The following is a 72,089-nucleotide window of genomic DNA, read 5'->3' as shown; positions in this document are numbered from 1 at the left end:
GTCTATAGACATCAATGCCTCACACTAAAGGCTACATTTCCAGTGTCAATGAAGTTGGGCAATAGGTGTGGGGAAATTGGAGCCGTTGTGTCGGCCTTCCATTTTGCTTGTGAAATCAGATGCATTGGTGATGGTGTGACCCATCCTTCATATGGAAAGTGGCTTCCAAAATTACAGATCGCTGGGAATTATTTTTTACCAATCCAACAATGTTAAAAATCCTTCTCCTTTCCTGAGGAGGAAGCATGGCATTGTACAGATGTCAAGAAGACGGCGCATGAGTAACTGGGTAGAAGGTCTCAGTAGAGTCAATGAGTCGTTGGATCAGGACATTTAATACCGTTGCATATGCAAGTGCGATATGCCAGAGGCGTGGCAAACACCTTTGCAAACTATCAAGGTGTTTCCCCTAAAGGAAATATGCAGGAATGTGACACAGATGGATCTTAACATGGTCATTCGGCACTAAAGGCTGAAAAGGGACAGTGATGCCTCTTGTTCATTTGGCAAAGGTGTTTTGGAATGTACCAAGTCAGGAAAGCAGAACATTGGTCTCAATAAATTGGTGTTGGTCTGCGTATTTCTTGGTCAGTGTGGTTTGCCATGGACCCCTTTCTATTATTAGAGTTGGTATAACTCATAGTTAAGTACTAAGATGCGGAAGAGGGATGTGGTGGTAATCCATTCATTATGGTTCTTTCTATGACTGCATATTCTTTAAATTGTACATGGGCTGCACTATTTGGGTGGGGGTGCAATAACACAAACTGACTTTAGCTGGCATATATACTACCTGTTCGTTTACCACTTTTTGTCTCTTTTAATTCCTATATATCGGGTTGAGGGAATAGTCATATTTCATTTTGATCATGCTTTTAAACTACTTATATTGTTATTGAATTTGAGAGTGATAAATGTAAATATTATATGAAAGTAAATCAAATAATTATTTTTTATCTACTGGCTTGTGGTGATTCATTTTTTGTTTGTGGGGAAAATTTTCCTTTGATATGTGGCAAAGATCTTCCTCTTTAATAGACAATTGAAATATGAATTCCTCAAGTCATTTCTGCTCTTTTTCCTCCCATTAGGCAACAACAAAAAGAGGCCGAAAGAAGAAATAACTTACCAACACTGCCTGAAGCATACTAATATTTCATGTATCATGAAACTGATGTCTTTACACCATGTGCCACTATTTATTTTGATAGATTTTAAAAACGGATTAATATTTAAACTTTTAATGAACTCATGTTTAAATTGTATTGCACTATTTTAACATTTGTAATGCACTATTTGATTATTTTTTTTTTAAGTCTTGAATTTTATATACACTGGTAAAATGCCTTTGGGGATTGAAAAGAGAAATGCAATGTCTATTGAGGACACAAGCCTAATTTTGTTTAACAAGTGTAAACACAATATCATGTATGTTAACTCATGCTGTTGACTGTTCAAAATGCCTTGTGAATGAGTTTCTAAGCTTTTCAGCTAATTGCCTATCATTATTTTTCATGAGCGAAATTTAGTGGGAAAGAGATGAATGCTCTAAAATATTTGCGGAGCTCTTTCAAAGTAGCATGATTGACTGTATGACTAGCCCTCTTCTGTTCCCAAGAATGACCAAATGAGCATTAACAGTTTTCAAAATAAGACTAGAGCTCGGGCAGAGCAGTACTGTTTCCAATGGGCTACCAACCGACACACTCATCCACATACATGTGCATTCTCCACACTCAGCTCCATTACATATGGCTCTCTATGTAGGATTGCAGCCTGTGCTACAGCTCTATTCGGGACTGTGGATTTTTGGACGCTTACAGAGATGTCATTCGCGCGTATACGCCTTCTTTTTAGCACTTTGGTCAGACCAGGACACAAAGATCTTGGACCACTTCCTTGTTGTACACCAGACAACCCCTGCAAATGAGCCGAACTTTGTATTGAACACAATAGTGCTCTTGTGGAGGGCTATGCCTCCTGCACGCAATTTGTTGATCTGGCCCGAGGCATCTTTGTCAATGGTACTCCATGGTCAGCCCTTGGATAGGGGGCTTGGGAGCACACAACTTAAAAAATCAGTGACTGGCTCCTTCTTCGGGGTAGGAAAATCACAATGGCCCGCCCTCAGCACCCCCTCCCTCCTCCTCGCCACCTCTCTGTTCTACTTAGAATATCTGGTGCTTCAAAAAGAAATGGAGGGTGGCAAAGCTCACACCAAGACAGTATTTAAAATTTGCAGTACAAGCCCTGCTTTCCCATCAAATGTCTTTAAGAAGAGACTTTAAGGGTTAGCCTGGAGTATAGGCCAAGGTCATGTCGTTGGTGGCATCCCACTAAGTAGGAGATGGTCTGGCTAATTAGGAGCGATGATGTGTAGAATGCCAATTTGTGGCCATCTATTCAAGCCCTTGCCGCACTCAGTGAAACGCAAATGAAATCGGTGTCTATCATAAATCAGTATGTTAATCAGTAAACTCAGATTAGTGACATTTCAAGAAGCTCTTTCTGTCTGCTATGCTTTTACACGTTATTCAGGGTGTTTATCTTTGTTAATACTTATGTTTGCCCAAGGCTGGGTCATGGCCTGGCATGGACGTACTCGTAGTTCCCACAAATCCTGAAGAACAAAAGCCGTTAAGTAAACTAGTACTAACCCAGGCTGCTTTTGTGTAGCTTTACTTCTGATATGAGGTCAAAACAAAGCCCAATGGGCTACATCAAGATTATTTAAGAGGAGACTGTCAATTTCAATGCGCTCAGTGTGTGATGTCATGAGCAGCACGTGGCAGTGGTTTGGTGGATTTCCAAATGGAAATACTGAATGTGGCAATCACCGTTAATCACATGTGGTATTTCTAGAAATCCACCTAATTATGAAAAATCGGCCAGCTTGATGATAATGGGCACAGAATTCCATAAATATGCATTTTTCTTTTCTTTAAAAAAAAAGTCATTTGCACCCTCGTTTTAAGGATGGAAGCAGGAACTTGTATAGTAGCAGTAGTCTGTTACCATATCAAAAAAATGTAATGTCAAATCCTGACCCTCTTGTGCATTGAATTGCAAAAGGTTGTGAAAAGAATGCATCAGAAAAGCCTGCATTTTCACTCCCGTTGGATTTTCCCAGGCAGGAAAAAAATATTTAAAACGTTTGGGAGCTTTTTTCATTTTGTAGCTCCACCTCCTACGTGGAGGTAAAACTCAAGGGCCCTCATTACGACCCTGGCGGAAATCGAAAAACGATGGTGGAAATGTAATACCGCCATCGAATACCGCTCGGTGCGATTATGACCCGTCACCGTAAAGTACGATGCCATCAGCGACACCGTAGTGAACGCTAACTGCACCAAGTACGCGCACGCGCGCCATGCAAAACCGTAATTACCACCATGGCGCAACGGTACGCGAATGCTGACCCTAGCGGACATTTACTTAACGCCATCAAGCATGGCGGAAAGTACCATTCCGCCATGGTGAGAATTACGGCATCGTGAACCAACCGTAAATGGCCCTACTGAGTGCCTGTACACCACTCCCTGCCCACATTGCACAACTCCTCGTAGGTGCAAAGAAGTTACACAATGCAACCAGTGAAATGTACAAGTCACCCATGCATGCCAACGAACAAATGAATGTAGGGGCTCCAAGTGCCTTGTGAGTGGCCATCCATATTTGGCATGGCACCATTGCCGTACTGATGCAGCACAGGCATGTGAAGGTTCAAGTACAGCAATATGAACTGAAACATGAGACAAAACAACAACAGGCCCCCATCGCATGACACCAGTGTAAGGCAACATGCAAAGCAGTATCCTGAGGGAGACTGCACCAGCCCTGTACCCTTGCCAGTAAACAAACCAACCATCAGCATAAGCATGTACCACACAAGTTGGCAGAGTGACTGAGCAGCCAGGCTCATCTCAAGAGGGGCCAATGGGAGCTGCAGGGCACAGATGGCACGAATACAGAAGCTATTCCAATGGACATGACCTCAGTCTCCCTCCAAGAAACGCACGCAAACACAGGCACCTGTGACCAGCCATTTTCTGATAATCACATCATTCCACCAATCCACCTGGCTGACCGGCACCTGTTACACAAAAGCTAATCCCCCGCCCCTGAGCATGACATCATTAAAACAGTCATAATGGCAGCCCCCATCCCTGACCTTACTGGGCTTCGTAGGCAAACGCGGCCAGTACAGTACCACGCAACTATACTCAGAAGCCGGAACCCAATGCAGATCTTCTCACAATACATCGCTCCACAAATAGGAATATGCTACATTACTTGCAAAGAATAACGCTACACGGTTGACATCAGAATCAAATTTTAATGCACATCAAATTCACCAAGCCCATACAGCTATTAGGTCATAAACTCCAAAATATTTTTCATTACTGTGGGCTGCATCCGCAATAAATGACCAGCTTCTTCTTGTGTGACGCCCTGTTCCTTCATGGTACACAGGGGCTACATTCACGTTCAAAAAGGCAACATGGAAGCGCCTAGAACCGCAGGGCCGTCCCATTAGGTAGGCACTAGTCCAGCTGAAAGGTTGATATGTAGCTCCTAGCCACTAGTACTGCGTAAGGGCATGTGGCCCATTGGCGATCGTCCCATAAGATCGTAATGGTGCTCCACTGATTAACTCGAAGCAGCAGGTGTCGGGAGTAAAAGCCATCTGCAGGAGTGGCATACAGATGGCAGCGGCAAAAGGGGAGGAGATACCTGTCACCCAAATGAAATGAAAAAGAATAGAATGGGCATCAGAACTTCATTTGTATTACTCACTTCAATGATCACACTAAATCTACAGCCATATGCATGCTAGCCCACTCAAAAGGATTATTTCCACCCAAAAATCACTTGCGAATCATAACTATATAAATCGAGGTGAAAACACTATTACAAACGAGTGTTTGTGTGCATGCGTCTGTTAAGACAGAATCCATTAGATGGGATTAGTAACGTGCATAGACACAAGTGTTTGAAGGCGCGTCGAGACAGGGAGGGTTCAACAAGGGCAGATCGACGATGGTCCCACTATGGCAGCTCTGCATCACATAGCGCAGGGGAAGGGGATAGATTCCGAAAAGCCATGTACATGGCAAACTCTCAATTAAATCATCTGTCCATGCATCCATACATCATTCCCTCATCCCGGTATAAAAACGCCTGATTATTTACTCACATCACATTAGAAATTTCCATTGAGTCTGTGCGTAATGCAGTCTGCAAAATCCACTGTGCTCCAGCCCGGAATCCTAGTGTTGTGAAGTAACATGTATTTGGGAACGTCCTGCCTTATCGTCCACTACGCTATTGCGCATCCCATACTATTCATATCAATCATTGCATTCTCGCCATGGCCCCTGTCCCAAGGACATTAAACAATAGAACGTTATATTTGCAGTCAGACCTGTGGACGTCTCCTCGCCGCTAGCTGAAAACCGAAAGCGCTGTCCTTCGAATTCCTCATTTGCAACAACACGTCGAAAAGGCATCTGTGACCGCTTGAAATCACAAATTCATCCATGTAGTGCGGCAGTGTGTGAAAATGGCAACTGGCTTCACTCACAAATGGGACGCCCCGCCCGTCGGTGAACCTCGGTACAGTGCTGCATGAGGGTCCACCGTTAATCGAGTACTACATTCCACTGACCCTTCACAAGTTTGTTCGCGACTGCAAAGATAGTATGTGAAACAATGGGACCATAGCAGAATGAACATATAAACCAATATTTCACTGCCATCGGGATTAAATACATGATTGTAATAGCAAGATGCCATGCGTCACATTGCAGCGTTGTGTGCGGGACGTGCTTGCCCAAAGGGGATTGCAGCTGGCACAGGTGGAATGAATCACCACAGGTGGAGGCTATACAGCCTGAAAACACATAAATTGCACACCCAACCCCCTCCCACAACCACACCCACTCTAAAATGCTACCGGCAGGACTAGCGATGTTGGCCCTGGGGGACCTGATAGCACTGCAAGTACTACAACTTCAAGAAGAAGACGAACACCAACTACTACAACAACCGGCCGCACAGAGGAGACGCAGGAGGAGGAGGAGGGCAAGGCAGGGCCAGCAAGGGCCACCAGCACAGCCACTACCACCACGCAGGCAGCCCGCAATCCCACGCCTCCGAGCTCATCCGTTCAACCTCACTGCTGAGCAGATCCACACACTCTACCGTTTGGACGGGGACACCATAACCGCCATTGTGAACATGACACACGCTGACCTTGTCAGCATGATAGATAGCCCAACCGCCATCCCACCCCTACTGAAGGTGGTGTCTGTACTCCACTTCCTGGCCACAGGCACCTACCAGCACACAGTCGGACAGTTGCATGGCATTTCACAGCCACTGTTGTCACGGACACTATCGCAAGTGCTCGATGCCCTCCTGAAGCACGCAGACGACTACATCTCTTTACCACGCTCGGAGCAGGAGATTACAAACACAAAAGTGGGATTCCATGCACTGGCCGGCATACCGGGTTGCATTGGTGCCATCGACTGCACCCATGTGGAATTGGTTGTCCCACATGCCATGGAGGCCCAGTACCGCAACCGGAAACAATATCATTCTCTTAATGTACAGATGGTGTGTGACTCCAACAGGATCTTTACACATTGTTGTGCCCGATTTCCTGGATCAACCCATGATTCTATGGTCTTGAGGAACTCTACAATACCACGCTACATGGAGCGACACGCAGGGAACAGATCCTGGCTACTCGGTGAGTCTCATTTCATGCATGATAATGTGGGGTATGTGATGCGGCAATGACCTGGCAGGAAGGGGGGGGGATGCGTACGTAGCAATGTCATTCCACAAACATCCTTTATTGTCCACATACAGGTGATGCCGGGTATCCACTGAAGAGATGGCTCCTTACACCACTCCGGAACCCACAGAACCAGCATGAGGAGGACTACAACCATGCCCACTCACGTACCCGTGTAGTCATTGAACAGGCATTCGGCCTACTGAAGGCTCGTTTCCGCTGCCTCAGCAGGTCTGGCGGGGCACTCCTGTACCGCCATGAGAAGGTTGCACAGATGGTCATGGCATGTGTCATGCTACACAACATGTGCATACGTAGAAATGTGCCCATGCCCCCTGACGCAGAACTGCAAGCACCTGAAGATGGTCATGATGAGGGTGGGGATGTGGCAGCACCTCAAGGAGTCCGCGAGGCACAGGAGGCCCGTGAAATTCGTCAGAATATCATAGATTCATGCTTCTAGCACTCACGCCTGGTGGCTGATACATGGACACGGGACTTGTGGCACTGTGTGTGTCTGGAACATGCACAATGTGGACTGTACGCCAATAAAGGCCTCGTACACACAGATCAATGTCCACACATCTCATTGGATGATTATGTAATGTTTATTGCATATGTGAAATTATATTACACACCCCATCGACCCGCCACCCAAGAAAGCCCAACACCCCCCCTCCACCCTCCTACCTCCCCCCCCGAACACCAGTGTCCAAAGATGCTCATTGTCAGTGGGCAGACGCTATTGCAAGCCCCCTCTCCGGGTATCAGGGGCACCCCTGCCTGTGGAGCGCAGGTTCCTCCCAGATCTACGTTGGGGGCTGCCCTGGACGGAACTTGCAACGGATGATGTCTCTGCCTGCTCACGTCTATGCATGTCCCTAAGGGTTTGTGAGAGCTCAGTGAGCACACGGCGCACAGCGGCAAGTTCACCACATACGTCTTTGGACGTCGCATGCAGTTCCCCCCTCAGGCTCTCGGTGCTTCTCTCCATTTGTACCCTTAGTGTCTCTGTACTTCTCTCCATTTGTACCCTTAGTGTCTCTGTACTTCTCTCCATTTGTGCCCTAAGTGTCTCAGTAGATGTTTCTATGACTGCCTTAGAACCCCCACATTCATCAGCATGCTCCTTGAGGAGCATGGCCAGTTGCTGCTGTTGCACGATCACCTGGTCGAGGGACTGTTGCCTCTGCTGGGCCATGGCCATTTGCGGTGGTGTCACAGAGGGGCTGATCACCTCATGTTGCCTTGCCACAGGGCTTGTGGGGGATGGCCAGTCGTCGTCTTGTGGGTGCCCCTGCGTGGTATCCTCATGGTGTACGGGATGAAACAAACGGGGATTGAGACAGGTCATGGATGGGTCCTACATCGACAGCACCGTTTTCTGTGTCGGAGCATGCTGCCATTAATGCAGTGTCACCTATGGTGCTGCTGCCACCAGAAGCAGTGCCTTCTGTGGCATCCATTGGGGGGACCTGTGGTGCTGCTGTTGTGGGCATGCTGGCTGCTGGGGTGCCTGTTGAAGTCCCCTCCTGTGTGCTGCCACTTGATTTGTGCTGCTGCCGTGTCTTGATCCGTGCAGCTGAGGTGGAGGGTCTTTGGGCGTTGGTCTTGGCCCTCTTTGCAGGTGTGCTGGTAGGGGTGTCCTGGAGCTCGTCGTTTGAATCAGACCCTGTGGTGGAGTAAAGGAGGGCGAGCGTTATTTATGGGTCTGTGGAAATTGGAATGGCAATGTATCACATGCATTGGGGTGGTACCTGAGGGTGATTTGGGTCAGGGCCTTGGAGGTGGTTTCATTTTTGTGTGGATTGAGGATGCAGTTGTTTTGCAGCCTGCAGTTAGGGTGTGCATGCTGCACGTGTAGAGGGTGTTTTTAGGATTTTTGATTATTCATGTATTTAATGTGAGTTTTAAAGTGCGCTATCAGGCCAATGTATGTGGACGTTCTCCTGGACATGTGTTTCTGTTGCACTATGTGGACACATGGTACTTCACATGATTGGACATTGTGGATTTAGCATTGTTTTATTTGGCCCACCTACCTGATTCTTCGGATGTCTGCACTCCTTTCTCCATCCCTCCGACTCCCTCTATACTCTCCATTCCAATGGTGGTGGCACAGATTTCTTCCCAGGGGGTCAACTTGATGGGTGATTCCGATCCTCCCCCGGTAGCTGTGGCAATGTTACGGTTGGCTGACAGTATGCTCCGTACGCGTATCCGCAAGTTGTCCCATCGCTTTCTGCATTGCTGTGGGTTGCGGTCCCCACCGCACTTACCCGCTGTGCCACCAGGGCCCATATGGCCTTCTTGTTCGCAAGTGCCGTCCTGGTCATTTGCGTCGAGAAGACGACGGCAGCATTCTCCTGGAGGGTCTCTGTGAGCACGGTGAGTTCCTCATGGGAGAAGTGGACCTGCCGCTTGCGGTCGCACGCTTTTTTAGCAACTTTTCCCATTTTGATTGTTTTGACTAGGGTGGCTTACGGGTTGGGATGTGTCTCAGGGGCGGATTTGTAATGGTTGTGTTGTGATTCTGATTTTGTAGGTGTACGGCGTGCTGTTTCCCGTTCCGGCCCCATGTTTTTACTTCCGTTTCTGTATATTTACGGTCACCGTATTTTGCGATTACCGCTCATTACGGTGACCGCTATGATGGGTGGCGGAATTGCACCTAGGGCGCCGTACGACGGCGGTGAGGGGTGTTTTGGGGACATTTCCGCCATCGCGGACTTTGCACTTCCGCCATGGCGTAATGCTCGTGCCCGATGGGTCAGAATTAGCCGCACTTTACTCCATCGTGCAATGGCGGAAACGCTATTTACGCTATGGCGGTCAGGTCAGTTACTTTCCGCCAAGGTCGTAATGAGGGCCAAGGTGTTTTGTGAGCCATTTAAACTTATTTGGGCAGGTTTTTACAAATGTATTTATATTTTGCATCTGGGACACTGTCAGGTTATGTTTGCACTCAATAAAATTTGGTAATACAAGAAATGGATTTGTGCTAATTGGATGTGTTTGTTTTGAACGGTCTTCCATTTTAGAAGCTGGGACCACGCACATTTAAAACCATAAGCATACTAGGAACTTGATGTAGAATGTACGAATGTTTAAAACAATTTGCATACTTCTGCCAAGTGCCAGTGTTGACATGCGTATTCGGGCAATAATCTTGGAGGAAGCAAGGCCGTGTGGAGTGGCTATGGCTTCCTGTCAAATTAATTGGCTGGAGTACACAAGAGCCTCAAATGCGGGATAATGGACATTATCGGCGGGGTTGGAAGTACCAACGCTCAGGAGGTTTCATAGGACGAGTGCACCTCCCACTGTCCCAAGGCACTTGAGAAGAGCCTGGTCACATCCCTCACTCAGGGCTCTGATCGTCCCCTTTTCTCAGCACCTTTGTACTGCTGGATCATTCCTGTTCCTCCTCAGCCTTCACCGTTAGATTAGAAGTTGCTCCCTCTACCCTTGCCGTAGCCCCAAATAGCCTCCCAGAACATTCCTGCTCTGTCTGGCCAGTCGCCGCTCATGTTCTCAAACCTCTTCTTTGTCCTCGGCCTCCTTCTGCTGTTCATCAATACCCTCCAACCTCCTAATATTCACCCACCTCCTGCTTAACATCTTCCACCTCTGTCTCCTGGTATTCACTCACCTTCTCCTGCTCTTTCTCTAACACTTGATATTTTTCCTCCTCCTCTCGGCTCCAATCTCCTCCCACGACTCCAGTCAACACCATCTCCCAAGATTGACAACTCGTTCCAATCGCCTGCCACAATCTTCTCCAAACACACACCTTCTGAATGAGAGATTGGACGTGCCCTGTAACACCTTCCCTCTGGGTCAGATTCCATGTTGAAAGTCTGGCGGTGAATTCAGATTGACTGGGATTCATATGCTCACCCGGGCTCATTGATTGGGTGGGAGGGTGGACCAAGCCTTTAAATGGCTGGTCCATCATTTTGGATTTCGTATGCATCATTAAGCGTGGGGTAAGCAATTTTGCATCTCCCGCTTTGCTTGTGTTCACTTTGATTGCAAAGCGAATGCTAACGCTGCCATGATCTGTGGTGTTATGCACACTCGCATCACTAAGTTGCAGATTCCTGAGCACCCCAAAGACTTCATGGTTCTGCGAGCCAGGTCGCTCTAGTGTGGAACAGCAGGTTATTTCTGCGACTGCTTGAACCCCCCCTAACTTTAAAAAGGTAGAGTGCTGCCAGTGTGACATTTCATAAAAAGGGGTGGGATATCTGGCAGTGGAGTCTACGTTGGAGATGGGTGGGTGGCTGATCTGTCTTCAGTCAAGATGCCTCTGCTGTTTAACGGTCAGTGATGTTCCTAATGTCCCTTGCCCTATGGAGAGGGCTAAAAGAGGGTGGGCAGGCGATCCTTCTTAAACTTCCCCGCACCCCAGCATCCACTAGTTAAGGGTGGTACCCGGAACCCTTCGTCACCCCACTAGAAGTCTCCACAGCCAGGCAGGGGACCTTGCCACAGTGAATCTAAACCTTTGTGATGGGTGCATCATCAATGGGTAGGATAATAAATAAGGCAGATAATTAGTTCGAACTTTCGCAAATACCCTCAGTAGATAGGGTCTCTGTGTGGACAAAGGCCCATGATAAGAACAAAGAACCTCCTCTGGGCAAGGGGGGGGGGATGGGAGGAGTTCTGGGATAGCAATGTTTTTCCCGCCTACTGGGCCATGAGAGGGTTAGGCAAAACAACATGGCTGACCGGCGGCTGCATTTTCTCCAACCACACACACATCTCTCTGGGGAGTGCTGCAGGAGATGCAAAGAGCAAGCAGACTCTTTTTTCCTTTAGCTACTACGGGGAGCCACAGTTAGGCAGTGCTTCACTTCGCTGATGGGCGCCGGAGCATCAAATCCATCAGGGGGTGATGTCACGAACGAAAAGCAAGACAGTGGCGCAGTGCCCTCACAGGTGAGTCAACAAGCCCTGGTGAGCCAACCAGTCTCTTCAATCGACCCCGAAAGATGTTTTTTCAGCAGAATATGGGGTACCCCAGAATGCCACAGCAAGGGGGGGTGACCAGTGCAGTAGTGGACCTTTCATCTGATGATTCGCCACTTTGCTGGTGTGGCAGGACTCGTAAGAGAAGAAAGATTAAGCGACTACACTCCTAACAATCCTACAAAGCATACCGTACCTGCCGCGTTAGATTGCACAGTCATTTAACTGCGTAGTAGTAGAGACTGTAGAAAGAAATTGAGGAAGATGAGATGCACCCTAGCAAAGAACAATCACTGATAATTAAACATCTCCTCAATATCAGCAGACAGAACTACTTTGTTGAATGCACTAAGACATGGCCGTATGTTTCCGGGGAAACTTGATGGACTATGCCTGTGTAAGATCGATTTGTTGAAACAAGATACATCTCTATTTACACATCATACCCAAACAATTGACACTTTGACCAAAAGTCAATCATGGGAAAACGGATGGCCATCCACATGAAGGCCAACAATGCAGGGACCAAAAAAAAAGACAATTGATGATTAAGGGATCTTGAACAGGAGCCAAATTTGCAATTGCTACAGTATAGGCTCCCAAAACAGAACAGGAATTCCTTGATATATTTCTGAACACACTGATAGCATCTCCAGAGAATGGGGGGAGCAGGAGGCACTGCGCATGGGCAATCTTAACTTAGAACAGACAGGCTCCGTAGCTAAATCCACAGGGAAGTAAGTCCACACCAGTTTATTTTGCCTGGAGAAAGCTAAACACCCCATTCTAGGAACTGAGATTGGAGACTGTTTGGAGAAGATGACATCCTAGAGAAACAGAATTCACCTTCTCCCGCATATTAGCGAGCCCTCACTTGTAAGAGGGGAGGCTGGTGTTAATCAGGGATCGATAATTTATGGTCATGCTTCATTAGTCGGGTATTTACATTATTCCCAAGAAACCAAGGACACGGAAAAAGCTGAGATTTTTTGATTTTGTAAAGACACGACGTGTAAAAGGGAGCTAAGAAAATTAGCAGCAGACGTGCCTTTCAACCAAAAAAGCTGAGGTGACACTATGAAGGTTAAATCGGAAATTCTATGGAAAAGCCAATAAGGCAGATGAGCACTGCAAGCTAGATCCAAGGCATTGCAACAATACAGTACAGAAACAAAGGACCAACAAGGGAATAGAGTCTAAAGGCTGCAGGGACGACAGAGCTACGCCACAGTACATAACACAATTGGAAACAAAACCTGAAGGGTGGCTATCTACAGAAGCCAATCGTAATTCAACCCGAACTCCTCCAAACTAAAACCACAGAAGGGTAGGTCCAAAAAGCTATTGGGTGCCGAAAGAACAACAATGCAACATGGCTGGATGGCCTCGCAAGTGCTTTTTAAAAATGAAATCATTAGTTTCGCATTTGGCATCAACCCACAGTAAACTTTAAATCACTTAATAAAATCAGAGCCACTTTATAACAGAGGCCAGCATGATCCTCATAGCTAGGCCTGGGAAAAATCAGGAGAGGTGTGGGGCCTGAAGAAATATAATCCAGCTTCATTGGGTACCAGGGGATCTTCTTCCTGGTCAAAAAAGCTATAAAACAGGAGAGGTTAGGTGGCATGGCTTAAAAGGCCACTGCTCTGCAACCCACTCATTAACTGCCTTCCATTCCTCAGAAAAACTTTCTTTCAGCCACAAGATGGTAAGGCTGAACCCCTAGGAAGTTACCTAAGGCACTCATCAATATTTTGGGGCTCAACATGCTGTGTTCTGGGAGAACTCTCAGCATGGCCTGCTGCAGCCCGGAATGCTGCATGACACCCAGCGGTCCCCCAGTGTCCCTACCTCCTGCTCTCCAGACTGGTGGATTGCAGCAGCATGGGTGTGGAGAATCAGAGGCCCAGCATGCAATACCATTCATATGTGCAGTTCACCACCAAGTAATCCAGCGGGAGACGCTGATCTGCCAGATGGATCAACTGCACTGAACAAGGGAGAAGTTCTCTAAGGAGTTGGAGAAGGTATGAACAAGGTGGAGGTTCAGACTGCTGACCTCTGCCCCATTCCATGCTCTGTAGATCTCCGGCCCTTTATAATCGTGGAGATCATTGTGGGATCTTTAATGCATGCCATCGCTATCAGAGTTTGCCACAGCCAGATACAGTTGGCCCTCAGCGAAGACAGTGTGTGGCGGGAGCAAAAAGGGCTGCTCAATGTAACTTTACAAAACATGGCTCTGGTGTAGGCTGCCCATTTATGGATATAGCACCTTCAGTTGCTGTTCCACTAGCAATATGGACTATCCAACACACGCCATCCCATTACATCCACATTGTACGTTTCAGCAGGACATTGTGAGAGAGCACAGAAATAGGTGCCACAGACCAGATCTCAATCTGCACTCAAACCAGCAGGCATGCAGTAAGGTATCAGCTGGACCATCCACAAGGTGCGTTCATTCAGGACGCCAGATCTCATCAGTTAGGGGAGACTTTCACTGTTCAGATTGGAAAGAATTTCATCAAGAAACCCAAGGTCGGCCTGCTCAAGCCACCAAAGATTGCGCCTCCTTCTCCATCCTCTGATGTAGCAATTAAACAGGCGTTCAAAGACATTTTGACAGAAATAAAATATATAAACAATAAAATAAAGGCACTAGGATCGGAGGTGAAGGCATCCATTGCAGAGCGCAAGCACTGAGACAAACACAAAGAATAGGCTGGAGGCAGTGGAAAATACTCTGCTCACGGCAGAACTGCAGGAGTTAAAATAAGTAGTGTGCGTAGGGTAACTGGAGAAAGCTCTGAGAATTAGAAATGAAAAGGTTGACGATGTAGAAAACAGTCTTGGGGCTCTGGAGGCAGATGGCCAGAACCCCATGCAGGTGGAGCAAGCAGTCTACTTCAAGATGCCGGGGGTTTGAACCGATTGTTCGGCAGAGCATATAGGGCTGGCTAATCTAGGAGTGGGCAACGCCAATAATCTGGAGATGCCACTATTACACAGAGAAGACGAATAATTTTAACAAGACCAGCGGCAAAGATCCCTTCAAATACAAGGCCCTGGAAATAAAAATAATTTACGGTTGCTCTATGCTCATGCTCTCCGTCACCAGCCATCTATCTGGCTCCAGGACAAAGGAAATAAATACAGGTGGCAATACCATTTTGCCTGATTTTTTAAATGAACAATGAAACTGACGCCTTGAGCGATCCTGTTGAACTCCAACATGTAACATACTCACTAGTACCGAATTGGCGGACACCCCAGGAGTACTGGAAGGAAATCAGCCAGTCAAGCACCCGGTGGGGCGTGAGACAAAGCCACAGTCTCAGTAGTACACGCCTGCACCAATTAGAACACCCACAATGACTTGACACAAACATATTATTGCTTTTGAGGTTTTGCAACACAGTACAATCGCCTCTTCTGTGGGAGGATTTCTATAGAGCCATCCTACCAGCGAATTTTCAAGGGTGGTAAATTAACTTGATGAACGATTTTAGATGTACAATGTGTCCGTTTCTTTGTTCACAGAGGACGGGTACTATAGTTTGGTTTGCTATACATTATAATATTGTTGAAAGGCTCTTCAGGGAGAAGGCAGCTATACACCAGAAATGCAATTCAAGTGTTCCATGGGTCCAGAGTGGACAGGAGAGCCAACATGGGGTTTATCCAGCTGGCTGTCCCAAACCCCCAAACTGAACATGCTCACATATGGATATGTTGTTGTCTCGTGGCTACTGCCCTTCTCTGCTAGACGAAATGGAAGTGTTTAGGAAGGATTAAAAAAAAAAAGTCTCTAGATCTCAAGACTTTATCAACCTCATAATGGGTGGGTGAGCAGGAGGGTTTTTCAAACAGGTTGAAAAAAGTTGAAGGTACTCGTGATATATAGAACTAATCTTGTTTTTTTCCCCCCCAGGGCAACTACCCAAGGTCAAAGGGCATCAGGGTCGTGCTCAGACATCTTGAGTCATAGAAGAGGCAGTAAATAACCCCTAGTCTGGGCAAGCAGCCAGGCTGGAGTCAGAAACGGTCACATACATACGGGTGCCCTGTGACTAAAGCGGATACGTATGAGTTGGGTAGGTGAAGTGATGAGGGGCTGCTTCTGCTGAAGGCCAATTGGACCGAATTTCGCAAACCCAGACACTAGAGAAAATTGGTGATACCAAAAAAAAAAGAAAATCACTAAAATAGAAACCAAAGCAACTAACTTCATTATAGAGGTATCCCACCGAGGGCTCAAAGAATGACTTTGAAACTTAGGTGCAAGATCAGTTCAAATACATCCTTCAAATTCAGAATGACGTGATGTTAAGGTTGATTTTTACGGGCGTGAAATCTATTTTATGTAGTTATTTAAACTTGATACCTTTATACCTGTGGTTCCTGGAGGCCATTTTAGTTTGCAAATCCTCAGCCATTCCTCATCCATAATCTCCAGATTTAAGCATTTTTCCCACCTCACCTGGTAGGCAGCACCCACTATCGCTAGTTAACATCTTATACAATGTTGAGATCATATGACTTGGAGCGCCGGGCAATAGGAAAAATGACTATAGGGTGTACTTTTGAGGCAAGAGGGGAATATGGGAAGGATGTTTTCTAATTCTGGTTAAATCCTATAATTCCCACAACCTGTGCAGAAGCAAGGCTCCGCCCACTTCCTGCCACATAATTACCGACCCCTCACAAAATTTTACTTCAAGCTTTACAAACCCAAGTTTGGCCAGTTCTCTGCATATACCGTTGTCAAAAGATTTATTGAATGGCCAGATCTTATAAATATACAGAGCTCCCCATTATCCCTGAGCGTTTTTGAAGTGTATCAACGGTTGTTTACACTTTATTAATGACAATTTTTAGCTGTCGATGTACTTCCATGTCCGCTGTTACTTTTACAGGAGTAAACACTGTCCTCTCGACTGCAACTTGCTGGGTGTAGAGAGCAGAGCTATGCCATGACTTCATATGGCTACTGCGCCGCACAGATATAGAGTCCGAGAGCGGAGATGCCAAATCCACCCTTCTCAGGAGGCAGCATCAACATGCCCCATTATACTCCTGGAGCCCTGCCCAAATCAGCTTCAATACTATGGACTGTAATTTACCAACATAGGAGGATGGGGCACCATTGGGAATGTTAGCAAGCATATAAAGCATCTTGGGAAGCACTACCATTTTTATCAAGGATATCCCAGCCATTATAGATGAGGTAATTATTATCCACGTCTCCGTTTTGGTTTCCTGGGCCAATAATACCTTGACATAGTTGTCCTTCAAGAACCTAGATAGCTCCCTACAGACCCATGTCAAATGATCATGCACACCCTCAGGGCACCAGCGGAAAAGCCCTACAGACCCATGTCAAATGATCACGCACACCCTCAGGGCACCAGCGGAACCCCCATTGGTCACCCAACCTTATATGGTCTGGGGTCAATGAAAGTAACTCAGACTTGGACCAATTGATATGAAGGCAGAGAGGGCGCTGAAATCATTTTCTGCGTCAATGAGAGGGCTAATATTTTCCTGAGCATTTTGTCATCTTTCTCTGCCTATCCTGTGGTTAATTTCATTTTTAGCCACTCTGCTTTTCCATCTGAATTACAAATTGGTCCACTTTTGCGTCTCAACTTTGTATCCATATATGGTGGGACCTCTGGTGTGGTCTCCGTTAAGATCAGACAAGGCAAAGACATCTGTTGCCTTAGTCTAGTTTGCGGGAGTCCCACATGTCTCACTATATGGTCTCCAGCTTTACCCGTACGTACACAGAGTACACCCATTGCATTAGCACATGCTTCCCACGACGTTGCTTCATGATTTAATCGACTGGTACTGATCCCAAGGGCTTTCCCTAATCTCCCTGGAGACCCATCTTCATATTTCAATACACCCTTTAATCTGATCAATTGTTACCCAGTATATATGTGCCTGCCTTCTTTTTCTCTTTGTGTCACTTTGCTTTGAGCAAGCTCCTGCCTCTAAAGTTCCTGTGACTTTTTCCTTCACAAAGATCAACCTGGTATGTACCCAGTTTCTGTTATATGCCGTTACCTCCCGAGTCGCCCCAAAACTAGTGTGTACTCTGATGGAGATACACTGCCCTGTGTGCTCTTGACACAGAGGCTCATGGGACTCACTGCAGCTCACCTCCTGGGATGGTACGTCAGGGCCCGCAAATCATAATCAACTGTCCCCCTCTGGGCACTTGCCTTCTAGGACTCTATACAGCCTGGGTAGCCACTAGGCAGGGGATGGGGCTGCAATTTGTTTGTATCGGAGCAGAGCTCCTGGTTAGGCCATCCTAGACACCGACTACTAGCACCGCCCCACCAAGCAATACTAGAATTTCAAATTCCTTTTAGGGATAACTAGTCTTGAGTTTATAAATATACACGTACAAGAATTAATGGAAAAAGGTTGGGACCTGGATTGTAAGAATTGCAGCATTTGCAGATGGTTGAGCATTTCTAAGAGGGAACCTAAAACCTGCCTCAGGCACAAAAATTGACTGCTCATCCCACTGCATCACATGCTTCTTCCACAGCCTTAGGAGAGCAAATGTGGGATTTGGGTGTTGTGGATTTATAGAAACCATCCTCTTGATGAAAGTAGGCTGATTAACAATGCACCAGTAAACACGGATTCAGTGCTTGCTTGCTGATTAGTGTGACAGAAGGTCATGTGAGGGTGGACTAGCCTACGTTTTTTTGTTCCAATAGCCCTTTTTTCATTTTACGAGCAGAACGACTTGTGTAACTTGCTTGCAAAATGATTCCTTCCCTTAGTTCAGCCTTCCATAACATCATCATTCCCACAACTGCTAAACCTTTCTCCCTCAATCCTTCCCATGGTAGACATGGCTGGTTTGGGGATGCAAAGTCACTTTTACACACTACAGATATTTCTGCTGTGCTTGCATACATCACCTCTTCAGAGGTCCAGGTAACATCTACGATACTACACTATTCTTTTTCCCGGTCACCCTGGTTGGGTGGTCATCTGATTCAGGGATCTATAATGGTTCCCATTCCCGACATAGTCCAAGTTGTCATCTATCTTTCTTAACAGTTCTATCACAAGGGCAAACAAAAGTGGCTAACATGCAACCCTGACTTGTCCCTCTCCCAAGCTTGAAGGTGGGTGAGGTAGTCCAGTAAATATTAACTTTCATAGTTGGAGTAGAGTATATTGCACAGATCAATTTCTTCCAGTTTAGGCCAAATCCAAATTAATCCATGACTCCTAGGCACATCCATTGCACCCTGTCAAATACCTTTTCCACATCTAACCATAAAATAGCAGGATATCTGGCGTGGTATTAGATTGTCTGCTCCTTGCCGGCCAGGTACAAAACCAACATGGTCTGAGTGTACCGAACGTCTTGTCACATTCAAGCAAGTGGCTGGTATTTTGGTGAATATTTTAGCATCTGTAATGAGCAGCGAGGTGAATTCTCAGGGGTTGTGTATCACCACTATTCTCCAGCATGGGGTCTGGCATGGATTCACATGCTCATGAATATTCCCCGTCGTCAGGCTGGGAATCCTCGGTAAAGAAAAAACCAGTATCAGTTTCGTTTCTGATCTGTCTTTCGTAGTAGTAACAATCACTGGTCTCTGCGTCATACTGACCACAGCCAATGACTGCCCTCTACCTAAGCACCGCCTCTGGCAGCCATCTTCAGATTTTTACCGCACGTTCATGTGTTGGGATCCTCGTGCTATTGCTCTCGAGCGTTAGTGCTATTTTTTCACGTTTTATTCTCAAAAACTTCGTTTTTTTCGGTCAAAAGAGCCTCAAGCTCCACCGACTCTCCATCCGATCAACGGGGACCCGTGTCGGATTCGTCTGCACCCCTCAAGGGTGAAGATTTCGTCGAGCTACGCTTTTGGAGGACTCCAGAAGCTTCTCAGGCCCGGACATGGCCCAGGAGAAGGGAAGCTCGACGCCCGGAAAGCTGTTCAGGGTCTGCCCTGGATGCCAGCTGCAGAACGTCTTTAAGGAGGACGAACACTCCTTTTGTCTCTACTGCTTACATGAGGACAAGACGCACGTGGCGAAGGACTGTGCGTTTTGCGGCAATATGTCGGAGCGGACCATGAAGGACCGCCATCAACGTCTCGCCAACTGGCTGGAAGGGAAGAGCCCGTCAGGCGAGAGGAAGAAATCCGAGCGGTCTTCTAAGACCTTTGAGGACGCCCCGGCGACAGGGGTCCAACACAAGGCCAAGCACCGCGAGTCCGCTGGCACCGGGAGCACCGAACGGTCGGGCTCTACGGGCGCCAGGCAGGGCGCACCCTCCCCGGCACCTTCAGCCACGAGCCAATGCTCTGGGTCGGGTAAGAGGAAGGGCGAGCACCCGGCAAAGCTCCTGGAGAGGCCCCGGTCGAGCTCAAAGGCCCCATCGGAGGGGGAGCGAGGCAGTGACCCCCCCCCCCTCAAGGATAAGGCGGTGAGCGCACCTAAGGTGGTGAAGGCCTTAATCCATCCGGCCAAGCCCTCTATCGATACTGTTGCGGCGACCCTGGCTCAGCCTGTGGAGGCTACACCAGTGGTGGCGACCTCGGGGCTCAGAGTCTCCCTGCCACCTCGGAGGGAGTCCTCTTTTGTGCCCATCGATAGGACCCCCGTGAAATCCCCGGCGGGGAAGAAAAAGGGGGGCAGGGCGTCGTCGTAGATTCGGCTTCAACCTCGGAGGAAGAGCTGATCGAGGTCTTAAGCCATGGCCTTGGCGTGGAAGACGACCGGCCCGTCGGGATGGATGCCGACGCAGGTGACGACATCGTCGAGGGTGCCAACGGGGCCCCTGATCGCCCGTCGGATTCCCCTCTGCCAGCGCCGCAAGACAACTCGGCGGCCATTTTGTTGGCTATACAGTCCTTATGCTCAGAGATAAGGACGAGACTGCCGTTGCCGACGGAGGAACCTCTCCCGTCGGGGGATCCTGAGCCGGGACCTTCTGGTGTTCCCCCGCCCAAGAAAAGAAGGATTCACCCTCCACCTCCTTTTCAGCCGTCGCGCACCGTCCACCCGAGGGGATGATACGGGGACTGACACGGCAGCGACGGGTACGGACGACGAGGTATACGACGAGGATCTACCGTCGTCACCTCCCACCAGGGCTTCTCCGCCCGACGGGATTGATTCGTTCCACTCCATGATCGCCAGGGCATCCGAGCTTTTCCAACTCTGCCCTGAGGAGAAGAAAAAGGAAGGATTCCTTTATCAACGGCGCGAGGCCAAGAGGAAGACGGCCTTCGAGGTGCCTCTACTGGATGACAATTGGGATGAGGGCCTCTCCCTCCTCAAGAACCCTTCCACTACGCCAGCTAGAAGAGACCGGTACGAGAAGAAGTACCGGGTCCCGGACGCGGCCCCCCTGTGCCTCCGGGCGCAGCCTACCCCGGACTCCATCGTCTCAGCGGCGGCGGCCAGGAAGAAAGCGGGGGGGGGGGGGGTGCAGCCTCCACATCGACTTCCCCACCGGACGGCGAGGGAAAGAAATTGGACTCTATGGGACGCAGGGTCATCTCGTCTGCAGCGACGACGATTAAAGCGGCCAACGCCTTGGCTATCGTGGCCCGCTACGACAGGGAGCTATGGTACAAACTGGCTCCCCTGCTGGACGACAAGAGGGCGGATGCCCTGGAGATCCTACAGGAAGGTGAGGTGGCGTCGGACCACGCCATCACTATTGCGACGGACATCGCCGACACTGGGTTTCGCCAGTTGGGCAACGGCGTGTGCCTTAGGCGGCGTGGATGGCTCAAGGCTACGGACTTCCGTCAAGACGTACAGACCAGAGTCCTGGACATGCCGTTCGATGGGAACAACCTGTTTGGGAAAATAGTGGACGATTCCCTTCAGGCCATTAAAGCGGACACTGAGACGGCCCGGGCCCTTGGGGTTCTGCAGCAACGACGGACGCCCTTTCGGAGCAGCGGAGGCAAGGCCGCCTCCAAAGGTTCCGGCAGCGGTTTCTCCACCTACCGTCAAGCGGCCCGCTCGTCGTCTCAGGAGGCCTACAGAGGACGAGGCAAGTCTGGCGGACCCTGCCGTCGTCGCCAAGGAGGTCAAGGCGGCAAAGCCTCGTCGAAACAGGATTGAACCGACCGTGGGGTCGGGCCCCCACCGATGCACCCCGGTGGGAGGCCGGCTGGCGAGCTTCGTCAGCGTGTGGGAGTCCATCTCCACCGACCGTTGGGTGCTGGACGCCTTAGCCCGGGGCCACGCGCTCGAGTTTCAAAGAAGGTGCCCGCGCGTCCCCCCCGTGGCCAGGAAAGAGCTTCACGTCCCTCAGCTTCTCCTGGAGGTAAGGGCGATGCTCAGGAAGGGCGCCATCGAACTCGTCCCAAAGAGGCTTCAGGGCTCCGGAGTTTACTCGAGATACTTCCTCGTGAAGAAGAAGACGGGAGGATGGCGCCCCATCCTAGACCTGCGACGTCTGAAAAAATTCATCAAGGCGCAGAAGTTCCGGATGGTCACCCTCCAGCACATCCTGGGTCAGCTGGAGGAAGGAGACTTCCTGTCGTCGTTGGATTTGGAGGATGCCTACTTCCATATTCCCATCCTAAAGGGGCACCGAAAATTCCTCAGGTTTGTGGTCCAAGGGCGTCACTACCAGTTCAAAGCCCTCCCCTTCGGACTACGGTCGGCACCCAGGGTATTCACCAAGTGCCTTGCACCGGTGGCGGCGCAACTGCACCGCGAGGGGATCCACGTCTACCCCTACCTGGACGACTGGCTCATCCGAGCCAAGACGAGCACACGGCAAGGACCGTCCAACTTCTCACGGACCTGGGATTCTCCGTGAACTACGCCAAGTCCCACCTGGTACCCGCGCAAAACGCACTGTTTCTGGGAGCGAAGCTCGACACAGTGTCCCTTCTGGCCTCCCCGTCGGAGGAAAGGACCAGGTCCATCCTGGGCAAGGTACAGCAGATGTTGGCTTCCGACGCGGCCAAGGTGAGGTCCATCAAGTCCCTCCTCGGAACGATGTCTTCTTGCATCTACCTCATTCCCATGTGCAGGCTCCGGATGCGCCAGTTGCAGGAGTTCCTGGACGCGCGCTGGATCCAAACGACGGGTGGCTTCGAGGAGAGGATCACACTCGACGAGAGTTTCCGCCGAGCGGTCCGGTGGTGGGGCACCCGCGCGCATCTGACAGCGGGCATGGACTTCCAGACCCCAGACCACCAGGAGACAGTGACCACGGATGCCTCCCTGGAAGGGTGGGGAGTGCACCCCGAAAATCTGCACGCGAGAGGCCTTTGGCTCCCGACGGAGAAGTCCCTCCATATCAACGTCCTGGAGCTCCGTGCAGTGTTCTGGGCCCTCAGGTCCTTCCTTCTGTCCCTCAAGGGCAAGGTGGTGAGGATCTTCACCGACAACACCACCACCATGTTTTACATCAGGAAACAGGGCGGAACCAGGTCCCCAGCACTGTCCAAGGAGGCGCAGGACCTGTGGCATTGGGCCGTCGCCCAAAGGATGTTTCTGGTGCCGTTTCATCTGGCAGGGATAAAAAACACCATCGCCGACTCACTCAGCAGGGAGCTGCGCTCGTGCCACAAGTGGGAACTACGGCGGGATCTAGTGGATCGCCTCTTCCAACGGTGGGGCACACCCCAGATCGACCTGTTCGCGACGGCGACGAACTCCAAGTGCCGGAGGTTCGCCAGCAGGTTTCCCCAGTCGAGGAGCATGGGCGATGCTTTCTCGTTCCCCTGGGAGGGCCTGTTCCTCTACGCGTTCCCTCCTTTACCACTGCTAATCCGGCTCGTCAACCAGCTCAAGAGGTCACAGTGCAGGATGATCCTCGTCGCACCTGCGTGGCCGAGGCAGATATGGTTCCCGGACCTTCTGGACTTGTCAGCGTCCCCGCCAATCAAGCTGCCGGTGGACGCGGATCTACTCTCCAGGGAAGGAGGCGCCATCCTCCACCACGACCCGAAATCGCTGAACTTGCAGGCCTGGCTCCTGCAGCGCTAGAGTTTGGAGGATACGACATACCGGCCGACTGCAGAGAGGTTCTTGCAAAGGCCAGGGCGTCCTCGACTCTTAAATGCTACGGACACAAATGGAAGAGGTTCTCTGTCTGGTGCCACGCACAGAAGATTAACCCTCTACGGATTACGGCTCCTCAGGTACTGCCGTACCTGCTGACGCTGGCCAAAGCTGGTCTGGCACACGCGTCCATCAAGATTCATCTTGCTGCGATCTCCCGATACACCAGAACCACGGGGCGGACGTCCTTGTGGTCTCATCGTCTGGTGAAAGAGTTCATGAAGGGACTGTTCAGATCGTTCCCGCCGGTGAAGGCTCCGGCCCCGGCGTGGGAGCTCAACATGGTGCTGACCAAGCTCATGGGACCTCCGTTCGAGCCTCTGCACTCGGCCCCGTTGAAGTTTCTGTCGTGGAAAACAGCGTTTCTTGTGGCCATCACCTCCGCACGACGGGTGGGAGAGATCCAGGCCCTTTCCTGCAAGGCCCCGTACTTGACTTTTCACGACACGAGGGTAGTGCTCAGGACGCACCCCTCCTTCATGCCCAAGGTGCCGTCGGACTTCCATCTCAACGAACCCTTGGTGTTGCCTGTGTTCTTCCCGTCGCCTTCGTCGCCGGCTGAGAGGACTTTGCACTCGCTGGATGTGGCTAGAGCGCTGAAGTTCTACGTGGACCGCACAAAGTGTTTTCGGAAGACGTCACAACTCTTTGTGAACTTTGGACCTGTCAATCAGGGGAAGGCTCTCTCGAAGGCTTCCATTTCCAGATGGCTCTCCGGCTGTATCATGTACTGTCATCGGTTGGCAAACCGACCGCTGCCTGGCCGTCCGAGAGCCCATTCCACCAGAGCGATCGCAGCTACCACGGCGTTCCTTTCTGGTGTGCCCCTGCTGGACATATGTAGGGCTGCTACGTGGAGGTCGACACACACCTTCACGAAATTCTACTGCGTCGATCGGGATTCCAGGGAGGAGTCCAGGGTCGGCCAAGCAGTGCTGCGCAACCTGTTCGCCTAAGGTGAGCCTGGTGAGGAGGTAAGATGCTTAATGTTGAGCCTTTGCCACCTCCCGTGGTTGTGCATGTGTGTACTGCTATGTATTCTTTATTCATGAGCATGTGAATCCATGCCAGACCCCATGCTGGAGAAGGAACAAGTTACTTACCTGTAACTGTTGTTCTCCAGCATGGGTCTGGCATGGATTCACATGCGAACCCTCCCGCCTACCCCTCTGCGGCTCTTCACTTGGTCATACTGCCACTTCACGTGCTTCCAAATCTGAAGATGGCTGCCATATGACGCAGAGACCAGTGATTGGTTACTACTACGAAAGACAGATCAGAAACAAAACTGATACTGGTTTTTTCTTTACCGAGGATTCCCAGCCTGACGACAGGGAATATTCATGAGCATGTGAATCCATGCCAGACACATGCTGGAGAACAACAGTTACAGGTAAGTAACTTGTTCCTTATTAATTCCATAAAATGTAAGGGCGGGGCATTTTTCTCAGGTTAGAGTTGCACAACTCTCATCTTGAGAGCTAAAAGATTCAAAAATCATCTGTAGAAATGATGAGCTGTGTATCCATCTGTTCCAGGCGATTTTCCAAGCTTCTTTGTATTATGGCTCGTCTAACCTCATATTCTGTCATGGGGTCTAGTTTGCTTGAGTTGTTCCTCTAATTTTACGTAAGTGGAGAGGGTCCAAATACTTGTGGACATGTTGAGCCTGAGCTTTTTGATATTTTAATACGAAAAGATGCAGGCAATTCAGTCTCTGATACTGAGACCTGCTAATCAGATCCCACTTGCCTAAAGTTCAATGCTGAAAAGTATTCTGCAAAAACATAACTCGGATGAGCTTGTCTACTGACACCTATTATCAGCTGCCTTGTAGTTTGGCAACAAGGTAGCTAAGAGGGACATGGACATTCCTCTAACAGTAGGCAGCCCTGGTCAAAATTCTACAATTGTCTGCTCCCACAGCATGCAAAATTAAAATATAATCCTCGTCTTATTTTGACTTGGTGGCCTCTAGGAATCTACACTTTTACTCGTAAAAATCTTTTGGTGTCAGTATATTGCCAGCTTGGTTTCAAATGATAATACTAAAGATCAGGGAATAACACTGTGGTGTGCACTAGTCCTAATACTTATATCTTAGCGGTCTACTTGCTGCAAATAACAGCATGTGTGGTCCCCGTAGGCCAACACCCCATAAATATTAAATACGTATATGTTGCTGTATTGCGCAGAGACCCAATCTTTACAGAAAACACTGTAGATACAATAATTTCACGAGAATATCCACAAAATGTGCTTGTATCAAATGTTTCCTTTTAATTGGTACAGCCGACACGTCGACCTATCAGTCGTTCTCAAGGCTGTTAAATTGTTACCAAACATGTAATAATGTAAAAATTAAAACCATGTGACCAATTGTCAGAACCAAAACATATTACAAAAGAATTACAAGTCCATGGCAGTGATGTTGAGAGGAAACGGGGGGGATTATAAAATGAAGGTAACCTATTACCAGTTGTTGAACCTCACCATAGAACCACATTTCATTGTGAATATAACACAACTATTGGAAAGTCTTGTTGATTAAGTGAATTATAGTGCATTGACAACACCACAAACTGTGACCAAATAATGTGTGTCAAATACAATTGCTATTTAGATTAGTTCACAGATCATCAGTGCCTCCACCCACATGCTGGGGTAAAATAAAAACACATGATGAATCCTCAAATGAAGGTGTCCAGAACCTTGTCAATCAAGTAAACAATAAGAGAAACTGTGGCCCGTAAACTCACCCAATCTGTTCTGTTAGAAGGTCTGTGTAGTAATGAAGAATAAATGAACTGTGTGTAAGCAATCTTAATTACTGTGCAGGATTACTTTCTAAAATAACATGAGAAAAGGGTAATTGCCCCCAATCTATTGGTAATATGATAATCCTACTACTCACCTATACAATGTTAGGTTAAACATCAAAATTAAATTCAGTAAATGAATTACTGTTGCTGAATCAGTGTTTGGATTAATGAATTCCAGTTGTTAATTCATGGGGCCAGATACCCGAAATATTAATGAATGCGTGTGAAACTAGCATTCTAGTTACGTTTGCTACCAAGTTACACTAAATGAGTACTCTGGAAAATTAAGTTATACTGCACTATCTTCCAAGTGATTGCACGAGTTAATTGGGAATTCCCTATCCAAATAATACAAATCAATGCAATAAAATTGCATGCCGTGAAACTCAACCAATGTGCATCTACCAATCCTAAATGATATTACGGTTTTAAATGATTCCTTCACTAATAGGGCATTATTTGCATTTGGTGTCTGCAACTGGGTTTCACCCAAAACAACCCCTTTGGGCCAAAGCAATGAAACCATACAATTAGCTCTCTCTGGGAAGGCTCACCACCATCCTCGTAGGACAGGAACTTTCCCCAAAGGCTTAGCTGGAAAAAGTGTATAGAACAAGAGCTCTGCCACGATGGACATTAGTGAAACCTTTTTGATGCCGGATATAGCTAGAGTAACCAGAAGAAGTACCAGCTAACAGAAGGGTCCCACCATTTTGGCAACACCCAAAGCACCAACACTTCATGTGCTGCCACTGGCCCCGACCCCACCCACCCCCCTCCCTCCCCCCCCCTCCTCCTCCACTTCCCCCTCCTCCCCTCCTCCTGTATACAAAGCATTCTGGAGCCGACCTTTCCAGGCAAAAAAAAAACTCCACAACAGCCAGGATTGGCCCCTTAAAAGTGGGCCAATCCACTGTGAAAATGCCTCTGTTGAATCATCTTTGGACTACAGATGGAACTTTATTGGCTGCACAGTATGCCCCAAAGTCCTCTTCCACAGACATGAAAATAAAGTCGTCCAAGAAAGGGGAAAGCTCCCACCCCCCACAACCATCCAAGGGGAACATTTGAAGTGCTCAGCTATCTGAACAAGGGCTGCTGGCAGCCGAGACCACTAGTACCCCAGATCCCTTGCACTGGTGGTTGCAGCTTCCATCAACCATTCTGGCTGGTAAATGCAGAACAAGACCACACCTTGCGCCTGGAGACCCTGACCGTGGTACCGCCGCACTCAGAACTCAAGAAACTGCACTGAATGCAATTTTCCATCTTTGATCTGCTGTCTAACCCACTAAACCGTTTATGCCCTTTTCCAAAATGCTGAAAGCAGCCAGATAGCCTTTGACACACACCACTTTTCGATATGATGATTCAAGCCATTACCTGCCTGTGCTCCTGAGCGGTGTATCATTACAGAACCATATTACATCATCTTATCTAGTCAGATCAACCGCTTCGAGAGACACCTTGACCATCACCGCCCTATTCATCGCTGGATCAACTCAACCCTGTGGAAGCAATTTGCTCACCTGGTGACTCTACCCATTGGGAAATCGATTTAACCTTTCACAGTGCAGCCTCTCGCTGCAGAAACACACCTAGAAGACTCTAGATACTATCAAGACCCAAGAATAAGCCAAGAAGGCATTTACAGCGCGGCTGCTCCCCTCGCCAGCACAACATGGTTTTGTCTGGAAGAACAGCAAATCCCTTCTTAATATTAAGACATATTTTGCATAAAAGGGGGAATACAGCTAATCACCTCCTGGACTGTATAGGATGCAAAGGGATCAGAACAATCATTGCTTACATCGAATCGGAGACAGAAACACCTCAATCAAACCAGATAAATTGAATAAAATTCCAAAGCAATTATAAATCCCCCCTTTGCAGAAGAATCACTGAACAAGGCTTACAAGAACACACTATAGAAGTGCTATTCAGCTGCCGAAACTAAGTGGGTGAGATGTACAAGCTAAGGAAACTAAGTATGCCTGCAGAAGTCTCTGAACAGTCACATCCATATGCCCCTATTGAATTGCACCTTACGTCGACCCATCTTGCTATTGAATTATGAAACAAATATATTAGCTACTCGATTGGAAATGCATTTGACCAATTAGTTATTTCAAACTGGGATCAATAGACCTTTGAGCACATTAAAATGGTAATTGCTAAAATTTGGAAGGGTCATGTTTCGGTCTTGTTCTGCATATCTCTAGTTAGAATAATTCTATATCTGACAACTTGTCAGATATAGAATTATGTTTAAGAAAATTAACAAAAATCATTAAATTACTCCTCTTCAACTAGCTAACTTGAAGATTAACGGGTGTCTATCAGAGGCAATGTCTTAATTGTTGCTTTGGCAACGGATCATTTTGCAAAGAGCATCACATAAAACTCCTGGCTGTGGATGATAGAAATGAACAGCATACCCCAAAGCCTTCCATTATCCACCAATGAGGATGTGGGAGCCGAGATCAACTCTTCCTGAGGTGGTATGAGCTTACTCGTGATGTGCAAGCTCGCAGAAAGTTGATTAATATTGAAAATAATTGGTGTCACTTTTGCAATAATCATTCCGTTAAGGAAACTCTGGAACATGTGATTGTAGATTGTCCAGAGTTGATGGGCTTGAGACAAATATATTTTATCAAGCACATGGCATACTTTGCACAAATGAAGCAAGAAAATAAATGGGTCGCAATAGTAGCCACTAATAATAAGAGTATCATAATAGCTAGTTAATTTTTTGTATTCTTTAAAATTGGAATAAATGTTGTAAAACTGAGTTAGATAAACTTTGAATTTTAACTGGAATAATATATACAGTTGTTACAGTAAGACGGTACACCGTGAGAAATATCACGAGAAATTGTATGTGAAATCTTGTTGCTTCTGAGCTAAAAGATTAATTTAAGCATATTTTATTGTATTCTCTTTTTGATATTCCCTTCGGTGTTGTTTTAGAGTGTTATTTTTTCTTTTGTGCTTGTTTTTGTTTTGATTTGCTCTTTTTAATTGATTGTTATATGCCTAACTTGTTTATCCTGTTAACATGATTGCTGAATTTTGTTTTGTAATTGAAAAAGGTGGATTTCAGCTAAATTCAATTTAATTAAAAAAAAAAACTGAAAGGTTTGCAAAGTGCTCACATTTCAAAATAACCACATATTCAAATATATGGAGGAAAAGCTTATTTTGTGATATGCCTAGTCAGATCATACAATCTACTTAAACAGAAGAATGTATACTCTTCCCTTACTGAAGTACTATACAATTTCAAGCGGTGGCCGAGTCTGGTGCAGGATTGGGTGTAACACTTTTCATGAACTATTACTAGAATTGCATTAGCTTTTTTAGCTTTTTCCTGTCCTGTAACAAAACTGGAAAATGATCTGAACTATGTTAATCCTTTACAATTAGGACAGGGTTTGCTCTAAGTGTTCAGCCCTTTCACAAATTCACCCAACCAACCCTCATGTTCGATTTACAGGATATTGATTTTTGGGGGGGGGGGTACATGCTGATCACCTATATCTTGATTACAACACAGAAGCATGTCACAAAATTTAGGAACTCCAGGACCTCCACACGTTCAGACCTGGTTAGCTCCTATATGGCAGGTTATTGCAGAGTACAATCAACAAAAAATCTTAATAATGCAGTAAATGAATAAAGCATGTAAAAGGAGGGATGCATAGTATAATTTGTGCACAGGATAACACATTTGAGCAGATTGCAATTGTAGAGAAATGTAGCAAAGGTTCTCATTGTGAATTTTACCAATTTCTAATTTAGCAAATTTTACTAACCAGAACAAATGTACCATGAACACGTCCTAGCTAAGAGGGTTTTAATTCTTACCTGGTGGCCTTATAAGTAAAGCAGACGCCTTAATCTGTACACTGACATGAGCTATGTATCCATGTACTCATTTTAATAAGATACATGTCATCTTCCTGTTGGACATTGATTGAGGATTGCATGTTTTAACGATGATGTGAATCATCATCAAGATTTTTTCTTTTATTATGAGGGGAATATTTATTTTCTTCGTGATGGGAGCAAGCCAGGCATAGTAGGAGTTATAAGGGATGTCTTAACATGTTCTCTGAAGTCAAAGCTGCACAATGTTTTGTAAAAGGAGCAAGGACTGTAAAGAGCCACACTTGAGGGTCATGGTAGTGTGTCAATCGGCCAACAGAACAAACATAGTTCTGAGGTGAACTACAAGTGCAGTATTGGAGTATAGATGTGTTTTCTTCTATTATTGATCATTTGATATTGTTGCCGCATTTTTTCCTTTTGACATTGTCAAGAATAGACTAATGCTTCCATTTCAACTTGTAAGAGTGGACTTTAATCATGTATTTATTAATCATGCGTTTCTCCCATCACCATTAAATTCACTCCCAGGACCAAGAGCATCATTTGAATTAAAAATGGAAGCTGCGGTTCTGTGCGAGGCACAAAGGCTGTCACATGGTACAAACCATAAGAATCGAGGGGTGAGCAGGTAGCAATGGAAATGTACAGCCAGGTGAACAGTACAGTCCAGACATCTGCATTGACAATGGACTTTTCTGATCATTCTACTAAGAACTTGAGGGAGGCATCCTCATACACACGGAACAATGGAGGGTCTTCAGTTTCTGTTATAATATGAAAACTATAAACGGTGAATGTTCTGGTGTAGATAGTCACCAACTTTGCTACTCGAATGAAACGACTGCATGAACTTTAGTCTCAGGAGGATAGCTCAGGGGCAACATGCTCACCTTGAAAGCAAGAACACAGAGCAACACAGGTTCGATCCCTGGGTCCGCGCTTACAAACCTCTGGGTATTAGGCACGTTATAAATAACCTAGCATAACTTGTTTTCTCAGACAGACCAATTAGATGATTTCTCCTCTGCGCACTTTGAAAGTAGAGGCAGAGGAAAATTCCAAGGAGGACAAGACCAATGTTCGCAATAGGTTTCGCACCTTATTGCTGGGCACTGTACATTTGTGCAGAACTGGTGAGGTTGGGTTTGTCAAAATCACAATACAAAAATATCACCAGGCTGAACCACTGGCATATCTTACTCCCAACCAAAGAATTTGCCAAAATACTGTTGGCTTATTTTGGAGGGCCTGGACAACACAAGTGAAACTTTTACTGCAGAGAAGCTGCCTTCATAAAGGATTCCTAAACCACAAAAAAAGGGTCATCTTTGAATATCTGGCTAGGGTGACCACCTCACACTGTCTACTTTGTAGCTCCATGAATTTCTGCTCAGCCTTAAAAGGACTAGGGCTGGGAAATGTGAATGTGCAACCTTTTGTAAGTGGTGTAGCAATCATTTTACATATAATAGTTAACTCCTGGTGCCAGGTCAAGAATACACCTGGCACACTTTTTTTTATAATTGCTACTAGTAATGGCTGTAGTTTGGTCTTGCCATCATTTGCTTATACCCGATAGGTTTACAGGAGAAATTCTGCTGCAGCCTGCTCCGCTCCAACAATTGAGACACAGTATTTCGGTTCTGCTTTATGGGAGATGACAAAGTAATCAGGGTAACAGTTACGGTTTGCACAGCGTTTTCCATTATACACAAACAATTCAAATTTAGACCTTGTAAACCAACTGCTATATAATCTTATTATTTCTTTATTCTTGAATAAGTATGCACATAAAAGAAACAAGCCGAGGGTCCTGTAAATCAAGTCTTTAAAGCAAGATTGGAGGGTATCAACAGTATAAACACTGCCTGGGATCATACTTACTCGGCTATTTAATACTATTAAAGTATCCCTTCACAACCTATAAAACAAAAAACGTTTCCATCAGCTTATATGCTAGTGGCTATTGGTGTTCCCAGAACCCTGGGGAATACTAAATGTTTTAAGCGGCTGCTGGATGCATCTCCAATCCATAGCAGAATAGTAAATAGCCAGGTTAGGAGCACTTATTGCCAGGGAGGCTGGGTGCAGGCCCTACCAGCCAAGAAGGATCTTTACACGATTTGAAATACTGTAACAAGGTGAAGTGGAGCACTACAGGGTAACAAACCAGAGGCTACACGGACAACCCTTGGATGGCCCTTTCTAATCTACACTCGTGCAAGATGAAGCTGTAAGAGGTTGTTTTGCACCTCCGACTGCAACTGAATAGGCTATGATGGGAGGAGGATTAATGATTTCAATTGAACCGTACATGCAATTAGCTCTGAGATCTTACACATCAATGTGGCCGCGTTCATCTATGCTTTTGTCGCTCTTTTGGGAAACAGGATATGGTCATTGTTCCATTAAACTGAAAATATGTTTAAATAAAAAGTAATTAAAGGACCATAAACATGAATTACCCGTGAAGGCGACAAGTGAGAACAACTGGTGGAAGGCCTCCACCCATGGAAAGCATTCAGATAGTACTCTTCCCGATAGATCACGACAGCTGTTGATGGCTCATTAGGGCATAAATATGAAGGCTCATTACCCTTTACGATAAAAAAGTCAACAGGAGTCTTACCCCCAACTTCAATGTTTCAGCTTGCGTTCAGACCAACAGAAAGAAGAACAAGTGCTAATGGAAGCAGAGGATAGATACACTGGAAAAAACGGCCACTAAAAGTGGTGTCCCACAGATAACGCAGTTCTGACCACTGGGCGAGTGAGGAATTGGCAAAAAAGGGCAAACATCTAAAGGAATGATTTTAAAAGAAAAAAAAAAAACTCAAATGCAAGAAAACGCTGACCACCGCTCAACCAGTGCTCCATGCCAAAAGTAAATGAACTGAGGTCGATTTACCAGGGTAAAAAAAAAAGGGTTAAAAAAAAAAAAAAGTACCTAGATGGGCATATATACAACAGGTTGCGTGCCAGTGTCCCCATGGCAACTATCATAGCTGTACAAAGAACACATTCACTGAAGGAACTCGTTTTACGAGACACAGGGGTTGGGGGGGGGGCGAGAGACAGTGGAAGTAATTGCATGAGGTACAATTACTATCCCATAGATTACCTAGTGCAGTGCTTTTCAACCTAGAAAAATAAATCTATGTTGCATCAAAATAGGGATGGGCAAGGCCTCTTTAAACTAAAGGGATAGCAGGGTCTAAGACTACTGGTACAAGTAGGGCCTACTCAGCCTTTCATCCACCCGAAATCAATAAGATGACTAGAATAAGACACACCTTTTAAACAAGTCAATTCATAGTATGTGCTATATAAAAAGAAACCGAATTCCATGCACGTGCACAAGAAAGGTCATTAATTTTTAATGGAAGAAAGGGCAACAGTGCAACACTAAAGCAAATAATATTCCTGCTTCTGGACAATCTTTTTTTTTTGTTTACAAGATTTTCAATTTGCTTTGCAAAATGGAAGTAAACAGCCAAGCCACATTTTGGAATTAGAGTCTTGAATTCAATTCAGTTTGTTCATGTGGAGCCACAGTTACCAAAGAAGCCTGCTGCTGCAGGCCTGAAAGAGACCCATTAAAAGATGCATGTTAGAAGGGGTTACAATTTCAAGCTACTAACCAGCTATTCAAAAATAACCTCACTTTCCACCACAAGTCTACACATGTGCACAGCACCAAGGACGGAGGATAGCACAGGGGCAACGCTCTGGTCTTTGCAGCAACACCACACATAGTAAATGAGGTTCGAATCCCAGATCCACGCTTAGGAACCGAACTCAGGTACGGTATTAGGCACGTTATAAAAAACAAATAAAATATTCACAAGTCAAGGGCTGGTGGAGCATAGTTACTAATTCCATACTTGGGACCAACAAAAAAGGAGCCAGACTTCCAACTGCCTGTGATATTCCACAGTGATATCACACTGCGATATCCTCCACGTCGGATAATGTGACATTGAAATGTAAGACGGACCCAAAAATGTTTTAAAAAATAAAAACACGATTGGTGCAAGAAAAGAAAAATGACTATATGCTGGGTTACAAACAATATTATTTCAAGAGCCAGAAGAGGACCCGTCTTTACTATCCATATGTTTGGACAGGTTACAAACAAGCTGAACTGTATGAGCTCCACACACCACCTTAATGAAGTAAAATAAACACCACTATACACGGATATCCAGTCAAGGTTGGGGCACATGCACGCCTGCCTGCTTCCAAGAGAAATTGCACCTGCAATCAAGCTTCCACAAACATCACATTTAACAACATGTTCCATGTAGTGTGATTTGGTAGGTCCCCAATACATGTTTGCAAATCTTTACAAGAGCTTCTGTCCAACAGGCCCCTTAGAGGAAACGGTCAATGCAAGGGATAGCGGAAGAATACACTGTAGCCGATCCCAAGTATCTGAAAATACATCAATGTGTAAAATAAACTACTACTTGGCTGTGAGCAATCCAACTGCTGCTCCTAGCTCAGCTAGGCCACATGCATTCATGGACAGGTTTGCTTAAGACACAGATAATGTTCTCATGTGTGGATTCTCAATTAATGGGGAAAACCTCACCCCACGAAAAGAGCCCAACAACATCACACTCTGGCCACCTTCTATCCCACGTTTCAGCCTAAAGCGATTATGAAGAGAAGCTTAGCTTAACAATGCCACAGAGTATAATCCTCTGGCAGCCATTTTTTCAAGGCACACATACCTCCTTCATGCTTGCCCAACGTTGCCTAGTCTGAAGTACATTTTCTAATGAGGTCAGAGGCAAGAGTGGTTACGAGGAGAATGTGGCAGGAGCATTCCCACCAGTGTGACATCAAAGACTTGAAGGAGCCATCAATGCCTTACAAGCATGGCCTAGGATGTGGGAAGATGGAGGTTTTTACCATGGGGTTCCAATAGGTAAAATCATTTAAGGGTGTGTCACTTTCTCCAGATCAGGGGGAAAAGATGCAAGCTACTAGTCAGCCATAAAAAGTCACTTGTTACCTCAATTCTATACATACGTGTATACATGCATATATATACACACACACACACACACATTCTTAATTGCCAATATTAAAATATCTCTAGCCAATGGCCAGCACAAATTTTGCACCCTGCCCTAGAGGATTTACATATAACTAACTCAACTTTTCTTACCTTAAAGTAATTTTCGGGTGGCAAGTATTGTTCTGCCTCGGGATACACTTTTAAAAGCTATGCAGCTCTGGACAAGTGAATAACATGGCACTGTTTTGGTTACATTTGAAGGAGTAACATAATACCAACAACGGCAGTTGTAAAATACGCTGACATTCTTGAATTAGGACAAGATAAAACACGTTGTTTAACCAAAAAGTGGTAACGCACCACCATAGCAGTGTTGGTCTATGATGTAACTATTTAAACAAAGGAACATCTATTCCAAGCTTATTTTTAATTATACTCATAATTTTAAGAACCATGCTACAATGTGAGCATGCACTGCATTTAACATAGGCACACACTCTGAACGTCATCTTCTGTCACCACGACTACACGATTTTCCAAAGGAAGCTGCTGCAGCCTTAATGTTTTATGGTTTTTTAGTCTGTAAGCAAGAGTCAGAAAAATGGATTCGATATGCTCCATCTCACAAGGGTCTTTGGCAGAGGTCACAAACAGTGGCAGTCCATAACGGTCAGCAAGTCTCTGTGCATCTGCCAGCGGAACCTCTGTATCCTCCTTCAAGTCACATTTGTTTCCAACCAGCACACGCGGTACAGCAAGAGGCACACGATGCTGGCTGCAATCCTCAAACCAGTGCGGAAGATTCTGAAATGTGGAGAATTTGGTGACGTCATAAACAAAGACCACTGCATGCACATTTCTGTAGTAGTGTTCCACCATGCCCTTCTGGAAGCGTTCCTGTCCTGCAGTGTCCCAAAGCTGAATCTACAAAACATGGAAAAACAGGTTTCACTCTCCAGGTAATTGACAGCCCCAAACATTGGAAATGTAGCAATTATGGTTCATTAAGTTACAATGAATCTGGTACTTACCAGTTACTCCTGTTCTTAGGTATCCAATCATTATGTTGCTGGAAATAAACCTTGTTGGGGAAACGGTTTTGACTCCAACTATCCAGCACTCGCCACATATTTTAGGACTGCAGCCCCTTTATAAAATCATACCAGTCCTAGAATATGTTAGAATGACAATTTAAATAAAGGACCCAAAGAAATAACTGGCCAGGAATATTGTGCCCACTACTGTTATTACACTGGACCTCATACTCCTAGTCCAAACCCACCTCAATCAATATGTCCGTTGAATGACTCCCCCGCTCCCCCCACTCCCCCCGACTATCGAGCCCACTATGAACTCCACTACTAAAGTGGAGTTGGGTGCCCTAGTAACAGTCAGTCATTTAATTAAAGCATGTAATGTTTCCTCATCTCTTTGCCAGGGTGGCTCAGACAGCCAAATAGTAGATACTAAAAACCAAGCAGAAGAGACTCAGACCCACCGACATTACGCAAGCCAGGAGCAAACGGATGCATCAGAACAGACCGGATGCAGCTTGACTGAAGTGGCATTTGCTGTCATACCTACAGAATACATGTTGGAAGCACACATGGCGTCCTACGGATTGTAATGGAGACAGTCTGCAGCTGTGATCATCAACATAGGACCTTTGAATCTCCCAATATTAGAACAAATAAAAAGACGGTCACTTTGCCCAAGAAAGAACTGTCTCCACTAAAATGTATTGTGCAGAAAATTTGTAGTTGGGGGGCCAACACAGCCAATATGCAACACACCCATAATTCACACACTACAATAACATACAAATTCAGAGACTATCAGGGAGTAGAGAGGTGCATAAACGAAAGAGCCCTTCCACGACCTTCCACCAGCAAAACAAACAAAACCTGTCCAGCCTGCAGAGAGATTCTTTAGAAAGAAAATCAGTCCGAAAGGGGCAACTCGAGAGGCAGATGCAAAACTTCCTGTTTGGTCAGGTGGAGGTTAGATCAGCTCAGCGTTTTTGGTGAAGACACTGGTTTACTTGAGGGCTCACTGCCCAATTATTGAAAGCAGTTTGGTATAGCCGCTGATATGCGAGTTTGTGGTACAGCTAAAGGGACGGGCTACTTCATAGCTTGATAAATGTTGTGGAACAGGCTAAAACCAAACAGATAGGCCAGGGGTGGCCATCCAGGGGTGACCATGTAGGATGTAGGGGGATTAATGTACGGTGGTAGATTCCCCAAATAACCAACTCCCACAAACTAAGGTACTTGTCGGGAATGGAAAAGCTTTCGGCACTAGCTAGGAATGAGGTAGTTAGCACTATCCCGGGAAAAGATTGGTGCTGTCGTAGATGTTTTATCAAAGTATTTGTTAGATTCCATTTTGGTTGCGTGGAGTCTGGTCTAGCATGGGTGTATAGTTAGTCGAGGATGTACGATATAATATTTTATTGGTATCGCGCCCAAACACAAGTGTTTCAGAGTGCGACGAGGCAAGGGAGGGGAAACGAGGGAGGACAAAACAACGATCTTACTAGGCCCAGTGACATTGAGAACGTGCAAGTGCAGGGGAGAGGGAAGGGGGCAGGAGGGGAGAGGAGAGGGAAGGGGCAGGAGGGGAAAGTGCTGAACACGTGATAGAACAACAGCAGGTAGTTTGGCCGGCAGGTGGTAAGTGCGAGGATAAGGCATAGACAAGGGCCAGGAGGCAGTGCGGGTGTGGCTGGGAGGGCAGGGATCTGGGCCCGAAATCAGAGGGTAACAAGATTCCCAGTGCCAAGCAGACAGATAGCAGGGGAGAGGAAGAGCGAAGGCAGAAGCAAAGAGGAAGGTCTTGAGGTGCTTCCGGGACCGAAGACGTTTCTCAAGTTTCAGAGAGGCAGGGAGGCTGTGCCAGAGGGAGGCCCCAGCCGAGGAAAGGGATCCACCCCCAACTCGTTGCTTGGAGAAGCGACTGACTGAGGGAGTTGGAGTTGAAGGAGCGAAGAGCTGGAGTAGGAATGTATTTACGGAGGGAGAGTTGAAGGTATTGTGGACCCAGGCCCCAGAAAGCCTTGTGGACAACGCAAAGGGTCTTGAATATAATCTTTGCAGCCACTGATGAGATTTCAGTGCTGGAGAAATACGATCCCAGGGCTTCAGGCCAAGTACAAGTCTAGCAGTCCCGTTTTGGATGAGCTGCAGAGCGCGGAGAGTGTTTGCAGGCAGATTTAGAAAGAGGCTGTTGCAATAGTCCAGTCTAGAGAGAACCAGAGCTCTGGAGACAGTGAGCTTCTCGTGGGGGGAGGACTATGGGTGCTGTGGCAGGTCGGAAAAAGGACAAAGTGGATATTTATATTGTTTGTTTATCAAATAATAAGTATAAAGCCCATCGCTCCCTATTGCTATGTGGGTGTTTCCTGCCTATCTAAAGAACGAAGGTGCTAGTCAGTCATCAGAAAGACTGAAATGAATCAGTCTGCAGTCCAAAAACTAGTTCTAAACTGGCCCTACCACTATTCTAAGCAACTTAAGATCAGGAGAAGTTCATAATACAATCCGGAGAAGGGAGACAATAGGGAGATTGGGGGCCATTATAACTTTGCTAGTCTCCTGGCAGTAAATCCACCAGGATACTGGCAAATGGCAATAACGTTACAGGCACTCTGTCTGGTGGAATTACAGCCAGATTACAAGTGCCAGTAAGGATGCTATGGTAATGGATTTGCCAGTATAACCAGCAACGGTAATACCGGCCATATTTTGCCGGTAGGATGTCAGAATTATCTTCAGCTCTTTGCTGGAGGTAGTAACTTCACTCCACTGGCAAACTTGTACTTTGTTGGTGCAGAAACGTGCGGTATTTAGTAATACTGGTATATTAATTCCGCACCGGCAAAGTTGTAATGACACCAAATGTCTCTTCTCGATTCCTTTTTAGTAGCCCATTCTTAAATAATCTCTTGTCACTTCTTGTATCAGTTTTTGCCACTTGTTTTGGGGTCTTTCTTCCCCTTTTGGGTATCTTTTATTCTTCTCTGATTCAGGTTGCTATATCCTTTTAAGTTAGGTACCATTTACCTTCTGAGCTGCGAAATATTAGGGTCTTCTTTCCCCAGCCCCTCCTTAGGTGGTTTACTCTGAATAGCTCTTCCCTTAAGTGATTAGCTTGGCTTTTATTCCCATTCACAGATGTCCCTCGATTATCTGCCAAGTTATCCAAGCACGTGTAATGTGCGGCTAGGGGCATCTCTATGAGCATTTTGTGGGGTTTGAAACTCAGCCCCAGAAAAAAAAAAAGGAAACTGCATTTTAGAGCATTGCAAACACACACAGATTACTGCCGAACTGAAAAGGCAGCATTTCATTCTCAACTGCCACATCAAAACAATGTTTCCAGAGAAGTACTAAACGTGCCTGCATGTGTTTGACAAAGCCCAAAACGAAAGATGCCATGCAGAAAAGTGTGGATTGTGCAGATTAGCACATGGGAAAAATAAACCTCTGTTGCCAGAATGGTGCAAAATATATATATCAGGATGGTACAGGAGAAAACTGCATTTGAGTAGGTAAAATATCTATGCTGGCCTCATGTCTAAAGAAAGAAATTGTACCGATTTCTGTTCATTAGAGCTGACTTTTACACTGAGATCCAAAGCCACCTCCCAGTGCAGGCCAGGTCTCTGCTCTCTATCTGAAGGACAATCTATTTGGTAGTTTCAGGGCATGAGAGGAGGCTGTATTCATGCATGACATGAGTTATTAGGGGGTGGAGTAAACAGCGGAATCAACAGAGAGCCAGCCCTTATGAGTTGAACTCTGAATAATTCTTGAAAATAAAATCCAAAGTTGTGGTCAGCTCAGAGGTACCGATCACAGGCCTGTTCCCGGGCGATTTCCCCATCAGCAAGGAGGATGGAGTAATCTCTGCTTTTCAAAATAAGCAAATAGATCATCCATTAGCCCGGCCTTTGACTATGCAAGAACGTTGATAAATGTGATGCAGGCAGATGGCCAGATTACAAGGTCAATTTGAAGGAATCAAACTTAGTGTGTAATTGAAGAAATAAGATATCTGTAATTCATACAATGCTATAGGGTTGCATTGAAGATCATACTGTTCATTTTCTAAGGAACGATAAGGAGCACAGAAATCAACCCTCTTTAAAAAGCTTATGGAAAGCTCCATCCAATGATTGAACGTGGACCTTTGCAACATGAGTTCCAACCTAAAATGTGTTCTTAGCTCCCCAGAAAATGTCACAAAGCAAATATTTGGGGAGAAGATAGCTTATCAAATTAGATATCTGTATAGAACATTTTGTGAAGATAACTTATCGTTTTTTGAATAAAGCAGGAAACCCCTCATTTGAACCTGCAACATCATGCCAAGATGAGACGTTCAATAAATCCGGCATGACGAGAGAAATTCAAATATAAAATCGACATTGTCATGCTTAACTGTAAAGTAAACATATTTGTCATGTTGGAGCTTTAATGGCAACATTGAAATGTGTAAAAAGGTGATAGTGGGTGGCCTTAAATAAGGTGGAAGATATTTGTCGAATCAAAACCAATGAGCTGGCATGTCATTTAGACATTTTTGTGGTTGTGGAAGATTCATAAGGGGATGCACAATGATAATCAGGAAGAATGCCTGAAACTACCTGGTTTGGAACTGCTGAGGGAAACCAGGAGAGGGGGGATTGAGCCTGGAGAATCTCCATGCCTGATGGTGGATTCGGTTGGCCCCTGTCCTGTACCTGTAGGATGCCCTGAGCCTTGATGTCCTTTTTCATGAGCCCAAATCCAGAAATACTTATGTAAATAAACTTGCCATTCACACCAAGCTTGGTGGGCATCTGTTTGAATAGTTTTCAAATTATGATTATGTGGGCACACAAAGTAGATCCTTAGCATTTGTTTTAAACAATAACTGATTTCATTCTCATATAAGCAAATTACAGCAGGTGATTTAGTTGAAATGTGAAATTAACCTTGCTCCAGCATGAACAAGGCGATAGTCTGTTAAAGTAATTGGGCACTCCTATTCTTATTGCCATCCCCAACATTTCCTAAAGAGAGGGGTGCATTAAAAATGAAGTTACCTACTGCTTCCCATTCCCCTCAACCCTGCCTTAAACCAGCGGGGTTCCAAATGATCAACTGAATAGCTGGGTGTGTGTGCTGGGACAAGACGGTCTTCCTAAACTCAAACCAGGTGGAGTCGCTGATTTAAAAGCACACCTTCTTTTGGAGTGAGAAAGTGGCCCCCAGAAAGAAAAGAGATTTTGCTGTGCATAGTGGTGAAAGAAAAAGTGCTGCAAATCTAAAGCAGAAGTGTTGGTTCTGATAAGCTTGTTGTGTTAGAAAACTGCCAGCATTTTTAAGAGAGCAGCGCAGTCAAAATTGGTTTAACCTGTGATTAAGTTAATCAGAACTGCTAGAATTTTCAAGTGTGCAGGGAAAATAAGAAATGCAAAGCGCTGCATGTGTGAAATTGTTTGCCAATAGACCAGTGTTGCCCAATAACTTCATCATGTTGACGTTATGATCGTGTCATGCTCGACGGTGCTACATGCTATTAAAAGTGATCCACAGGCAAAGTGTTTTGACTGTACATGTTGTGGGGCTAAACAGTTTGTGATCTGTGTTATCCTGAAACTAGTGTGTCCATTTGTGTAAAAAGAAACAAATTGTTAGGAAAGAAAAGCATTGGGCCACAGAGTGACGTGGTGCGATTTGTAATTGTGTACAAATAATTTTCTTAGTCATTACTATATATTTTTTCTGTACACCAGCCTGCTTCTTGACTTATCTGGGGCACAGGGGTGACGGGCCTACGTGGCACTATACCAGTTACATAGAGGACTTACATAGGGATATTTATTTCATTTCAATCTAGTCCCCTAACAATTCCAACAGGCCCTCAACCTCGGACAGGTAGCGTAGTTATTATGCACTCTAGCATATCCCAAGAATCTCCCCCAGTTCTTAAAGTCATCATGCATCTGGTCTTGCACAGAGGATGTCAACTTCCTGATCAGTAATAGACACCACTCTCGCACCTACAAGTCTTCCACGGAGGGCGGTCTCTACTCCCTACAACCTGCTGCAATTTTGATTCTAGCCATCATGAGCATAGTACGCAGCAGGAAGCCGTTTGTGTTGTGCAATGACAGTGTGCCCCTGGAGAGCTCACAGGAGACATATCACAGGGTCCAATGGGAGCGATTCTCCTAAAAATCGGATTCATTGTGGATATCACCTCAGGCCAGTATCGTGGGAGCTTTGGGCAACACCACCAGATATGCATGCAAGTCCCTTCTCCTCCAAATCCCCTCCAACACAGGCGGTCTTTCCCCTGCTTAATATGTTTGAACCTATTTGGGGTTAGGTAGTCCCTCGCCAAAAATGTAAAGGCCTTCTCTGCAAACCGCCCACTTTTAGTAAGGTGATATTATTTTTCCTGTATTACTGCAGCCAGTTGTGCCTGGCACATTCAAACATAACATTTGATTGAAGGAAGATTGCTGACTCACTTTCACGTTGTTCCAAATGCGCCAACCTAGCATTAAGTACAGACTATATCGACACCTTGTTAAAAACTGAGGCAAACGAGGCCCCATTTCTTTAATGAGGCAGTGCTGCTTTTATATCAGTGATACGCATCATGTGTTTTTAAGAACACCATCTCTGAGCCTTTTTTGATAGGCTTCTCTCCTTAGTCTAATAGCATTTTCAGAAAACAGTCAAAAAAACCCTTGTGCTAGACTCGAATATACTATCCACTCCCAATTCTATCCTCAAGGAGTACCAGGTGTGGTAGTAGAAAGATCTGTCTTAAATTCTACCCAAGAGGTGTGGTATGTATGGATACGCAACACATCCTACCTTCCCCTCAAATTGCATGAACTAGGTCTCTCGAAATCTTGCAGGTCAGTGTTAATAGCCAGTGAGCGATATAGGATGGTCTCTACTGGTCGATGCGACCGGTTTAGAAAACATGTGGCTTGTCTGAATTGCATTTTGCCAGGGTTCCTAGTCCTTTTCCAACATTTCCCTTCTGGTTACACTGAAATTTCTGTAATCCATTCTCATAGCAATTGATGCTTCTGTGAGATTGCTGCTTTGTGTCGCAGGAGGTCCCATCTCTGCTCTTTTTACACACTTTCCTGCAAGTCGGAGAACATTCAGTGGCACCTCACCATGGTGGAGAAAGAGGGAGAACTGGTGTTTCTTGCCCGGGTTCACGAACAGATGTGTGTGACCCTGGATCACCTTTGGGACCACAACCTATACTCGGATCATGTCACTTCACTGCTGTAGCGTTCTGTGAATTTCGTGGCCCTCGCAGTGTTTCTGATGTCTGAAAAACCTGATGGTATCTTCACACCTACTCCCCTTGCATCCTCATCTCAGGTGGCCAGGGAAAGGCAATCACTCTTGGATCCTGACCCTGGGAGTGGAGATGCGAGGGAGTATCACTTTGGGTGGAAGGTCCTTGAGGAGTGGGGGAGAGAATGTCTTTAAGCAAGACCTAGTATCGCACTCCCCTCGCGATAGTAAATCTTACCCTCCCCATCTTTACTTTTTTGATTTATGGGCTATTTGCCCCTCTTCCCAGGGTATTCGTAGCCCAGTGGTAGTGTGCTCTATTTCCACATTAATACAGTTCCACTTTATCGACTAATTGTACTGGGATCAGTTTGTCCTGCTTCATACTGATTTGCCAACAGCCTCCTGGTTCTCCACTTTACCTTTGATTGTGCAGGGGGACGTTACTGGGGCTTGTACTGGCTAGGGTTCTCTTAGTTTGCTCCGCTTCTCAGTCTTCTCAACTCATCCAGTGTACCGCTCTCAATCCAATCTCTCCCAGGGATCAGATATGGATGAAGGTAAACAGATGTCTTGCAATTTCCTCCATGCTGTGGTTTCAGCGTCGTTGGACGAGCACTCCGCCCACCAAGAAGGGTCATGATCAAGCCACCGCTGGGATTTGGATTCCCGTCTCCTCGGCTTCTCACTGCACGTAAACGCTGGGCCTCCAGCTCGTTGTGTCCAGGCCACTTCTGAAAGTTTCCACCTCTCACAGGTGTCATGCTGTTAGGGGGCTTCCCCTGCTTATGCCCTCTCTGGACTGCTGATCTCCTTGGCATGTGATGCTCACTCTTCAGTCTACTCGTTAGTCTTATGGCAGTCAAAAAAAAAAAAGAAAAAAAAAAAAAAAAAAGACAGATCCACTTTCTTGTTCGCAAACGTATATTTTAGTTTTGTTTTCTGCAAAGTTCCTGGCTTTTATAGTGTTCTTCATGTAAGACAGTCCCATATATGCCACTGTGGGAAATGGCTTAGGGAGTTCCTCACTGGAACGGGAGTCAATGTCCCCTGAGGGTGAGGGGTGCATGGGGGGGTGGGGGTCGGGAGTCTCTCCCAGTGATGTCCCACTTGCCCAGACCCCCAAGAAGGGTCTTGCGAAGCAGGCTCACCTCTTAGCCTCAACAGGGAAGCTCCCCCTTGGGAAGAAGGGATCCCCTGATTTGTCACATTACATAGTTAACTGAGGTTTTGGTGCTAGCCTTGTCATTTCATTAGATGACTACGTTTCAGTTCCGGTGTTGGTTGAATAGTCAGGATTTTATTGGTTTCCTGAAGGTCAGGTGTTCATCCACTGTGCAGTTGTTTTTGGTGAATAGTTCCAGAACTTGGTTGCCAGAAAGGAGAAGGACAAAACTGTGCCACTTCAAGGCAAAGCTTGGCACTGTTATTAATGCATCACCGTTGAAACAAAAGTCTCAAGATTGGTAGTGGTTTGTGATAGAGTCAGGGCCGAAGCCGTGGAGTGTATGGAGGGCTGGGTTGACGCATTCATATTTGATCAGGCTCAGCAGCAATCTGGCAGGAGTTGTGTGCCACAGATCATAAGCTTTGTTTAGGTTGGGTTCAGTTGAAGTCTGTTTCTGGTCACCAAAGACTAAGCATTCATTTAGGGGTCATTTGCGATCCTATAAGTAATTTGCGCATCATCTATGTCGTTGAAGCACGAGAGGCCTGAATCATAAGTTCCAGTAATGGCAACAGTCGATCACTGGCCTACTTTTGTGCAACTTTCTCTCAAGCGGACAGGCAAAGGGGCCAGAAGAGGTGCTTCAGTCATCTGAAGTCAAGAAAGGTGATACAGCACTAGGCGATTCCGTTAACTCCAGTACCATTTAGTATTTTTAGTAGATCTCAAAATGGTTAGTGTCAAAGGGTGGAAGAAATGTCTAAAAGAAGGAGTACATGGCTGCATTGGTGCCCATATTTTTTTTCAGGATATCCCATATATTGAGGGAGGTGTGGACTCTGACCCACGGAGGAGGTTCTATATGTATTTGCAAAACCGTTTTTACAAACATTTTTCAAGGTTTGGCAATGAAATAAGTGTTGGAGATTAGTCAGTTTCTGGGTTGTTTGGTCGGCTGTGCATTATTTAATTAGAGGTCTGACAAAGGCAGTTTTTAAAATGGTGCAACCTAGAGAGATGACCCCTTGTTCATTGTAGGTGTTGAGGATGCAGGTGCAAGTTGGGGGTTGCTTTGTTAATGTTGGGACAAACAGTTCTTCCAATGAGCCTGTTGGATTGGATTGTGTGTTGCAATGAGGCTCTCCGTGACAAAAGGATGTGGTTGTTGGGTTAGGCTGGGTGTACGGTTTTCCAGGTTGTGTGTGGTGGAAAATTTCAGTTCCTCTTGAGAAGGTCTTGTATTTGATGAGTTCTTACAACAGTGTTGGTGCTGTGTTGCAGGCCGAAGGTCTTTTGAATTCTTGAATGCGTCTAAACACGTGCTGTGAGGATTCTATTCAAGATGTGCAACACGCTTTTTTTTTGTTGCTTTGATGGTTTCTGCTGTTCAAATGAAATGGTGGATGGTAGGCCAAGTGGTCTACATGAAGGAGATTTATTCTCCAGATTTTCTTGAGCTTTCAGTTTTCCTTTTGATGAAATAAAGTGTGGAAGGAAAAATGTGTGACTCGTTTCTTTTGTGAAAGTTTGATGGGTTGTTTGCTGTCAGAAGGAGTGTACTATCCAGTTATGGATGTTAAGTTGGCTGCCCAGTGTTCTAGTCTGGGTTGCAGGTATGTGCTCTGGCATGGAAGCAATTTTTTTTTTTTTACAAAATTGTAATCAGTGTCCCCAAAATGTTCAGATGCACATCCTGAGCCAAACGGGATTAGAGCCCAAAAATCTAGTGAAGAACATGGTATTGGATCCTTTTGAAGGCACTGCAGCCACCACCTTACCGACGCCATTGATTTCAGGCATTTGGACTATCTCAACATTTTGGGGAAACTGAAACATTTGTGACACCGATTACAATTTTGTAAGCAAAAAGCTCTATCAAATCGTGCAACCCTATGGGATTTCAATATAAACCTTACAAAGGAGGTTTGGGCACATGGACCATTTGAGGAAGTATAGACCATAATGAACAATGTTGGCTTTGGAATCAGAGGTGGTGACCAGAAAGAATCTTGTACGATTATAGAGAACCCTTGAGCAACTGGAGTTTAGCATTATTGGGGACTGTCGATCAGGAACAATTCGCCTTGAAGACGACCCATAGGTCGAAACACGCATCGACTGTTTTGGTCATATGAATAAACCAACTTGTGTGAAGAGATACTTCAGATTTCAATTCTCAAAAAAACGTTTGGGATAGAGTGTGGAATGTGCAATTTAATAAGGGTCATAGCGCTGCTAAACAGCATACATCTTACTCTTTAATAATATAGGGAGGGAATGGTTTGGTTAATTGTGTAAGACGTGGCGCTTCAGTGAAGACGGCGAAGAGGACTGAAAGGTGGTCAGCCCATAAGCAGTCTGGGAGTAGGGGGGAGGGGTGGTCAAGATAGTGAAAGACATTCACACCATCGAAGGTTTATCCCACTTAATCATTGGGTCCCTTAATCAGCTGTTTAAGGTAGCAAATTGATCTGCGGTTGCTGCATTTACCTCCTCCTCTCTAACCTAATGTTGAAGTTTCCAAGTATGCCGAGGTGTTGGCAGTTGTGTTGAATCCTACAGACTCCTCACTAAACCCCTGCCTAAAGTCTCCTCCCAGGTGACCAGGTAAAGGCAGACATTTTCTGGTCCTGACCTGGGGTGGTATTCTGCAGGAGGATCACCTGGGAGGAGAAAGGGCCCAGGGGAATCAGCACTACATGGGGTGAGACACTGCGTTTGTCTTCCTGTAGGGAGGAGATCTCCTCAATGCAATAGTATGTAATGGCTTGTTGTAATAACCATCTTTTCTTTTTCCACAAACTAAAACATATACATATGGATGAGAACAATTACAAAGTCATAGTCACCGGGAGAAATAAAAACCCTTCCAAAATCCAGAGGACTTACAGCGGAAAACCTCCCCAACAACCAAAAGGTATAGCGAAAGGAAATGTGTGAACAACAACGGCTTAAAAGAACTGCATTCCTTTTTAAAGCAAGTCCAGTGACTGAGCCTTATGATATTCCTTTAAACAATATTATGAGGAACAGACATGAGTTTAAAAGTGAAAATCAAAGCCGGAAAACTACCTTTGCCACTAGGGACTTTGAGTCCCATAATTCCCACAAGTACTGGGACAAAGAAAAGGGCTAAAAGGAACAATGCTGCAGGAGTGGTCAGCTTGTTAATAGAAATGACCCACACCTAAGGCAGACTGAGAGGCTGAAAAAGCCCCCTCATGTGCAGGCCATGAGAAAGAAGCAGATTGAGCAGGAAGCTGTTTATTCGTGCAGGCAGCTGATGCTGGAGGGAGAAGATGCCAGGACCACTGTAAGGCAGAAACCAGCTACTGGTCCCGAGAGGGTCTGTGCCTCCAGAAGCCTGAAAGGCAGAGGTTGCGCAGCGGGAAGCGAAAGAATCTCTCCTTCCTAGGAGGCGGTCTCGTGTGGCTAACGTACACCAGAGGGCCAAAGGAAGAAAAGGAGCTCAGGCAACAGCGGACCAGGCGAAGCAGTTTGCCGGGTCGTGAGAAGCCGCAGAAGTCCTGCAAGCAGCGAGAGGAATTGGAGGTGCACCTCTTACCTGGTTAGTACACAAACCGGGTAGTGACCCAGAGTGATCTGCACCCTCTTAAGTGTTCAAGTCAGGCATTCATCATATCAGCACTCGCGTATGAGTGAAAAGTAGTCACAAGTGATTTCAAATACCGAACTATTAAAAGCAGCGACGGGGTTGCCTGTGCCGGATAAATGATGGGACCAAAATATACAAGGCGACATTTCACGAGAACCTCTCTACCCACGCAATGGAACACGGTTGGTACTTGGGCCCCTTTAGGGAGTGTCGGCAGTGTGCAGGAGGGGGATTTGGGGAAGCGGGAACTCTTCACACATGCTTGGTGGGACTGTCCCCGAATTAAGATCTTCTGGACAGAATTGCTCAGTAGGTTAAAGTACATAATAGGGATGCTGATACCAAAGAAACCCCCCAAAGTGTTTTTGGGTGTACCTTCTGAGGGGTATGGCTCTTACAGATTTCCGGGGATGTGGGAAGCCCTGCTCTGAGCAGGCAGAATACTAGTGGCACAAAACTGGAAGACTTCTTTGGTCCCAGAGAAGGGGGGACTGGCTTAGGAAGGCATGTTATGTCTACTTGATGTAGAAGCTTACCTATATGGCCCATGATGATGCAACGCCTTTTACGGAGGAGTGGGGTCTATTCATAGACCAATATAGTTCAGGGGAAGAGGACTGGGCTGAGATCGCCCATTGTAGCAGGAGGGGATGGTAGACCGCAGGGAAGAGAGGGGGAGGGAGGAGGGGTTGCCATCAACGGGGCAGCTATAGAGTTCTCTATGGGATAAGTGCCTGCGAGTCTGGGAGGATCTGGTTTCCCTCGAGTTGGGAGGCTTGCAATGAGTAACAACGATTATACGAGTAAGAGCAGTTGATACATGTAATTGAAAGTTATGAGGATCAATCCTAGTTTGTCATGTCTTGTTAAGTGTTTATTCTTTTCTAAATTGTTGATTCACATGACAATTTGCACAGGGGACAACTATGGCCGGGGTATTGGTCAGCTGGAAAAGGTTTAGGGTGGGGTACACAAGTGGGGAGTCATGAGCCTTAGTTGCCCCGGTACTTTAGTATTGTCACTGCTTTCTGTAACCAGGTGAGAACGTAGGATTTTTCGATCATGTGCACTGTGTTGTGTCTCAGTTTGTGTGTGTTCAGGAGTAAAACTTTAATAAAAAATTGAGTTAAAAAAAACAAATAAACAAAATAAAATAAATAATAATTTTAAAAAAAGCAGCGAAGGCCGTAGTTGACTAAACCAAAATGACTAACTTTAAGCGTGTGAGTTTGTAGAATAAACAGCTACCCGATGCAGCGATATTATTAAGAATACACACAACCATTGCCCAAGCCAAGAGACTAAAATCAAGGCAATTTAAATCCAACAGATATTGCCAAAGGCAAAAAGGGTATAATCAGAGGACCATAAGTTGTGAAACTTGTTCCCCATACTTAGCAAAAGTATATAGCAAAAGCTGGTATAAACCCACATTACCAAAGCCAAGGAAGAAGCAGGAAAATATCCTACCCTTGTCAGTATTTGGTTACTTGTGCACTGGGGAAACGAGTATACTCGGATGGCAAACCTTTGAAGGAGTAGGCCTGGCATGGAAGTATACCAGATACAAGTCGATTAAGTGCTATAAAAGTGATCCTGACAAAGACAATTGCTGTTGCTTGTAATGCTGATGAACGAACTCTCTGAAGGAGTTATAATTCTTTAGAACTCTGAAGTGGTGGCAAAACCATCGACACCAAGACCATTATTGTTGCTATTGAAGAACTGAGAACATTCTTTGAAGAGGATAAATCTTACAATTGTTCAAGGAAGAGAAATAATTTATTTTCTTTGCTAAATAAATGGAGTATTGGAACGTTCTGTTGACAAGTTCCGGTTGCAACGAACCGCGTTGGAACGTTGTTGCAAATTAAGATTTCCTCATTTCTTTTTGGAACTGAGGAGAAAATCCTGCTTAAATCCGGGGAAGGGAAATTCACCCAGTTTGTAAGGAGAGACTGTTACATTACGAACTCGATTGTTGTACTAATTTTGATGCCTTTGAACTGTCATGCATTACCTCATTTATTTATTGTATGTATAAGTGAGGGACAGATATCCTTTGTTAGAGTGTTTTCTTTAGCACATTTTAGGCAGGGAAATGCTTGTCAGGGTAAGAATAAGTGAGGTGTTTATCCAACCTTCCAATTTATTAAAATGGCATTTGTTGAAAATACTTCACAAAAAAGTTGCCTGCCTCACATTTATGACCCCTCACACAGTCTACAGAAAAATTAGGCATTACGACAGCTAGCTGGTTAGCAAAAGAGGAGTTGTAAGATGGTCTGTGGCGACAATTAAGCTTAGTGTGAAAGTGTGGGAGGTCTACCAATATAGATTAACTATGGGGAACTTGTTTCAAAGAAAACAGATGTAGTTCCCTAAAAGATCTGCAGAGGCCACAATGCACTCTGGCATAATAGCGGTCGGGACAGCTAGATTTGGTTATACATGGCTTGAAGGTCAGCACCGAGCACAAGCACCAAAGGCTAGGAGCATGCGATAATGCATTGTAAAATCACCAGAATTGGGGTTGGCCGATATATCGAGTTTTGTAGATATATCGATATAGGATGAAACAATATCGTTAACAATTAAAATATATAGGAAAGTCCAATTGAGCCAAGTCAATCATTCCACAACTCTACCTAGTAGCCATACTGAAAGTTCAGCTCCAGTTCTGAGCCACAACAGCTCAAATGCAAACCCTTTTCTCCAGGACATTCTTTGTCTAAGAGACAGTGCTACTTTATACATAGCTTAATCAACCTAAGACAGACATTTGCAAGACTGCCAGCACAGCTACATACCTGGTTTCACCCTTATTAGGGAATCATCAGTGCAGTATGGTCCCAACAGCATTTGGCCATGTTTTCACTACACCAAGAAAGTGATAGTGGGTTTGGGGTTTGAAAAAAACCCTTTCACCTGAAATATGAAAATAGGAAAGTCCATTTGGGCCAAGTCACACATCCCACAATGCCACCTAGTAGGACTATACTGCACTGATTATCCCTAATAATGGTGAAACCAGGTATGTAGTTGTCTTGGCAGCCTTGAACAAGTCTGTCTTGATTAAGCTATGTATAAAGTAGCACTGCCCTCTTAGACAAGGAATTTCCTGGAGAAAAGGGTTTGCATTTGAGCTAATTTGCATGCCCAAAATGCCTTGCTGTTGCGGTTCAGAATTGGAGGTGAACTTCCGGCGATGGCTACTAGGTGGCATTGTGTAATGTGTGACCTGGCTATAATAGACTTACCCATTTTCACATTTCAGGTGATTTTGTTTGTTTTTTTTTTTTTTTTTTTTTAAACCCACCAAAACTTTCTTGCCGTTGCGATAGATATATATTTTACAGGGCCTGCGGTAGCATTGCTCAACCCATCGGAAGAGCACATTTTGGACAGGTTATAACCTCGCCCCCAAACCCCGCCCCAGGACGAATCCGCACTACGCTTTGCTGAAATAATATATGCCCCCCCCTACATTGATTCTGCAGAGTACGTTTGGTGAGGTTTCATCAAGGGGGGGGGGGCGCAAAGTTATAGGGGGCGCTGGTCCCAAAATGTGTGGTTTTTCCAAAGACCATGATTCGGATAATCTGGCTGCTGGCCATGACCACGAAGGACTGGCAATGGGGTTAAAGTGGCCATGGCCACCAGGAACTGGCTATGTGGTGACGTTTTTCAAAATCGGATAGATTGTAGTGGGAAAATAAATTATTCCCATGGCTAAATTTCTGTCCGTGGCTACAGCCCAAAGTGCTGCATAGGATTGCATCAACAGATCGCTGTGACTCAGATTGGTGCGACTATCGCTGCATACACTCAGAAACAATGCTAATCAGCAGATAATTACCAAGCATGCCGAACCATGTGCCCATGTGGTCACCTGGCCACCCCTTGAAATCATAACCCATTCTTATTTGTGACCATAGTGGGACAAGACATTCTACCGGCACAGTAGCTGCCACCGGTGGAGTGTGATCGTGGGATTGCCGCACCAGGTCAGAAATGGAAAATTGAAGCGCCGACCAGCTCCCTATCCCGGCCGTGGCCCTCAATCAATGAGGGTGCTTGTGCGGCCAGGGAGAACGAAGGCCTGCCAGCCCCTACCAACGGTTAACACTCGGCAGCTCAGTCTTTGCTGCAATTTACAAAAGAGCGTGCTGGCTGCGGGAAAAGACCCCCTTGCCTGGACAAAAACACACAGCAGACGTGATGCCCAGCTATGCTGGGTACGGCTTTGCCTGCAGTGGTCAGAGAGAAAGCTTTTCTCCGGCGTGCGAGCTGTAAGTGTAGGTAGCCCAGAAACCATTTATGTACTTTTGAAGCTATGTTCCTGCATATGGGTAGCACACTTAAAGTGGACCTGAAATTGATCCTGTGGACTGCCTGTAGGCACAATTTGGGCCCAATAAAAAGGACATCAGTGGTGCACCATCATTCCTGGACTAATAAGTATTTTGTGCCTCTAGAACACCCAATTTGGCCCACCGGCTAGGTTTTCAATGTAGGCGTTTACTGCATTGCCCGATTTTAAAGGTGATCAAGAAAATGAATAGCAAATAGTGTTTCCACTGGTATATTTGATTTTGCACTATGTCATTTTAGACTTGGCATGGAATGCAATGTCTGGACCCTTCCCCAGCCTCGTGCAGCGTCATGTGTGCAATGACAAATGACACACCATGTCATAAACCTAATAAAAGGGCTGCACAGGTTTACGTGCGGCCAGGGCAGCTTTCTAGCCAACTTGGTGCCCAGGGTTAAACAGAAAGCACACCCCCCATCCCTCAAAAGGCACATGTCACTCCCAAACTACACCTATGTGTCATGTGACAAAACCCCTCCTCAATGAATAAATTGCTATATAAATGAATCTTGTTTCATTACATTGTAATGAAAGTACATGCCAGAAGAATGTTAATGTGAAAACACAGCTGTTGCTGGCCAAGTAAATGTTTTTTCTGTCACCTGCTCTTGGGGGAAGGCCTTGCCTGAATGCAGTTTCAAACTATCCATACTGGCACACTGCAGCGTGACCAGCCAACCGGGGTCTGAGGGCCCACTGACCATTGGCTTAGTGATGCAGGTATTCTGTTTGTACCGCCTTACTTGTATTTGGCAAAGGGGCAATACTAGACTAACTATATTAATTATTTTCTGATGGAAGGTTATCATTCCAAGATGGACAGTCTGGTACACTCTTATTATACTCTTTCAAAATACCTATGAGAGTGGGAAAGGGGACAAATAGCACCAGTGAGGGTTACTGTATTCTTTGCATTAAATCACAGCGCCTTCCAGGAATATAACAATCTGATAGCTCTATACTGGATAAACAAGTCTGTGATAAAAGGATTGTATGTGTGAACAGATGCATGGCTTGGTACTCACATCACTGTTCACAACACTCAACCTAACATTAAAATGTTAGGAACCATAAAACATACAGACTCATTTGGACAGCTTAAGTTTATGGATGCGAGAATGAAATGGCTGCCTAATCAGACTCTCAAATGGGGTACATGGGCTCTTTTGCTTATGAATAATTTTAGATGAGGAAGGGCTGAGACTGTGTGAGCATGCCCAACCTTCAATACATAAACGTCTTTTGGGAATTATATCTATAGACAGGACAGGATACCGTAGAAGAGATACCCAATAAATAATGCACATAAAGGATTGTACCCCTTACAAGCGTTAGCCTTCTCAGTAATAAGCTGATAATGCGTTTTTTAACAAAAACCAGCTTCCAATGCATGGTAAAGGGTCCACAGTTCCTCAGCCATTACCTCCTCACAATTACGCAAGCTTCTGGGTTACTTCTGCAAAAACTAGCAATCCCATGCTTTATACAACAGAGTTGGCATTAGCTTCTCTCTTCAGTATAGAAAGGGCGTTTGGCCAAGTGGATGTACAATTTGGAGGCAACTTGTTTGCTTTATGCGTGGCACAGAATGGAATGCTCGTCTGAGCCACATACACAAAGCGTTCCAGTGTGCTATTGTATGGACATTGGACAAATCAGAAAAAATCCGGCATATGTGCCGTTACATACAGCAGCACCACCACATAAGACGCCATTAACCAACAGGGTGGTGGCTTGAGCAGCGCAATTTCTGCACACATCACTGCATTGATTTGCGATGGACTACTGTCTACATGGTGACACAATTAACTCTACTTTCCTAATCAAGGTGCCAAGTGACATTGAGTTGCCTTCTGGTGTGCAGGCTAGGCAACGGATTGCTTGTTTCAAAAATTCAATAGACCTTTGATATTGAGCGCATGCATTTAGACCATGTCGCAAAGCAGCCAATCGAATACTTAAGCAAGAAAATTGACAGTTCACAGCTTTTTTTTTAAATTACTTTTTTGTTACATTTGGCGCATCGGTGGGAAGGTTGTGTGTCAAATAAAGAGACATAAAAATAAATAAAGTTTTAAGCGTTTTCTGTGTAGCATTTTAATTCACTTTGAAAAATGCACAAGTTTGTTCAGCTAACTGATATGTGCTGGCCTGGTGAATAAAAATGTCCCATGTTCAGTTCTTAAACCTGGCCGGTTTTAGCTCTGCACCCTGGGGCTTCCAGGTCAAGAAGCGTTACCAACTGAACTGCTGGACTCCTGTGTCTCAGTCATGCAAGATACCGCAGGGAGCTGGCCCTATTCGGTGGCCAACACCAAGGTCCTCCTGCGGGTTAGAGAGTTGCTGCCGGGCTCACCTGCCGGATAGGGAGTTGCTGCCCGGCTCACCTGCGGGATAGGGAGTTGCTGCCGGGCTCCCCTGCGGGATAGGGAGTTGCTGCCGTGTTCTCCTGCTGAATAGGGGGTTGATGCGGGATAGGGAGTTGGGATAGAGAGTTGCTGCTGTGTTCTCCTGCTGGATAGGGAGTTGCTGCTGTGTTCTCCTGCTGGATAGGGAGTTGCTGCTGTGTTCTCCTGCTGGATAGGGAGTTGGGATAGGGAGTTGCTGCTGGGCTCACCTGCCGGATAGGGAGTTGCTGCCCGGCTCACCTGCGGGATAGGGAGTTGCTGCCGTGTTCTCCTGCTGAATAGGGGGTTGATGCGGGATAGGGAGTTGGGATAGAGAGTTGCTGCTGTGTTCTCCTGCTGGATAGGGAGTTGCTGCTGGGCTCACCTGCGGGATAGGGAGTTGCTGCCGGGCTCCCCTGCGGGATAGGGAGTTGGGATAGGGAGCTGCTGCCGTGTTCTCCGGCTGGATAGGGGGTTGCTGCTGTGTTCTCCGGCTGGATAGGGAGTTGGGATAGGGAGTTGCTGCCGGGCTCCCCTGCGGGATAAGGAGTTGGGATAGGGAGCTGCTGCCGTGTTCTCCGGCTGGATAGGGAGTAGCTGCTGGGCTCACCCGCGGGACAGGGAGTTCCTGATGCGGTCACACACCCCTCCCTCCATTGAATACCATGCTCACCTTGATTCTCTCGCCGTCGATGTCGAGCGTCCGCTCTCGGAAGTCCACGCCGATGGTGGCCTCTGTGTTTTCCAGAAAGCGCCCCCCACAGAATCTATAGCTCATGCAAGTCTTGCCTACGCACGAGTCCCCGATGACAATAATTTTGAAGATACGATAGTGCGGGGCCCGGGAGTCCAGGGGCGGCGACCCAAGGGCTGCATTGTGCACCCTCAGTCGGGGCTGCTGCTCCATGTTTACACCACGAAGCAGAGGGGCCTGGAAGGAACAGGAAACGCGTCCGAATCCATTGGCAATTTGGCACTAGGAAGAAAATGCTCCCTCCTGTTAGAGGAAAGGACCCAGGCACGCAGTTACGTCTCGTGACTTCGTGAGTACCGGGGTCATACTCTAATGAGTCATGCACTAAATTGTAGTGCACGTGGACTCTTCCTTTATACAAGCGGAAATCGGTAGTATTGGGGCGCAGTGCTGTGCCCTGGAGCCACTGTTCCTGACAACTAAAAGCGCTCCTAGTTCTCCACAAATTGAACACACAACGTTTAGGATGCTTTATTCCGTTTTCTTCTACGGATGTCCATGGATTTGAATGGGAGAAATGCAGATTCTGAGATGCCCTCTGTCAGGGGAGCGGGCACAAGGAACGGCTGACATGTGTAGTAGTGGCCTTACATATGACACTGCACAGATTGGTGGTTGAAGGGGGATGGGTGAGGGGCTTATTATAGGCTCACGAATCAAAGTGGAAAAGTAATCTGCACACTCACTGACATCAAAGAAGTCCTCTTCATAACGTATGGTAGATGCTTCGTTACCTATGTGTACAGTCATAGGGCAGAGTCTGCTATGAGCCTTGGATAGTGTAGTTTAAAAAACAAAAACGTTATTGTTTTTAAAACACAAACACGGGAGAGAACATAGAACATATTACCCTTCCCCACAACTAGAAAAAAAAACGGCCCACTGACAAAGAGGAAAAGCACACCTGCCGCCCCCTAAAACGCAAAATGACAAGTCGATTTCGTTACACAGCGAGGTAAAATAGAGTGTTTACAGGTGAAACGAATTGTCCCCCTGCTACTGTTTCCCAAAGGAGCTCAGTCCGCCACCCCCAATGAACAATACCACAGATTTATTGTGTCATATTAACCCACTGCACCGTCCGAGTCCTCAGTATTCTCAAGCATATAAGCACGTAGCTGGGCCCAGTAATCCCTTGGTCTACTCATGCTGGGAAGCGTCGATACATGGTATGTTTCCTGTCACCCTCAGCTATTGAAACTTGACAAACATTCCTGCGCGCTCGGCGCCTTCTGCTTCCCCCATGGCCTAGCAATCAAAGAGCGTGCCACAATAGAGGCCATTATCAGCAACTTCTTTGCATCCCTTGGACCAATTTCTATCCAGGAGTAGCCACAGCCCAGGGGACATCGGTGGGCAGCAGGGAAGGCAACCTGTTCCCAGTAAACCCAGACATGCGTGCAGTCAGTGCTTTAAGTGGGATTCGAAATTGAGGGGGGCTCTGTTAGGGGGTGTGGCCTAAGTACCCCCTGTTGAGTATTGTGGGGGTGTTGGGGGGGCCCACGCAATGACACACACACTCGCTCCGTATACATCCAAGGAGCTACGCCGGAGACGTGTGGATGGTTTAGGTCCCTGGCGCGAACTGCCGCACGGGCCGTGTTTATTAACACTGCGCATGCGTGAGCCTCGTTCTGGCTCACGCATGCGCCCAACAGCGTATTACTACGCAACATCCCTCCTTTTCCCCCGAAACAGAAAACATGAACAAACATAGAATTAACAGTGCTCAAATACAACTTAAACTGTTAGTGTATCACTGATTACGAAGCAGGGTCCATAAGGAAGTCTTGGAACCTCTGCGACGGCCTGCGCCCCGCCCGGCTCGGGTACCTGCGTGCTTCATCCTGAGGTACATCGGGCGTCCCTGGAGTCTCGGGCGGTTCATCGTGTCTCAGTGTTGACTCGGCATTGTGCTCCGGGTCGGGTGTGACTGTCTCCTCCGAACTCGCAGTTCCAATGCGCTTGAAGAAGGACACGTTCCTGGTGACAGTCCCTCGTGCATTGGTGGCGGTGACCATAGACCCTTTGACGTGCGTCACCCCGAGTGGCTGCGTCTCATATGGTAGTGACAACTTTCCTTCCGTTCTGTTTCGCACTAGCACGGTGTCACCCACGGCAATGTCTCTGGGAGCCTCCTCCTGGTGGTCTCTCTTTCATTCTGAGTGGCTCTCTCCGCTTGCACCTGCTCGTTATTGATCTCTCCCGGATGTCGACCTTCGATTTCTGGTAACAATCCTCTTGGCACCCGTTTGAAGAGCGCCTCCGCCGGGGCGACCCCAGTGGACTGATGCAGGGTCGAGCGGTACTCTCGGAGAAATTCGAACCGGTTACGTCTTAGATCTTCCCCTCCATTCATTGATATGCGGAACACCTTGTTGAGCGTTCGCATAAATCGCTCTACCTCCCCATTTGCTCTTGGCCAGAGGGGTGTGACGTTACGATGTTTTATCCCTCTTTCTTCACAGTAGGTTGCAAACTGCTGCCCTTTGAACGGGGCACCGTTGTCCGAGTCAATTCCCCTGGAAACCCATGCGTGGCAAACATTTTCTCCAACGCCATGATGGTGTGTTCGCTGGCAGTGGACTCGACCAGCTGAACTTCGGGGTATCGTGACCACTGATCGGTCACCACCAGAAAGTACATTACCCGGCCGGTGGACCCAAAATCGGCATGTACCGTCCCCCCATGGCTGGTCGCTCCTTACCATGGCTTGGATCGGCGGCCCTCTTTCCACCGGACTCTCAGCTTGGCAGGGAATGCAGTTCTTCACAAACTCCTCCACTCTGCTTTCCAGCTCCGGGAACCAGGCCTTTAATCTCAAGCGAGCTTTTATCTTGGCCATCCCCTGGTGGCCATTATGGGCCAGATGTAGGACTTTGTCAACTAATGTTCTCGGGATCACAATCTGGTGACCCCTCAGCAGGAGGCTGTCACCCGCCACCGTCAACTCGTGCCGCGCCTTCCAGAGGGCTTGCAGGTCCTTTTGAGCCCCTATGACCCTCCTGGAGTTGTCTTGCAGGACCTCATGCCACTCCCCACTCGCTACCGCCTGCCTGATTTTGGTGAACGTTTCGTCCCTGTTGGATTCCTCTGCAATTACCTGGCGGGCCAGGGCAATGGGCAGCGCAGATTCGACAGCCAGGTGTACGGCCTCTACGCAGTCGGCCACTTCAATGGAGTCTCGGAGCCTCCCCGAGCCCGGGTGGCGGGACAGATAGTCTGCCGGGTTAAGTGTTCCTGGGCGGTACAGTAGTTTGACCCCGTACTCCATTAGCGAGAGCATCCATCGTTCAATGCTAGGTGGTGGTTTGGACGAGGTCCCTGATAGAATTGGGATTAGGGGCTTGTGATCCGTCACCACGACAACCGGTTTCCCCAGAATGTAAATGCGGAAGTGTTTGCACCCCCACAGTATGGCCAAGGCCTCCCGCTCGATCTGAGAGTATCTCCTCTCTGTCTCGGAGAGGGCTTTGCTGGCATAAGCGTTGGGCCTCATGGTTCCTTGATTGTCCGCCTGCATAAGAACTGCTCCCAGGCCCAAGGGGCTGGCGTCGACCACAATTTCAGACTCCCGGTCCGAGTTGAAATAAGCCATGGTCTCTTGCCCTGATAGGGCGCTCTTAATGTCATTGAACGCCCGCTGCTCTTTTCCACTCCAGTTCCATGCGACATCATTCCTGGTGAGCGCTCGTAAGGGCTCCGATAGCGAGGCTAGGTCATGGATGAAGCGACCGCAATATTTCACCATCCCCAGGAAGCTTCTAATCTCCGCTGGAGATGCCGGTGGAGTGGCTTCACGGATGTCCTTCACTTTCTCTGGATCGGGGGCAATCACTCCAGCATGGAAAACGAAACCAAAGAACTCCAACCTGTCTTTCAGAAACTCGCACTTTTCTTTGTGTAGTGTTGGACCTAGAGTGCGCAGCCTTTCCAGGGTGTTCTCTAGGCGCTTCAGATGTTCTGCCTCCGACCGGGCAAAGACCAGGATGTCGTCCGACATGTTGATCACTCCCTTGAGTCCTGACAGAGCCCCCCTGATGGCATTTTGGAAGACTTCTGCTGCGGACGAGACTCCAAAACTGAGCCGCTTGTATTGATATAACCTCTCATGAGTCGTGAAGGTCGTAATGTATCTGGACTCGGGGTGTAACTCTAACTGGGGATATCCAGATCGTAGGTCCAGTTTTGAGAATATTTTTGCTCCCTGGAGTTCCCCGACGATATCATCTAAGGTGGGCGTGATGTGGCGTTCCCTCTTGATGGCTACATTGGGTAGCCTCATGTCCACGCAGATGCGCACCGCGCCTGGCTGTTCAGGCTTCGGGGCCACTACGATTGGGGAGGCCCAAGGGGTGGGGCCTTCCACCCTTTCGATGATGTCTCGGTCAATCAGGGACTGCAACTCCTTCTCCACCCGTGCTCTCAGATGGAACGGGATGCGGCGGTGTTTGAGAGCTGTTGGTCTCACTAACTCGTCTATGTGGAGGCGTATTGGATCAGCTTTCAGTTTTCCTATGCCATTGAAGATTGTCTCGAACCGTTGCAGTAGGTTTTCCAGGTCGGCGCAGTACACCGCAAATGAGAAGTGGACAATGTTTAGCGCTTCAGCGGCGGCACAACTTTGGAGTGAGTGTGGGCTCACACTTGTGACGAAGAATCTTGCTTTGATTCTGGTCTGCCCATGAGTCACTGGTGCTACGAATACCCCCTGGATGGGGAGCGGAGTGTGTCCACCAAAAGCATATATGCGTGCTGTGGACTCTGCCAACTCTGGTGGGCCAGGCAACGCGTTGTAATGTTCAGTCGCTAGCACACAGACGGACGCTCCAGTGTCTATCAGGACCGGCGTGGGTGTTTCCCCAATGTTCACTGTGCACGTGGGCTGACGCCGTTTCCCTGGGCCTTTGGCAATACTGGAGATGAAGAAGATTTCGTCCTCTTCTTCCACTTCTTCTGCGATGTTCAAGTCTTGCATGCCCTGTTCAATGGACGACACACCCCGTATCCTCCTAGAGGTGCCTCGGCCAACTCTCTCCGGACCTCTTGACGCTGCAACTGGTGTCGTTGCCCTGCACACTCTCGCATAGTGTCCCGGAGTGCCACATCTGCCGCAGGTTCTTGATTTGGCGGGGCACTTGCCTACATGTGGCTGGTCATATCCGCAGTATTGGCATGATGGAGAATTGCTGTGACCTGTGGGTGGGTCTCTACCTCTTGGTGCCCATCTTGCCTTCCCTGGTGCATAGCGACCGACTGCAAAAGCTTCTTCCTCCTTCTTTGCATGAGTAGCTGCGTCCATCTTTGCCCCCCTAGCATCAGCCAGTTCATACACTCTCCCCATGTCTAGGATTTGTTGTAGGGTTAGCCCAGGTTCTCTCAAAACCTGCCTCCGCAGTTTTCCGGAGCTGCACCCTTGCAACAACTGGTTACGAACCATCTCTTCTTCGTTACCCCATCTACAAGAGCTTGCTAGGTGTCTGAGTCACGCACAGAACTTGTCCAATGATTCATCTTCTCGGTGCTTCTCCGCGCCCATGACAAACCTGTCAAAGTCTACGTTTGCCATGGGGAGGAAGTAATCCCTAAGTGCTTGTTTCACTGCAACGTAGGTGGCCATAGGGATGGTCAGCGAGTCATAGATCTTGTGTACCTCCACCCCTGCCGAGTATACCATGATGGCGATCTTCTCTGCATCTTCCGTGAAACCCGCGGCCGTGAAAAACATTTCTAGCCGTTTCACCCACAGGAGCCATTTTGGACCCAGCTTAGATGGAGCGCCTGTGGTATCAAATTCAGACATGGGGCTTAGCATGCTTTTCATCCTGTGTGGGACGGGGGCAATTGCACCATCTTGGTCATCCTCTTCCCCCATCTTGGTGAATAGCACTCACCGGTACTTGCTGGACACCTTCTGTGGCTGCTGGGCTGGTGTGCTGAGTCCCCTTTGCGATGTGGTGCTCCTCCTGCACCCTTTTCTCCTCCTGATCACTTGTGCCACAGCCCTGTAGATGTAAGGGCTGTGGGATTTCCAAAAATTGCTGCTGGGCAAAGCAAAAGTGCAAGTGGCGCACGAGCACCCTTACAGGCCGCTACCACTGCCTTTCACGTGTTGACCAAGATGGCCGCTGGCCATACGCGTGGACTCATGTGAACGCGAGTCAACGTTCTTCTCCCAGAACGTTGCCGGAGCGGAGGATGGCTCCCGCGCCGTCCTCGTCGCCAGTATTGAGTATTGTGGGGGCGTTGGGGGGGGGGCCCACACAATCACACACACATTCGCTCCGCATACATCCAAGGAGCTATGCCGGAGACGTGTGGATGGTTTAGGTCCCCGGCGCGAACTGCCGCAAGGGCCGTGTTTATTAACACTGCGCATGCGTGAGCCTCGTTCTGGCTCATGCATGCACCCAACAGCGTATTACTACGCAACACCCCCCATAGAGAAAATTAAAGAAACAGAGCTGGGGTGCACTGTCACCTTACCTTTCTGAAAGCATCAAAGTTTGATGCTCCCAGCCCCTCTTTTTAAACAAAAGAAGGGGCTGGGCGCACCAAAGGTGTGACACCAGTGTGTCCCAGCTCACACCCAGCAGGCAGCCTTGTCATTCAAGGATGCCGCTTTAACCACGGGCTCCTTGAATGAAAGGTCTGCCTGCTGATGGCTCAATACTCTGAAATAGGAGGAGGGCTGGACTGCCCAGATCTCCTTTTGTTTCCGAGTAAATAGCCATCAGCCAGCTTGAGCATGGGCTTCATGCTGGGTGATGGCTATTTACTCAGAAACAAAAGGAGGGCTGGCAGTCCAGCCCTCCTCCTGTTTAAGAGTACAGAGCCATCAGGTAGCCTGCACTGCATGGTTGCACCTGCTGCTTGCAGGTGTCCACACTAAGGTTTAGAAAAAAAAAAAAGACAATGCCTTTTCTTCTAATCCGAAGTGCTGACACCTGCAGGCAGCTTGTGTAACCGTGCAGCGGCTACACGGGCTGCCTCGGTTGTCAGCATTGCTGGGGCTGGTCGGGGGTGGGCCCCAGCGCGGGAGTCTTTTCTGGAGACTGCCGGGGCTCGGCCCGGCTAACCCCAGCCCACTTAAAGCACTGCATGAAGTCCCAGTCCCACGCTACGTGTACAAAATCTGCATGGTCCACGGGGTTACGATTGCCCGACCGATCCAAGTAATAGCACTTCAGCTGGGCCGGAGTATAATAAACCTGATGTAAGAATTTGAAATGGATCAATTGTAATCTATTGTTCAGCAACAATCTGCAGGTCTGCATGCATACCTGTTTCCACTGCGCTTCTGTTAGTGTCCGCCCCAGCATCTCCTCCGATTTGTCTCTGAAAGTGGTCCCCATATTCACCGACTGCGTTTGCATAAGTCTATACAGTGTGGACACTAATTTAGTGTGACCAGGTGGGTCAACAACGAATTGCACTAGTGGAGACACTGGCAGAGCCTCAAGGTAGCCTCCCGTTCTGAACCATATGCCCCAGTACGCAGTACGTGCACACCCATCTTCTCAGTGTATGCAAAAGGTCTTCTCATAGGTAATAATACCCAACCCAGCTGAATCGTAAATTGCAAATGAGGAGGCATACAAAGCCTTCACCCCTATTAGCTTCCTCACCCAGGCCTTGCACATAGTGTCCACCAACTGTACCTCAGCCCTCGGTGTAGCACATCTTTTTCCCCATAACCCACCTCGTAGGTCGGCCGGATACATCACCACCTTTTCCAGTCTGATGTGAGGAAAGTCAGGCGAGGGGTGTGTAGGGAAACTCCCAGCAAACAGACCAAGAAAATACAACCCGCTAGGGAAAAAGGCTAGGTGCAACCTTTTTCGAGAATGACAAGAGCTTTTATTTTGTATACAAATCGACCATTAGTTTTCAGCCGGTTACGCATGGCGAACGATGTGCACACTCTAAGTGTATGTCGCACATAGACATACATTACCAACCACAGCAGGCTCCACGACCTCCGAGAGTAATTTAGCGACGTACTCAACAGAGAGAACACTTATTAACAATATGAGACACTCAAGCAAGATAATCCATATATCACACACATAATCCTTGTAAATTGCCTCTTAACTGTGCAATCACAACACCCCAGTATTCCCCCTTTTTCAGGACGGAGGGATCCACATGCAGACAAGACAAAGGGGGCGCTTTTCACACCAAAAAAAGCAGTATGAAAGTATGCAGTCTGTGACTAAGCACAGGTAATACAATGGCATTTCGATAATGAATAAACCTTCTCAGTCACACAACAATGTTCACTACCTTACCTCTAAACTTCAAAGCAGCAATATTATTAATTTTGCAATACCAGGGATCCATTAAGTTCCTCCTTTCTCTTTGTCCAGATAGGTCACGATAGGAACCCATACTGGACTCAACATAGGACCTTATGAGGTTCTAAACAGCAAATTGAGTGGCTGCACTGATAGGACTCCTGAACCAGATGTGCTGCTCCTCATGGCATTTAGGACTCAGAAACTGGGATTGAGCCCCGGCAGGTAAGAGTACCACCGGCACCTCGAGTGTTTTTCTAATTATTTTTGTTTTTATACATGTACTTGGGTTTCCTAGGCTCCTTGTGGAGTACACACCACTTACACACTACATGTGTTTCTCACAAGGGGTCCCCGACATGGAGCCCTGATGAAGAGAGCAATTGAGCATCCTGAGACTGCCGAAACGTGAAGTCCAAAGGGAACTCACAAAACTTAATTAATTCCCAATCTTGAAATCTAGTTTAACTAGATCCTTCCACGTTGGCTATCAGAATATTGACTTGGATAATATTCACTGAAACAAGACCCTGACACAACATTTAATTCTTAACGGGTACTAGTCTGACCCAGATCTTTCCAGTGTCAACAAGAAATACGGGATACAAAAACGATTCGGTCTATTATATCCAAACTTTATTAATTACTCTTTAACTTTTTGTTTGGTGGTTACTTTTATATACTTTAGGGTATTTACACTTTATACTTTATGGTTTAAAATTATGATGAAACTTTAAACCTTATCTCTTAATTGTTTATTCCACAAAATGTTTTTTCCTTTCATTTACCTATCCTCAAACTGTCCTTTAAAAAGAAATTGCTTCATTGTTAGAACATTATATTCTTTAAGGCTATTGGAGCCATCATTGAGCACCATATATGTAATTACTGTTTCATTTGCACTAAGTAAGATAATTGACTGCTCCTGATTTAGGATTATTGTTTTTCATGTCAGTGTAACAATTACTATGTAACTGTGATTATTATTTATATGTTTTTCAATTTAAATCACTGTTTGTGAAATAATACACAATCATTGATGAATGTCACTCTTCTCAGTTTATTTTATTTTTTGATTGATTTATAATGTGTCTTAAGTGGTTGTTACCCATAGAACCCATTCAATGATCTCTAACTATAGCGACATGAATTATGATTCATCAATAGCCAAATGAGAGGTCTATTGTGTGAATTCTTCGTTTCCGTCTTTGGGGAACCAAACAGAGATACAACTCCTAGTTGACATACAAAAGGAAAAAGCGACAGGGTATATTACAAGTCCACTGCCAAAGAGTTCTCTGACATCTTTTGTACAAACATCAGATTATAATCATCACTTATGACGCACTCAATCTACAATGTTAACCCCCCGCCCTCATTGGCTGCTGTCTATATACATGCCAATGATGACATATAACCCATCCTCCAATCTGTTACGCTGTCTTCTCACTCTTATTCACCACATGTGGGTAACGTCTTCATCCATCAAGGAATACTTAAAAGCAATTGGTTAATATCAGCTTGCACCACCCTACCTTCGATACTAGCCACGTGACATGCAACTGGTTATGAATGTGAACTCAGTGGCTAACTTCGAGGTCAGTCTGGTCTTTGTGAACAAAGCAGCCCTTTTCTCATCCCAGACACGTTGGCGCCCCCATCATGCCCCCCCCAACTGTATGGGCATCATTCCTGGCTCTCCTTGGCACAAAACATAGATCATGTTAAGATGGATTTCTGAACTCTGACCTGGTGGGCAGAGGTTCAGAAGGCCAGCCTAGTTTCTTGGAACAGGGTAACCTTCTGGACAAGCCAGACCAATCAAGGTAGCATTGGTGGCCGTCAAGACTAGGTCAGGGGTGAGGGTGACTGAAAGACCTCAATGATCACACAGAGTAAAGAACACTTACAAATCACTCCCAGTCAGGTGTATATATATTAAAAATACAAATACATTTATTCAAGGCCTTTGAAGTTAAACACACAGCAATAATCACAGTAATACTATTAAACCAGCACAATCATATCAAAATACATATATACAAGACCAAGGGGCCTAAAGGGTTAAATGCACGAAATGGGTCCACAACCTAAAAAGGGGAGGAAGCAGGTAGTGCAAAGAGTCTTTAGGGAATTCTGCAGTAATCACAATTGTAACTGAAAGGCAGTCCAATCCCTAAGAAGAGGGCAGCCTATTGCTCAAATGTACTTGCAGTGCTGGCATATGCAGTAGTGCAGATGGGCGGAAACGGGGTCTCTTGTAGGGTCTGTAGCAGCTCAGGAAGGTGGGTGAGGTGATGCAGAATAAGTTCCCACTATTCGAGGAGGGTCTCCCCAGCAGGGCAGAGCAGGTGTCATGATCTCTGCTTCCAAAAGGTCAGGGTTTTCCCAACTCCCTTGGAAGCAGATCCATAACCCAGGTTCCGAGTGCCAACCAGTCCCAATTGGAACCTTTTGGTCCCAGTCCTGGCGCCAGTGGCACCAGGCTCATAAATATGCCCAGTCCCAGCGCTGGAAGCGCCGGGCTCATAATGCTTGGGTGGACTTACCTGCAGCAGACCATGCTGCTTACTTGCCTGCCAGCTGAGCCTCTGATCCTCTTCTGTTTGGAACTACTTTTCCTGTTGGGTGGGGCAGGAGCCACTCCCTAGATTCAGAACACTGGAACTCTTCTGGAAAGCAGGAACTCTTTTCTTACCTAGGCGTGGCTGTGGAAGGAGACACCTAAGCACTACAGGAGGCTATTTAAACCACACCCGATGGATGAATCTTGCTTTGCGTTATTCTGCATCCTCTGCAGCAGAACGCTCATCGTGTCTTCTGCATCTGATCCTGGGCCTAAGGAAAAAGGCTTACCATCCTGAATCCAGTCTTCAGCAACACCTATAAAGACAAGAAAGAACAGGTTAGCATTACGGTCTTCAGTGACAGCTCTTCACTTAACTGGTCCATCGGCTGTCACCAACGCCTCGCGCTGCATTCCGGCATCTGAAAGACAAAAGCTTACCAACTCTTCGCACGCTCCGGAGGCCTTCGGCGCTGCATCCCGCATCTGAAAGACAAAACAAGGTGCGTTTAAAGACATTGGGGAACTTTAATACTCACGTGCCATTACTCCTTTCCACATCTAACCCAGTGGGTATTCCGGCACCCTGCAGCCGCTCCGAACTTGTACCTGCAAAATAAAAAGACAGTTAGAGCGCATCGTGAAGCAGGCAACAAGCGCTTACTTACGTGCTACCAGGCGCTTCTATTCATCACACGGGCTCCATCTTCAACTCACTTCAGCCCGTCATCCGCCATCGCCGGAACCCTGCAAAACAAGAGACATCATTACTAAAGACTTTAAAGACATTAGAATTACTCGAAACTTACCGTTCGTGCAGTAAATGACGGACAGCAGTCCTCTGAAGTCAAGAGGCCTGCTCCCCTTATCCAGTGAAGGAACTGGTTACAGCACCCTGCCCCGAGGCAGATGGAGAGCACAGCGTTCACTTACCTAAGACATCTTACCCTTCGAGTCAGACATACAGTGCACAGAGGTCCAGCCCAAAGAGCCAGCCGTGTGTTACACATCACCTTTGAAGATACGGTATACGCCCAGTCAAGACCGGCGCCTCTACGGGAATCAGGTGAGCGTTACAGCAGGTTCCAAGAGTTGGGAATAGTTCGGTAGCTCGGGCTATCTGAAAAAAGGAGAGGGACCACCAGGGGCCACTCATGCGTAAAAACAGATGGATGCGATACAAGATGGCAGATGAGAGATAGCCGGCCAGAAGGGGAAGTGGAGAGAGACAAACAGGAAGGCAACCACAAGGACGCTGAAGTGCCTACGGAAAGCAAAGAATAGTAAGCAGCGAGAACTCAGCGCAAGTGTGATGAACAGCTGCAGGACTGCAGCAGTTGGTCCAGCCCTGAGCACAGCATCAAAGAAGCCCGGGAAAGACACCAGCGTGAGGCTGCTAGCCAATGTAGAAGGCCAGGCAGTCCTGCAGCAGACTGCAGATGGCTGCGGAGGAGAGGGTGAGCCCGTGAAGGAGCGGGCACAGCCGGACTAAGTTGAGCAAGGGAAGGTAGACTGCAACGGTGAGCGGTGGTCGTTTGGCCCTCCCTGCTCCTCCTACGTCGGGTGAGAGGAACAGCAGCTGTGGGGATTGAGACGTGGTGCGCAGGAGGGGCAAGCCATCTGCGCTTGCACAGCAAAACATCCCAATCAAAATACATATATACAAGACCAAGGGGCCTAAAGGGTTAAATGCACGAAATGGGTCCACAACCTAAAAAGGGGAGGAAGCAGGTAGTGCAAAGAGTCTTCAGGCAATTCTGCAGTAATCACAATCGTAACTGAAAGGCAGTCCAATCCCTAAGAAGAGGAGAGCCTATTGCTCAAATGTACTTGCAGTGCTGGAGCACGCGGTAGTGCAGATGGGCGAAAACGGGGTCTCTTGTAGGGTCTGTAGCAGCTCAGGAAAGTAGGTGAGGTGATGCAGAATAGGTTCCTTCTATTCGAGGAGGGTCTCTCCAGCAGGGCAGAGCAGGTTCCAAGAGTTGGGAATAATTCGGTAGCTCGGGCTATCTGAAGAAAGGAGAGGGACCCTCAGGGGCCACTCATGCGTAAAAACAGATGGATGCGCTAGGGGCCACCGGTAAGGGTTGCAATTACTCACCGACCCCTGGCGCACTCCGGGCCAAACTTCGGTAGTCGAGTCCAATTAGGGTGCAGGTTCAAATGCATCAATTTCTGCAGCTCTGCGGCTTTCAGCAACGAAGTTAAATCGTTGATTCCCAAACGGGACAGTGGCGGCTTCTCCACTACTGGTGGATGAATTCAGGGGCAAGAGGGGCACAGTAGCAGCACACCTGCACAGTTTGTCACCACGGCTGGGCAGCACGGTAACCGTGTTCACTCCAGATTCAACTCTCTCTCTTTAATCCAGACCTGGGAATCCCAAGCGTACAAAATTTGGTGTAAGAGTGCCGTGAGAACAGAGCTGGCGATGTACCAAGTTTCAAGGGTCTCCTCAAAATGGCGGCGGTGTAAGGGCAGAGGTCCTGCGCAAGATGGTCAGTCCACTGGTTGGCCCAGGGACACTTCTGAAAAGGCTTACTTGCAGGGTTCGATGAAGGTTTTGAGATGGGTAGAAGCGTCATCATAGACCTTCTAGTTCAATCAGATACAGAGGGGTCCAGCCGGACGGAATGTGGGCTCAGGGTACCAAACCTTCCAGCGCGTCACCACAAGTTCCTCGACTCAGCTTCTTAGTTTCAGGATACTTCGATCCTATCCTTCGTTCAATGAGAACTCAAGAGATCGACAAGGTATGGGTGTTTGGAGCCTTCTTATCCAGAATCTCCTTCGTGCCAAAATGAAGAGAACCCAATGGGAGATCTGCTCACATACAGGCACACCATACATAGACCAATCATGGACCACAGTGATCCCAGGCATTCACAGCACACCAGACTCTCTGGAACCAGACAGTCCAGCCCACACCCTGGAAGCACACACACAAGGCATGCAGAAGCACACGAAAGCTTGGCGCTTTGGAAGAGAATGCATGCCCAAAAAAGGTCTGACCCTGGTCGGCTCGACCTGGGGAAGGTGAAGGGGCAAGATGGCCAAAGGACAGGACAAAGAACCTCGTGGCATGGCCATTTTGGAGCCAGAACACCTATTTGTGCCACACGCAGTAAACACGGTTTACCTGGCAGGAACGAGTCAAAACTATATGAAAAGATAAGCTGCCACCAGCCCTGTCCAAGGCACATCTGCACTTCTCCTAAAAAATCCTTCAAAAGTATCTAGGGCCTTTGGATATGACAGGAAGACCCAAGTGCACTGTACTGTAAGGCACATTGGCCCTCATTACGACCCTGGCGGAATACGAAAAACGATGGCGGAAATGCAATACCGCCATCGAATACCGCCCGTTGCGATCATGACCCGTCACCGTAAAGTACGATGCCATTAGCGACACCGTAGCGAACGCCAACGCTAACTGCACCAAGTACGCGCACGCGCGCCGTGCAAAACCGCAATATCCGCCATGGCGCAACGGTACGCGAATGCTGACCCCAGCGGACATTCACCTAACGCCATCAAGCATGGCGGAAAGTACCATTCCGCCATGGCGAAAACTACGGCATCACGAACCAACCGTAATGGCCCTACTGAGTGCCTGTACTCCACTCCCTGGCCACATTGCACAACTCCTCGTAGGCGCAATGCAGTCACACCATGCAACCAGTGAAATGTACAAGTCACCCATGCATGCCAACGAACAAATGCATGCAGGGGCCCCAAGTGCCCTGTGAGTGGCCATCCACAATTGGCAACACACCATTGCCGTACTGAAGCAGCACAGGCATCTGAAGGTGCAAGTACACCAAAATGAACTGAAAATTCCATGACACAAAACAACAACAGTCCCCCATCGCTTGCCACCAGTGTAAATCAACATTCAAAGCAGTAACCTGAGGGAGACTGCACCAGCCCTGTACACATGCCAGTAGTCAAACCAACCATCAGCATAAGCACGTACCACACAACTGTACCCAGAAGCCGGAACCCAATGCAGAACACCTCACAATACATCGCGCCACAAATCGGAATATGCCACATTACTAGAAAAGAATAACGCTACACGGTTAATATCGGAATATAAATTTAATGCACATCAAAATCACCAAGCCCATACAGCCATTTGAACATAAACTCACAAATGATCAGCATTACTGTGGGCTGCATCCGCAATAAATGACCAGCTTCCCCATGTGTGACGCCCTGTACCTTCATGGCACACAGGGGCTACATCAACGTCCAAAAAGGCAACATGGAAGCGCCTAGGACCGCAGGGCCGTCCCATGAAGTAGGCACTAGACCAGCTGGAAGCTAGGTATGCTGCACCTAGCCACTAGTACTGCGTAAGGGCATGTGGGCCATTGGCGATCGTCCCATAAGATCATAATGGTGCTCCACTGATTAACTCGAAGCTGCAGGTGTCGACTGTAGAAGCCATCTGCAGGAGTGGCGTACAGATGGCAGCGGCAGAAGGGGAGGAGATACCTGTCACCCAAATGAAAAAAATGATAGTATGGGCATCCGAACTCCATATGCATTACTCACTTCATTCAACACACCAAACCTACAACCATATGCATGCTAGGCCACTCATAAGGATCAATTGCACCCAAAAATCACTTGCGAATCATTACGACACAAATCGAGGTGAATACACTATTTCAAACGAGTGTCTGTGTGCATGCGCCTGTCAGAACAGGATCCATCAGATGGGATCATCAACGTGCATAGACACAAGTGATTGAAGGCGCGTCGAGACAGGGAGGGTTCAACAAGGGCAGACAGACGATGGTCCCACTATGGCAGCCTTGCATCACATAGCCCAGGGGAAGGGGACAGATTCCAAATAGCCATGTACATGGCAGACTCCCAATTAAATCATCTTTCCATGCATCCATTCATCATTCCCTCATCCCGTTATGAAAACGCCTGAATATTCACTCACATAACATTCGAAATTTCCATTGAGTCTG

The 72,089-nt window shown here is 47.0% G+C and overlaps 1 protein-coding gene across 1 annotated transcript; it reads right to left on the bottom strand.

Moving 5' to 3' along the window:
* Positions 1-33,946: 33,946 nt before the first annotated feature.
* On the bottom strand, positions 33,947-56,564 carry LOC138527801 (ras-related protein Rab-33B-like). The gene is made up of 2 exons (XM_069639095.1): positions 56,158-56,564; positions 33,947-36,541 (listed from the first exon to the last, which is right to left on the bottom strand). Exons 1-2 carry the CDS (start codon positions 56,389-56,391, stop codon positions 36,098-36,100), a joined length of 678 nt encoding a protein of 225 aa, XP_069495196.1. The 5' UTR covers positions 56,392-56,564; the 3' UTR covers positions 33,947-36,097.
* Positions 56,565-72,089: the final 15,525 nt, after the last annotated feature.

Source organism: Ambystoma mexicanum, chromosome 7q (assembly GCF_040938575.1).
Source record: "Ambystoma mexicanum isolate Mex_15411 chromosome 7q, UKY_AmexF1_1, whole genome shotgun sequence".
Taxonomy (NCBI): domain Eukaryota; kingdom Metazoa; phylum Chordata; class Amphibia; order Caudata; family Ambystomatidae; genus Ambystoma; species Ambystoma mexicanum.
The sequence above is the reverse complement of the archived record's forward strand: the minus strand, read 5'-3'. Positions and strand labels throughout refer to the sequence as shown.

Excerpts from the sequence above, each read along its gene's own strand:
- LOC138527801 (XM_069639095.1), bottom strand. The coding sequence starts at position 56,391 with ATGGAGCAGCAGCCCCGACTGAGGGTGCACAATGCAGCCCTTGGGTCG. Across the intron at positions 36,542-56,157 it reads TCGACGGCGAGAGAATCAAG|ATTCAGCTTTGGGACACTGC; the intron begins GTGAGCATGGTA and ends CATGTTTTGTAG.